Here is a 72,089-nt window from a genome sequence, read left to right as displayed (position 1 = left end):
TGAGCCTTGGTCTTGCTTTCCTCAAAGACCTCTTATTTAGCTTGACTTGGAGATCCTTAACCATACCAGTCAACTCTTGAACTGACCTCTTAAACTTTTCCACAAAATCTTCTTGAAGAGAGAGATTGTCCTTTGGAGCTGCCACTTCACTTAAACCTTCATGACCACCCTTGTCCTTGATAGTAAAAGGTTGATCATCAATGGTAGGAAGGTTGGCTAGGTTATAGATGTTAAACTTCATAGCTATACCCTCAGAAATGTTCAAGGTCACAAGACCTTCCTTAACATCAATAACAGCTCCAACTGTGGCTAAGAATGGCCTCCCAAGGATGATAGGATCTTCAGGTTCCTTGTCCATCTCCAATACCACAAAATATGTATGAACCCTTGCTCTTCCTATCTTGACTGGAATATTCTCCAACTTGCCAACCACATCTCTGTTTGAACCATCAGCTATGCATATGTGAAGGTTGGTGGACTTGAAGTCAGTGTGCCCAAGCTTTTGTGCTATAGAATAGTGAAGATAGCTAAGTGAAGATAGCTAAGTGTGCAAGGCAGATAGAATGGACCTGGATCCTTAAGCTTAATTGGGATGATTACTCCTCCAAGGTCTTCAAGATCCTTCTCATCTTGAGCTTGAGCCTTCTTCTTTGATAAATCAAGCAAAAAATCCTTATAGAAAGGATATGGATCATACTGTTCCAAGGCAGGTCCTCTTTCTTCTTCTTGGTAAGCAATGATGATCTCTTGTATGGCCATCACTTCTTCTTGTTTCTCAATCACAACCTCTTCTTTCAAAGCTTTCTCTTCCTCTTGTTGCAAAGCCAACATTTCTTTTTTTCTCAATGATTTCCCTTAGTTCCTTAAGCTTTTGTGCCTTGAAACGCCCTGGGAATGGTAGTGGAGGCTTGTAAGCAGGAGGGATGTACTTAGCAGGCTTGACAACTTCTGACTCTTCAGCTCGATCGACCACTCGAACACTCACTCGATCGAGTGCTTGCTCGGGCACCTGGTCGAGTGCAATACCGGATTCAGACTGCTTTGCACAGACTTCACTCTGAGCTTCAAGAAATGACCAATCCTCCCCAACTTGAACTTCACTGTCCCCAGTGACTTCTTCTTCAAAGATATGAATGACTTTAGCAGTAAACTCCCTTGGGTTTTGAACTGCTTTTCCAGGGAGTTGGGTGGGTTTTGGAGCTGAAGTAGATGCTATATTGCTCTCCATATACTTCACTCTTGAGTTCAAACCTTCAAACTTCATATTGAGATCATTATACTGTGATGTTAACCTTTGATTCAACTCAGCAAACTGTTTGGCTTCCTCAATCTTTCCATTGGTTTTCCCAATCAACAGATGTTGTATCATTGCTCTTAGGTCTTGTTCCTGGCCTTGGTTAGTCTGAAACCCTGGTGGGGGACACAATTGGGGCTGGAACACTTGTTGTTGCTGCTTGGGTGCATAGTTGTTCTGTTGTTGAGGCTGAGGAGGTGGATAGACTTGGTCTTGAGGGTTGGCTACATTAGTGCTCCTATAAGAGAGGTTGTTCTGCTTGAATCCTCCCCCTTGGTTGTAGCCTTTGTATCCTCCTCCTTGGTTCTGCATATAACACAACTCAGCAAACTCCCTATCTCCTTCTTGGACTGGAGCTTCTTCTTCACCAATGAAGTGAATGGTTTTTGACTGGCTTAGGAGAATCTTGTCAAGCTTCTCATTGATCATCTTTAAATCCTGCTTGTATTTGTCCTCTTGATCAGTGGAGGGGATCCTTATGGTTCTATCATAATCTTCATTATAATTACCATCTGACTGAGCAAGGTTCTCAACCAATTACCATCCTTCTTCCACATTCTTGTTGAGGAAGTTGCCATTTGAGGCTGTATCAAGAAGCATTCTTATTTTGGGAAGCACTCCTCTATACAAAGTGCTTAGAAGGGACTCATTGTTGAAGCCATGGTGAGGACACTGAGTCTGGAATCCTTTAAACCTCTCCCAAACTTCACAAAAGCTCTCATTATTCCTTTGAGCAAACCCAGAAATTTCATTCCTCAACCTAGCAGTCCTTGCATTGGAGAAGAACTTGGCCAGAAAAGCTTTCTTGCATGCATCCCATGTGGTTATTGCTCCAGTAGGAAGAGTCTTCTCCCATATATGAGCTTTGTCTCCAAGGGAAAATGGGAATAGCCTTAACTTGAAGCCATCTTCACTTACTCCATTGATTTTTGTGAGTCCACATATCCTGTCAAACTCATCAAGGTGATCTAGAGGATCCTCCATTGGCAACCCATGAAATTTGTTGGCTTGTATCATGGAGATCAATCCACTCTTGATTTCATAATTATGATTGGCCACAGTAGGAGGCACAATACCAGCTCTTTGGTTGTGTGTGTTAGGTGCATCTCCAGCACCAATGTGTCTAGGTCTATGATCATGGTTATCTTGCTGCTCCATGACTACTTGTTCTTCTTGTTCTTGAACTACTCTTCTTTGCTTATGTCTCAAACCCTTTTGTAGCATGTGGATGTTGTCAATAGGCCTTTGAAGATTGTCTTTGCCTTTTGACCTTGTGTGCATCAACAAACTCGAGTACAGACTCGAACAGGTGCACGGTCGAGCGCAGGTTCGAGTGGGTGGTCGAGTCGACTGGGAAGTGATGTCTATTTGTATCCGGCTTCAGACTCGATCAAGTGCTCGATCACTACTCGGTCGAGTGGTGGTCGAGTGGGTGGTTGAGTGGGTACCTGAAACTCAAGACAGCCAAGCAAAAGAAGATTTGAGTTCAGTAATGTCACAAGTGTATGAACGAACTTAATCTTAGACTAATAATGATCCTAAATGTCACAAATAAACACTCAAATGGGAAACGACGCCAAATTGAAACAAATATTTTTTGTGGTGGTGATGAATGATGTATGGAATGATGACTTATGAATGAATGGATGGCAGGGTGTTTCAATTCCCTTTATGCAGTTGTAGTATAAGAGGTGTCAATCCAATCTGATTGTTTGTGAACAATCAAGATGTGCATATGAGTCTAAGTCAAGCCAGATGTAAAGGTTGTTTGTCACTAACCATCCTATGATGAAATGGAAAGTGCAGAAAGTAAAACTACAAGAACTAGGAGCTAAATGCAAATGGAACAGAATGATTATGACAATTATGAAGCTAAAACAGATAGAAACTATGGAAATGCAAGTATTGAACTAATGCAAGGTAAGTAATGCATAGGATACTAAATGAATGCAACAGAAATGCAACTAGAATGAAACAGGACAAACACAAGTTCTGGGTTGGAACTCGAGCAAGCACTCGATCGAGTGTAGATCAAGTGCAGGGTCGAGCTGGACAAATACGCAAAACAGAGCAACACAAGAAAAACTGAGCAATACCAAAACGAATCAAACAACGATCAAACAACAGGATTTAAGCTAAGAAATCAATAAACAAGAAAGGTCTTGAGGAGGGATTCATGGGCTGGACTATGATTGAGGTCATCTAACTTGGTCAATAAATCTCAAACAACTTGAGCTAATCTCTAGACATATATTTCTAAGACATGTTTAATCCACTATCATGACAAGAAACAATCAAACTCATGCATCTCTAGACTTGTTCTCACAAAGTAAAGAATCTACACAAGCAGGCATTAAGCAATATGGCAAAAATCAAACAAGACTTTTAATCTCTTAGCAAGCCTAATGATAGTCTCTAGATCTAGCCTTATCTATGCTCCTTAGACATTGGTGTGATGCTAAGAGGCTTGAAATCAGATCCTACCCTCTCAGATATAGGATCAGCATTAAGAACATCTAGCCTAGAAGAGATCTACAACAATCAAACTTGACCAAATCAAACAAACCTCAAACACAACCCAGCCTAACCCATCCTCAAGATCCTAAGCAACTACTCACAAGCATACATGATGAACATCAAAATCATAAACCCAGAAAATGATGAAACTTGCATGATTAGATAGATAAATCAAAGATCTACAATATTGAAGAAAGAATCAAACTCAAATTCTCAATATTCTGAAAGTTATGAAACCAACAATATTGAAGAATTTAGTCTTTTTTCTCCTTTTAAAAGAAGTGCAAGATCTTAAGAAAATAAAAGTGCAAAAGGAATAATTCCCAAAAAGGTAAAAACTAGGTTTTTGACTCTCTAAAAAGCTGGCTTCTTTGGTGGCTGCAGGTACAAGCCCTTATATAGAAAAAGTAGTGGAAGCCCTAAAAACGCTAAAAGACAAAATAGCCAGGCGGCTCGACCAACTCGACCTGGTGCTCGGTCGAGTGACTGGTCGAGTTGGCTCCTCTTGTGCTCCTCCCACTCGGTCGAGTCCCTCTCAGCACACGGTCGAGTGTCTGGTCGAGTGGGCAGTCGAGTTGGACTCCGGACCTTGGTTCTTCAGCCTTAGCTCTCTTGCTTTCTCCTCATGATTGCTTCACCTCTCCTCAGCATTGCTTCCATGCTCCTTAAGCTCCAAAATCACCTGTTTATGCATGAAAAGATGCAAATGCAATGCAACTAAACTCTAATGCAAGAACAGTCCTAAAGCTATGCAATAATGGTCAAAATGGATAGGAAAAGATGCAAAAGATGTGAATATATTTAGGGAAAACAGGGTAAAATATATGAACATCACTTAGTGGCTTTAAATATGGCTTAGTGACTTTAAATATGACTTAGAAGGAAGTCCAAAGGTATCCTTGTAAATATGGCTTAAGTTTTTTGTTGTTTTGATTTCTTTTCTTTAGTGTTTTTGAGTTACAAGAATAAAAAAGATTAAGTGTGAAGGGGATATTTGAATGAGCTAGATCCTATCTTATGCCTAACCTGATTGTGTACTTGATGCCCTACTCGATGCATGACTCGGATTATGGTCCGAGCAACAGGTCCGCACACATCACCGAGCTCACCGATGAGCAAACTACAGCAACCACTGAAGCTGTGAACGAGCCTGGGTATACATTGAGAAGCATTGAATCTGCTACAACCTCTTTCTTCACCAACCCATGAGGTACCACCTTCATCCAATTTTGTAAATATAATTGCATTTTTTGTGTCATTTTATGATTCTTAGATTCTTTTCCAACTTTTACTTACATAGAGACTGTATAATTTACGCTTGGGGAGGATCCTAGAATGTATTTAACATTGTGTTTTATTTTCTTTTTTTCTTATTTCAAATTTTTGCATACTAGTTTAATTCATTTGAGTTTGCATCTATTTGCATATATTAAAAAAGTTATAAACAAAAAAAAAGAGTTTTCATTTAGTTACATTTACATAATAGGATCGCGTCTAGATTGTTTCATATAGGGTTGTTGCATATGCATTTTAGGGGGCAATGATTAAAACTACCTTGTTTAAGTTCAACCTAAGAATTGAAGTTATGGCCATTAATCACAGTTCATTGTTGCTTGATCAATCTCTGGAAAAAAATAAAGAATCTTTGTTTAAAACCTTGTGTCTTTTGAAAGCCTCTTCCACTTGTGTGAAACTTGCTTTAACATTGTAGAATACCTATATTATTGGACTAAACCTGAATTTCAATTATCTTGCTTATGGAACTTGAATGCTCGCTCATGGTAACTCTAAAATTCAGGTTAACACCCCATTTTTGCCAATCTTTTAGTTTAACCCGAATTGATTTCCCTACCCTTGAACCCAAACATTTTCTTTTAAGCCTTGTTGTGATTTGTTTGGGTGAGGCCTTTTCAGCTTTTATAATGCTATAGGTTGTGAAACCTTGAGAGTATTGAGAACAACAGAGAACTGACTCTTGTTTTAGCTAAGTTTAGAACCATTTGAGCATCACTTATGACGTGCGTGGTTTTTATCACTTCAAATCTTTACCTTAAAAGACCACACAACTGCTGCAAGTGCATAGCTAATCGGTAGTAGTATTTAAGGATCGATCCCACAGAGAGAGAGTTGTTGTTTAACAGAATTCGTCAGAAGTAAGTAAGGCTAGAACTCAATAAAAATGGGGGTTTAGGTTGTCACTGTATTAAGTAAGCAATAAACGTAAATAAAAGCAAATAAAATAAATAAAACAAGCGTTGGACATCAAGGGGAATCGCAGGGGTTTGATTATCTATCTATCTAAGAAAGTTTAGGATTAGTTTGTTTATCTAAAACTCGGACTACGAAACACGAATGAACCGTTAACTTATAGTTCACAAGCTAACCATCTAAGATCACTATACTCCGAGACTCAACTGTCGCAGGCAACGACGCATAGATCAAAGCATTTTAAGCAGGTTCGATTCTAATCCATGAGATTCCATAGGTAAGGGGTATGTGCTTCCTATGACTCCTCACACATCTAATCTAGGTCAAGCACATATGCAAGCTTGTGGCAAAGCACACACACTTTAGATCGTAGTTAGTTCATAAGGCTAACTTAAAGCATTAAGCAAAGAATTAGAATTAAAGCATAGAATAAACTAGAATATAAATCTAACAAACCCTAAAAATTGTCACATAAACTAAGATCATCTCCCCCCTTTGATTATCCCTTTAAACCCAACTAGAAAATTACTCTAGCATGTTTAAGGGAATCATCAAAGCAAGGTTTAATAAACTCATAAACATAAAAGAATAAATAGAGAGAAAGGATTTAGATATTACTTCAATGATTGTCAAACAAAATAGTAGTATCTTCTTCCTTCTGAAACAAAGAACAAAGCAAATATAATAGAAAGGGTTGGTGGATCTTCAAAGGCTTGGAAGAGGGACGAGAGAGAGGTTCAGGTCGTCGGCTGCTCCTCTGGTCGTGATCTCTTTGGAGGCAGGTGAAGGCACTTTGAAGGCACACTCTAAACCCTAGATTTAGATGAGTATTTATAAGGTTTTGTCTAGGTTTAGGGTTTTGTAAGGGTAGAAACGTCTTTTCATGTTGATTGCAGGACAAGGGGCGGCTGAAGAAGGTTCTGGACCGTCGTGACTCCTCCGGGCCAGGCCGCCGTGATGGTTGCTAATCGGGCCGTCAGTAAAGTCCACTTGGCTTCAAACTTATCTTCTCGTCGATTTATAACACATCTCGGTAAATTGGGCATAAATTCATGGTGAGTGAACGGATTGACTTGCTTCCACTTCGAGGAGAATGATAACTCTCTCAGCTTTCCATAGACATCAAGTACCTCAAAATGTGAGTTCTGGAAGTTCTTCAAAAGTGTCGCGTACTGTAAAGCTCTGAATCTGTCATGAAACGTATTTTCCTTGTCTTTTGGTCCTTTTTGCTATAAAACCTGTAAAACCTTCTTGAAACCTAAAATACTTGATAATAGACATTAAGGCATTGAAATCATACTAAACTCTTCCTAAATGCATACTAAAACTATAGCTAAAATGGGTAAAATAATAATGTTATCAACTTTGCATCTTTGTCTCGCGATAATGAGATGAAATTAATGATGAGACATATTTTTGAGGAGACATTATCCTCACACTTTAAGACACTTGAGAATCAAGTAGCACAACAAGCTTCTGCCTCTACTAGGCAACAATGAGCTCTTCCAGGCAAACAACTACAAAACCCGAAAGAATACAACAATAACCAAGAATTTATGAATATTGTCACCCTGAGAAGTGGGAAGGAGCTGAGATCAGTTCCCTATGGTGTTAATTACGTTGTTTTTGTTGGAACTTAATTAAAGTGATTTTTACTGCCTATAATTAATACTTTATTTATAATAATTGGAGTTGTTTAATATATTTTTACTGTGCTTGTTATTTTATTGTTAATTTATTAGTTGGTTGTGATTAAATATTATATAATTAATTATGTAAAATAAAATTTTAAACGGGTTGTTTCAAAATCTGTTGGAAATGTCATTGTCTGACATATTTTTTGTACCAATACATCCGCATGAAACAGGCTGTTTTTCTTTTCTTTTTTGTTGTGGTATAGACTTTATCTACATCTATATACATGCATGGTTCCATTTGAGTGAATTATCAATTTATCATTATGATTTATGCATATTAGATCGTGCTACATTATGATTTAGGCAATTTTTCAGAACATTATTATTTGTTTTTCCTTTAATGGCAGATTATATAAATTATATTATATAGGTTTCTCATCTGAAGCAAAGATATCCTAATTTTTACATGATGAAGATATACCGTGTCCTACTCCAAAAAAAAAAAAAAAAAAAATGGTTATTTTGTTCGAGTTTCTGTTTCTGTCTTCTAACATATTATAGAGATATTCATAGACAAAGTAAGTGTAAAACAAGGTATCTATTGTAGAATATTTTATGTGTCTTATTCATTCATCAGCTCCCAAATATATATACATACAAAAAATCTAGTTACCAAACTAAGAAGATAGCATTTTATCAATACTAATCTTTCTTTCCACGCTAAATCTTACCTAAACATATATACAGAAAATCTACGTTAATTACTCTCTTACATATTCTCTAACACCTCCCTCCTCCCCGTTCAAGTTGGAGCATACGGATTTGTAAATGTCCAACTTGAACACTGATACTAGGGGTTTTGTATATCTATCCTACCAGATTCAATTAACATTATGTAGTTGTAATATTTAAGGTGTCAATCCAGTTGGGAATTTTGTTATTACTCAAAATGCAATCAAAGTATCACAAGTCAAGCCAATTCAAAGAGTTGGTTTCTATCTAACAATCCCAGAATGGTTGAAACACAAAACGGAAATGAATTAAAGATTAGAAACGAACATGCATGACAAGAAGCGAACATGAATGAGTAAAAGGAGAAACGATTCCAAGTATGAACTAAATAGCAAGAACATAAAACAGTCTCAGGAATGCAAATACAATCAGAAATATAGAGGTCCTAAGGATGTGAGTAACTGATGTAGGTGGAGTCTCCTAGTCTACAGAATGTTTAACATGCCACAAGCAAACTATCCCTAGAAAATAAACATCACGACTTAGATAATCCAATCTCTTGGCAGAAGCTATTCAAACTCAAACACTTCCAAACCTACCTCTCGCTAAAGAAACATGGTCAAGAAAACTCATCAAACACCTTTTGGGTGTGGAAATGTCTATGATACGCCCAAATTCGAGGATCACTCAACCGAATTAGAAAGGATAGAAACTCACCAAGGTGCCAGGTGCAACGAGGGAATTTAATGGGTTGAGGGGTCGCACAGCAGTTGCAAAAGGCTGCTGATATTACCAAATTCAATCGCTACTAGATATGACGCACTAGTCCAGCAAGAGGAGGCTTTTGCTTTGATATTATACACCAAGAAACAAAGAAATGTTCTAGACAAAAAACTAAGATATAGACTCATAAAATCAAAAGGAAAATGGATTGATTATTCTTAAATGAGATTACATGTTTTTATACAGGGTTAAGAAACTTGGTAACAAAACTAAGAATTTCTTGAAACTAAAAAGACAGTAAAGATAGTAAGTTGAATGAAGAACCAACTCTTGGTGCATGTTCACTTCCCAATATGTCTTTCCCAAAATGAGTTGAACTCCATTTTCTTCACCCCTCTTTGACCACAAATAAAGTGATTATTTTGGGTTTTATTGGACTTGAATTAGGCTCAAAGTATGTTGGACTTGATAGGTATCATCCCCAATAGATTTTCTCATGTTCTCTTTGGCCATAAGCTCTTGAATAGGCTCATTAAGTGCATCCTTGAATTTTTTTCCCTTTGACTCCTTGGTCCAATTTGCTGATGAGAAACAACATGGTCTGTACCATTTATTTACCTTGGGCTTACTAGAAACAATTCATGGTTGCCAAACATAATTCTGGAAGCACCTAAACCAATTGGACCTAAAGCTCTTCAGGTGAAGAACCAGATTCACCTATTTTGGCAAATTAAGTGTATCTTTGTATTCTGTGAGACAAATCTTCTGTTTCTGAGCTTGTTGGAAACATAAGAGATATATTAACATCCTCCAAGTAGTTTTATGTCGAAATTGTTTCTGAGTTGATCTGTGTAATACGATCTTTGTCTCATAAGTGAAACTGAAAATAGGATAAATCCACTGAATTGAAATATCCATATCTTTTACATATGAATTGATATTAATGTGATTCCAAATCTCTGTGGTTCCAGAATGGATCAAGATTCCAGAACAGTTTGATTCATAGCTTGAATCCTTATGACTTGGTCGGAATCCTCTGTTGAATGCTCATAGGTCCAAATCGCGTACCCATGAGTTCACATGATTTGTAAAATGAATAACCCCTTCATTTGAACTATGATTGGACTGATTACACTACGTCATATGCTCTTGATGAGGTAATAATGTATCCCAAATATTCGTTTGGATGGAATAATTGATCATCGACTTCGTTCGAGTTGGACAAGACTCAAGAATCTTCTTGGATGGTCTCATGATCATATCAGTCTAAGAACTAGTTTCAAATTATCAGATAGAAACTAGCATATCAAACTGTAGTCCAGAAGGGAAACATACAGATCTAAGCTTAAACACCCTATATACTAAATGCGTTATGCATATCCATTTGATTCAATTCCCAATTCTTTGCCGCAGCTATCTCAAAAAAAAATTTGAATTGTCGACATCTTAACAACAGGTGTGTAGGTCTTTGTATAATCAACCCCTTCCCGTTGTCTATTTCCAAGTGCCACTAAACAAGCTTTGAACCTCTCAATTGTCCCATCAGAGTTATACTTCATTTTAAAAACCCACTTACAACTGATAGCCTTCTTGCCTGGAGGAAGCTCCGTCACATCAAACGTCTTGTTTATTTCCATTGCCTTAACTTTGTTAGCCATGGCAACTCTCCAACGTTTATCTGCCACAGCTTCTTGAAATGTTTCTAGTTCCGTATTCTCACTCACTGTGGCAAGAACAGCAAGAAACAGACCAGAAAATTTTGTTGCATCGAGAAAATCAGATAATGGATAAAAACTGTTGTCATTGGATTTAATTTGATGATAGTGTTCATCACATAATCCTTAAACTTACTTGGCGGTTTCATGACTCTCAAACCAGGCCCGAATCTTTCCATAGGCGCTGGATTTTTTAATTCTTTATCTTCATTTTCTTCGTCATCTTGAAGAACAACAATCTCCTTTGTTTGTTCTTCTCGATGGTCCTCTGATTCAACATGTTCAATTTCACTCTCTTGTTCAACATGATTATTACGCAACACCAAAGATTCTTCCAGGACTCGTTCTTGTTCTTTTTCTTCTCCCCAAACAAAATCAGAAGTGTCATCTTCTGCCCTCATGTTCACCATTACCTCCCTGCTCATCGACAAAGTATTCTCAACGAAAATCACATCTCCTGATACAAACATCTCTTCCGTCTCCAAGTCAAACATATTCCATCCCTTTTTTCCAAAAGGATAGCCCAATAAAATGCATTTTCGACTACGAGCTTCAAATTTATCTCCTCAACTACGCTGCTTGTGCGTAAATGCCAAACAACCGAACACTGTTAAATTTTTGTATGCTGGAGCTTTGTTATAGATTAGCACATACGGAGTTTTCCCTTTTAGCAACCGTCACTGAGTTCGATTTATGAGATAAGCAGCGGTTAACATACTCTCTCCCCAAAACTTTGCAGAAAGTGATGATTGAAACAACAACGCACGAGCCACATTTTGAATATGTCGATGTTTTCTTTCTACTTTGAAAGGATGCCCAAGCCTTTTATGCCAAAGATCTTTGGCTCCATCTTTTTTCAAATTCAAGACTCGAAACTCCCTCAAGCGACGAAAAAAATACAGTTCATCCTTTAAGTTCTCCTGATCCATTCACACTCCTCGTTATACTGTCCTGAATCACACATCCCTTATTAGCAATCTGCATTACCACATCTAAATCAACAAGAAGTTGTAACACAAATATCAAATTGCATTTCAGTCCTGGCACAAACAGCACATTTTTCAGTTCAAACTCATCATCAAATCTCTCTGTTTCTTTTTCCAAACTATTCTCTCCATTTGGTAACCCTATTGTACACGACAATATATACTTTCGTTTCAACAACAAATCACTAAAACCTGTCATATGATTTGTAGCTCCAGTGTCTATTACCAATCAAGTGAGAGAGACTTACCACTGAGATGAGCTGTGTTTCCCTTAATGTTTTCAAGGAGTTTCACGAGAGTTCCCCATTACTCGTTTGTTAGGCCTGTATAGCAACTCATCTCTGCTTCCACGCTTGTCTCGGCTCCATCTTGTGCAACCATGACGTTTTCACGAGGCATTCCTCCACGTCCTCTCCTGGTTCCTTGGCGTCCTCCTCCTCGTGCAAATCCTCCATTGCCTCGAGGTCGCTCACTCCACCACTCTGGATACGATTACTTGAAAACAAGTATCAGATGTGTGTCCAGTTTTCTTACATACCGAACACACCATCTTTCCTTTTTCTTCCTTACCAACCATGGGATTTCCTCCTCCGATTGCGAACGCCACTTGTGCATTATCTTGTTCCCTTCCTCTTATCGTGACAATGTTGACTCGCTCCACTGACTTCACCTATACACTTGATTCATATTCGGAAGAGGGTCAGTGCGAATGATCGATGTTCTCACTCCTCCATATAAGGCAGTGTCAAGTCCAAGGAGGAATTAATGAATTCGATCATACTCTTGATCTCTCAAAGCACCATCCTCATCACGAACCAGAATGATTGTGTTAACCATCTTCAAGGATTTGGCTGCTTTTCTGTTCTCACGCTCAAGTTTTCCCAACTCTTGGTTTGAAAGATTCACAGTAGGATCAGTCTTGTTGCTCCTTGTGTGAGGTCTAGGAGGCATGCACCTGAAACACCAAAGAGAGGAAAAACAAAAACGTGTAAGTAGAAAATAAAAAGAAAAATTTAGACGAAATTAAAAACTCAAATCTAATGGTAGATCAAAGAGTCCCCGGCAACGGCGCCAAAATTTGATATGCTCAAATTAAACCCTAGAGCTACTCTCTCAAATTAAGAAGTCATTGCAGTACTTAGGGGTCGAATTCCACAAGGACTCAAGTCTACATAATAAATTATAGAGTTTTATGATTACGCTAAACAGAATAATTTGAATTAAAATAAACAATGCAAAATATTAAATAAAAGCTATGTAAATTCAGATGATCAAAAAGCTAGGTCCAGGGAATTTCTCAGAAAATTACAAAAATATTAAATCAATATATTAATTAGGATTCAAACAATTAAAAATCAGATCTAGAACTCTAAACTCTTTTGTAAAATAAATCAGTTCTCACTGCAAATATTATCTAAATTTAAAACCAGAAAATCCAAATCTCTTTGTAAAATTCTAGGTTAAAAATCAGATTTAAAAACAAGTTTAGATTGTTCACAAAATTACTGAACCAAATCTCTTTGCAAGAAGTAATTTTGCTCATCAAAAGGTTTTATCAGGAAAATCAATTATATTCTCATATCAATTTATTTTTCTAGGTTATTAATTCTAGATGGCTAATCAAGGATTAATATGAAGAACAACCTCTGATGAAGATCTAGAAAGATAATGAATCCTAAATAAACAGATCTAATAAATCATAAAATCCATGTGAAAAACCCTGAACCTAACAAGCAAACTACTCAGACATATTCAATGAAGAACAAAACATAATTATGAGTAATAAGCAATTGAGATTAGAAGAGTAAAGAGGGAGTTCAAGAATTCTTCTCTCAAAACAGTTTAGATCTCTCTCCCAAAAGCTCTCAAAATCTCACAGGGTTGCAGAAAATAAAACTTGCTAGAATAAAACTTAAGGGTTTTCTAAAACCCAAAAACACTATATCTATGTCCTAAAACACGTCAGAGACTTGTGTTGCTAATATGGAAAACTTCGGGCAACTTTGTAAAACTTCCAAATTTGTGATTCTTCATCGGCTGAAGAGGGTGTCGACCGATGCTTCTAAGTGGTGTTGATCGATGCCCTTGTTTTGATCCGAGTCCAAATTGATTCTTCGACATTTATGCTCCAAAATGATCCAAATTGCTCCACTTTACTCCTTTTGTGCCAAAGTCCTAGAAAACCTGCAAAGACTCAAAAACATCCTAGAAAACAAATCAAAAGACTCAAAAAAACTCCTTATATCATGGTTAAAAACCACAAAAACCATGATATATCAGGATCTATTGTGTTGAGAATCCAAAGTGCCACCATCGACTTTGCCGATAGCCAATCTTCATAGTCAGCTTCATCTTCACCCGGTTTTGACACAGTTCCATCGACAAAACTGTACTTCCTCTTTACTCGTAGTGCAGTCCGCACCATTCATCTTCATTAAACTGAACTTGTGCTATGATCGTGCTGGGGTTCTCGGTTGGTGCAACGATAAAACAGCCGCCTTTGAACCTTCTGTTTTCATGATCACCTTTGTTTCTAGTGACATCTTTCAAATCTTCACGTCTTCTTGCCAAATGACTCTACTACCATGTAAAAAAAGGTATCAATTGTAGAATGTTTTTTGTGTCTTATTCATTCATCAGCTCCTAAATATATATACATACAAAAGATCTAGTTACCAAACTAAGAAGATTGCATCTTATCAATGCTAACATTTCTCTCCATGCTAAATCTTACGAAAACATATATATATATATAATATACGCTAATTACTCTCTCAAATATTCTCTAAACAAAAAATTATACTTACTTTGTTTCAAAATATATGATATTTTAACTAAAACTATGCAGATTTAAAATTGACTACTTTAAAATAGATTAATTAATCATAAACAAGAGTACATAATATAAAATTATAAAATCAATCTAACAGTTAGATAGAAGTTGAAAACATATTACATTATGAAATCAAAATATTTTTAAAAAGATCCTACATTATAAAACTGAAAGAGTATCATTTCAAAAAAAAATTATTATTATCCGAGAAGAAATCGAGGAAGTTAATTAACATCTACATTTTGAAACGTACAAAGGCATGCATTGAAGTCTCGCATCCTTCTTCATCTTCTTCTCCAATTCAACTTCACTTTCAAGTGTCAAGTGTCAACTGTATTTTGATATGACTCTTTGACAATAAATGGGAACCTTCACCGCCTCCAATTAAGGGACACCCGAAAATTGGTACAGTATAATTGCAATCTCTCATTTAATGGTATTACTATGAAAACGTTTTATTGTTGCACCTGTCTATCTACTTCTGAAAAATCTATCGTTGTAGTTTCAGATTTGTTTTCAAGTTCTCTCTTGTATGATTCTAGCTGTTGCTTTCACTAGATCTTCTCGTCGGCTCTTGTATATTATATCAACGTATATATCATAACATTAATTATGTACTAGAATTTTTTCATTATAAATAATATTATATATTGTACCGGAACCTACCATTGATTATCGCTGATGATTTTGCTTAAAATTTATTGCTGATGTCCATATATACTATATACTAGATTAGATCCGTGCTAGAATAAGGGTTGAAATTTCTTTTATTTATATTGTAGTTTTTATATAAAATATAATTTATGTGATTGTTTTTAGAAGTTGTTGTGAATAAAAGTTAAGAACCGAGTTGAAATTTAGGACCCGGGTTAAAAGTGATTGTTTTTAAAAGTTGTTGTGAATAATATTAATTTTTGAGATTTTGTTGGCTATAGATGGTTACTTAAATATTCATTGGAGATTTTTTTTTTTTTGGAATATCCTTTTTAAAAAGATATTAAATCGAGATTTAACTAATGGTTACAACTTATATAACATATCAAATAATCAAATAATTAATCTTATAATCCATATTATATAGTTTACACAAATAGGTTGTGTACTTATTATATTGAGGATGCCATAAGATTAGTTAATTAGGGCTGATCAGTTAGTTGAATGAACAAATAAGTTGTGTGGTCCGGTGGTTAAGTCTTGTAATTCAGGGGGGATGGCGTAAGCTCGCATCCCACCAATATATGTATCCAACTTGAAACAAAAATACAAGTGTGTGGCGGGCCGGCACTAAGTCAAAAGTCTAGTTGAATTTTGAAAACCCGGTGAACTGAAATGTTTTGGTCACCTTGTTCACTTTAGAACATCTCCATTTGTAGAGTTCTAACATGAGTTTATTGATGTTGGAAACTTTTGATGAGTTTCTTAACTATGAAACAAAAAAAATCATCTAAAACATCTTATATTTTAAAACGAAAGGAATATAACTCTAGTCTTTAGTTCAAGTTATAATGCAAAATATGGTTTTGATCCCAAATTTTTAATCATTATACTAGCTAAGGCGTTAGCTCGTTAATCATTATACTAGCTAAGGGTAACTTGCTATTTACTCTTGCAGGTTCGTAGATTGGTTCTCCAATCCCGGTAGAAGCATTCAATTCCAAATATATATATATATATATATATATATAAAAGTTGGAAAAACACTCCATTATGATTTTAAAAAATCAATTATTATATAAATGTGGCAATAACCCATTTTCTTCAAAAACCATCTAATTGGTACGTAAGCATTACTATGCAAATCTTAAAAAGAGATTTACTCTCAACCTACGTAGCACTTATCAATATAGACAGAAGTCAGTAGATATCAGATTTATTTTTCCTGGGTGCGGCCAAATTAATTACAAACTGTCCAAGACAACAGAAGATTATTAAATAAGGGGAGGTATTGGTTTAAGATTTAGAAAGAATTTTAATGACTTTATGTTTTTGCTGATTGTTAGAATCATAGAAAATTGAAAGTAAAAAATGAAGGATTCTAAGAGATTGTTTAGGAAGTTTTTTAAAATCTTGATGATTTGTTTTTTCTAATCTTGTAAAATCTTTCTATTTGATGAAAGAGTTTTCATTACTTTTGTTATGAAGGAAATGATATGAAATCCTAAACCAATAACATAAGATTTGAATTCATTAACAATCCAAGATTCTTTTGTTTTACTTGAATAACATAAAACTTTTAATGACTTTATAAAACTCTTAGGGGGAGGTATTGGTTTAGGATTTAGAAAGAATTTTAATGACTTTATGTTCTTGCTGATTGTTAGAATCATAGAAAATTGAAAGTAAAAAATGAAGGATTCTAAGAGATTGTTTAGGAAGTTTTTTAAAATCTTGATGATTTGTTTTTTCTAATCTTGTAAAATCTTTCTATTTGATGAAAGAGTTTTCATGACTTTTGTTATGAAGGAAATGATATGAAATCCTAAACCAATAACATAAGATTTGAATTCATTAACAATCCAAGATTCTTTTGTTTTACTTGAATAACATAAAACTTTTAATGACTTTATAAAACTCTTAATCCAATAACACTAGATTTATCAAGATTTTAGATAATTTTTTACAAATCCACAACCAATAACACCAAATTTTTAAAGAGCTTTTAAAAATCTTGATTGAATAACAACATATTTTACCTAACTTTTAAAGTAATTAAAATTCTTTCTAAATCCTAAATCAATACCTCCCCCTTAATCCAATAACACTAGATTTATCAAGATTTTAGATAATTTTTTACAAATCCACAACCAATAACACCAAATTTTTAAAGAGTTTTTAAAAGTCTTGATTGAATAACAACATATTTTACCTAACTTTTAAAGTAATTAAAATTCTTTCTAAATCCTAAATTAATACCTCCCCTAAAGGTAATACATTGTGTGACCCATTTTCAGATATACATCCAATAGCTAATTGAAATTGAATTTATTTATATTTTATTATATTTTCGGGAAGGAAGTAGGAGTAGAGAGCGTTGGCTATATTTATATGCATCTGAAGGTTTTAAATTAGCTCTCTGGTTGCAGTAATTGAAGAGGCGAAACTTTGAATGCACGTCATGCATGGGCAGTGTAGTAGGCCCATAAATTTTTCTCTCTTTTTTTCTAAATTAAACCAATATTTTTGCTTTATTTATCTGCCTATATGTATATATATATATATATATATAAGGTCCTCTCAATGGCCTACACAAAATTAAGCACATCGTACACATAGTTATATCTCTACGTAATGTTAGAAGTTCCAGACAAAGGAAACATAAACTGGTTGCTGAAGAAACGAGAGGTCGCTTCGTCTTACTACATGGAATCTGAGGAAGCTTCTAGAAAAAGAAAGGGTCAAGACTTTTTGGCAAATGATGAGCTTGCCAACAGATCCGAAGCAAAAAAGTTTATCGATACTTCGACGGATCAGAAGGTAAAACATCTTACATATATAAGTTTCTGTTATAAGGGTCAAAGGGTCTATATCTGCAATGTTTTTTTTTTTCACTGTCAAGCATTTATTTCATGTTTTAAGAAGCTTTTGGAACAACCGGGAGGTGTATATGTATATAAGAATTGTTTCGGATCTTATGTTGTAGAGGAGAAGATTTAGTGCTAATAATATCGAAGAAGGATATTATCACCACCACATGAGCCTTGATCTTGAACTCAACTTGTCACCATCTCTCGATCTAAATCATCATCATCGTCATGATATGTGTACTTACAATAAAAACTATGAGGAAGAGGAGAAGAAGAAGATGATGGAGAGTGGTTTGGTGTTGGGGCTACGTACACAGAAAAGCATGTCAAGGGTTGCTTTTGATCTCGATGACGATTGTTGCGACCGTGGTGGTGTTGGCAGAGGAAGTGAGGAGGAAATGGTTGCGAGGGTGTGCCTAAAGTGTCATATTTTAGTGATGTTGTGTAAAGCGTCACCTGCATGCCCTAATTGCAAGTTTATGCATTCACCCCGAAGACACATCTCTCTCACTTCTCTTTACTCCTAAGCCTACTTTGTTAGCTTAGTTATTATTTTAGTTTCTAATCCTATCTATATCTAATCACTAATTAATGCTGAGTATTTAATGGTTTCATCGAACAAATACTTTATTTGTTGGGATGTTGTTGGATCTTTAATTTGATTTATAGTATATCATCATTAATGCGATCCTCCTTGCCTTTTTTTGCTGTTTTTTGTTTTGTTTTGAATTATCACATTTTAACGTTGAGAAGATAAGATTTGTTGGTGATCATGATATATCATATATTTCCTGTATTTTACTTTCATCTGGTCTCACCGGGCCACATCAATTTTACCCCATTTGGAGAAGTTATAATTGAACATCTTTGCACAAGCGACGGCCAAAGTCCATGTGGTAAACGTCCTCGGTAGTTTTCCACGTTTCCAAGATAAATTTTTACCAAGGGTTTTTTTTTGGGGTGTAAATGTTTGTTTACTAAGGGTAATATTAAACATATCAAGTACTAATAGATATTTTGGTAGATAGAAAAGTCCATAAATTTAATTGACTCAATAAAATTTTGCTAAGTTACTAAGTATAAGCTTATTTTCTTATACTTTTTTTTATTTATTTTTTTCATTTCTTCGTCATTCTTTTAATTCTTTCTAGATTGAGATTATTAGTAAATGTTTATTTTGGGGAACTCTTTCCCTTCATTATTTTTGCGATTGTTAAGCAAATTTATCTTCTCCTGGTCTCACAAATTTCATCTATAACGTTGAGCAACAAATCAAGAAATTTCATTTGAATGTTAATGTGCACAATGATTATTTCTTATAAGAATAATCCAAGATTTTATAAAGAATAATAATACAAAACTTTGTTTGAATGTTGAAATAAATTGAAGTAGAAAAAGCCATAAATTTCTAAATATCACAATACTGTACTTGATAAAACTATTTCAGTCCACAAATATATACACATGGGCTTTCTAAAACTGCTGAATATAATAAGTATATAACCATAAGAACAAGAGAGGCAAAACAAAAGAGCCCAAAATGAGTAAGTGGATAATACGTGCGTAACTAATGCTCATTGCCTTTAAATATTTCGATTGATGTCTTTTTTTCTCGTCTTATATTCGTGTCAATATTCCATTTTTAGGCATGGTTCGCATGGACATAAAATCAGATATCTGCAAACAGATCCGAAATTGATCCAAAAAATCCGGTTTCGAGATCAAACTGAATAGTCATATATAACCCGAACGAGAAAGAATTTCACTATCCAAAAAAATCTAAATCAAACTGGATCCAAACCGATTACCAAAAAGTATATCTAAAAATTCGAAATAAATCTTAAAATCTTTAAATTTAGTTATAATTTTATATCCAAACATCCCAAAATTAACAAAAATATCAAAAATAACCGAGTTTTTTTAGTTATATTTTAAAAGATTCTGGCCCAAAAAAAAAAAAAAAAATTGTTTCTCTTCCGAGCGACTAAAGAGACAAACTAACACATTTTCGTAATCTCTGCTGTTTCCGGCCATCGTCATCATTTTCTTTATTTAGTTGCTATTGCTTCTCTCAATTTCTGCATAGTTTTAGATTTTAACTAGTTTATTCTGGCAAATCCATACTATCAAATCCACAAGATTTGCTTCGTGATGGTTGTGATTCCTCCAATTCCAGATCGGACTCCGGTCACGCCTTTGGAGCCATCCCTGATTTGGATTATCTATCAATTCATACGGATCTCACTGATAGATACAGATTCATTCCATATCCATTGTCGCTCCTTCCTTGTAATGTCGATTCAATGGTATGGAGTGCATGGTTCTAAAACTGCGGTGATGATTATTTCTAATGATGATGATGGTGGTGACAACTTTCCTTGGCCGGCAGCCTTTCTTTTGCCAAAACAAGTTCAACGTTTTATTCAATTTATTTTTCTTTGGAAACAAGTCACGAGCGTGATGAGAAGGAAAATGGCAGCCAGTGATTGTGACGGTGATATCCTCCATTTCCCTTGGTCGAAATTTTTTTGCTTCTATGGAAAGGAAAATAATGGTCATCAACGAGAAAGGATGGGTTAAAGGTTTCCAGCATATCATATTGAGTTTCAAAAGAACAGATTCAGAATCATTTCAACCAACAATTCTTTTTTTTACTTTTAACAAAAGTAACGCAAAAAGAATTTTGGAGTTTCGTCTATAAAATGATAGCCAATTAAGAATATGTGATAGAGGGACATAGCAGATTTTATCTGTTAGCCTGTAACACTTCCGACCAGATAGCATGGTTACTTCCACTCTTTCATCGAAATTGTGTTTAATTTTCTTTATTTGTGTCAATGGTTGCATATGTATGGTTCATGTATCATGCAAAACTCTTTATGGTTTAATATATTTGATTTGCCGAAAATATATATATATATATATATATATACATTTTTTGCAAAATTAAATCACTTTTATCAAAATTGAACAAATCCTTTTTCTATGAAAACCGATCTCGAACCGACACATATCCTAACCGAATATTAATCAAACAATCATAAAAGATGAACGAATAATGAATTATTTACTCAAATTATCTGAATCCAAAAAAATCTGAACCGATCCCAATCCAAAATCCAATCGTAACGTTAATTTGGATTATGATATTTGATTGTATGTAACATACAATTATATTAACAGTTTTCATGTGAATAGTTTTTTCATAACACAACTCTCTTTCAATCTATAATACACGAATTTACAATAAACGGTTGGAGTTTGAACCAGTGACCTCTTGATCTGCGGTCAAATGCTCTACCACTGAGCTATGGACCTGTTGTTGTTCATAATTAAATAGTGTCATTTGATTGTTTTCTGATTTGTTAGAAGGCTTTTGAAAAAACGTTTTGTTTTACAAATGAAAATGACACTAATTCCCTTTTATTAAGAACACTCAAAAATCATTAGTTAAACATAAACGATAACAGTCTTACCTTATCTAACAGTCATCTTCCTGAAACTGGATATTACAATTCACCTTCATTTATAGATCTCAACATCCTCGTTGTACACCAAAACCGTCACCTTAGTGGTATGAGCCTTCATGACTCCACACTCGTCTAGGTTTGGTTTCGATACCAAATATAACGTCCCGACTGTTACGTTCTTAATGGTTCCAACGTTGTTTCCTTGCCTATGGGTCCTCTCTTATATGACGGCCGACTCGCTATGTCTGAAAGTGAAACAACCCATCCCGTTTTTTTCTATTAGTTATCTAGTGATCCTATAGTCACTAACAACAATCAAAAATTGTGGATAGCATAAACAATACCAATAATCCAATAAATAACCAAATACCAAAGTCTAACAATTCATAATCCAACAAAGTCAAGAAGCAAATAACCAGCATCCTAACACTGTTCTAACGATTCAACTCGAGCAACCTAACAAAAATCAGACCACAAAAAATCGAGCCTCTAGAACATCCTACACTTCATCGCTTTAATTTCATGATCACACTTTGCCTGCACCACAAAAGAGAGGCGTAAGTATTGCCAGAAATACTTAGTGAGATGATCATCCCTTCTGTTGGGCTATATACACAAGCGAATAGACAACCACAAACAATACACAAAGACAAGCAAACAAAACAACTTTAACCACACACGTCGACTCTGCGCACTTGCGTTGATCGACGCACTCCTTGTGTCGACCGATGAAATGTCGTTGCATCGACCTATGCATCGACCGATGAAATCCTTCCATCGACCGATGCAATCTTGTGTCTCCATCAAAATCCCTAGCTGTGTCGACCGCTGCACTCCTTGCATCGATCGATGCAGTCGCGCGAAGCATCGCTGAACGCGATCTCCTCTGTCTCCTCTCAGCTCCATGAAGCCGAATCCAACCTGAACAGGCCACAAATACGACGACAACCAAGAACAAACAAGCGCACAATCAATCAATCACCCAAAAGCATACAAATTATACATCTAAACTTTTAGATAAGTCATGGTCACACACTCACCTCTTTTTTTTCTTTTTTTTTTGTCACCCAAACTTATATTAGAATTAGAAAGATACAGGGAGATGAAGCATATTCGGACATTCTCGAACAGCTAACTTGAAAGATAAAAAAACTAAAGCATAAATCAAAGATAGAGACACAAACTTGAGAAAGCTTGATAGGGGACAAGGAGAAGTATTGAAACTAACTATCACAAGAACACCCATGAAAGAAATAGCCAAAAATACATAAACATCAACTGGTATAGATTTAGTCAACATACATTGTGACTTTGAAATAACTGCCTTATACATGGACAGGTTGACGCCGGAGGAGTATCCAATAAGCAAAGCTTGTTGGAACATAGCAGAAGCTGAGCCAACAGAGATGGTGTTTGTCTTGACACAAAAAGGCAAGGTTACATCAGAGGAGTATCCGATGAACCAATTCCACCGAAGATGGGCGGACAAGGAACCAACAACAGTGGTTCTAACCTAGAGACCAACAGAACTAGTCTCAACTGCAATCAAGAGGAGGCCGGAGTAGTATCCGGTAAAGTCGGAGAAGTATCAGAAATTTCCAACCTTGCGACAAAGTGGTTCAAGAGGAATACCAACCTTAAGCAAAGAGAAGAGGACAAAGTGCTGGAGAAACGCAGTTGGAGAGATTGAGAAGAGGACTGATTCATCAACTGAGAGAAATGGCCAGACCCAAACAAGAGACCCATTGAGATGAATGAGCACCTTCATGGGAGCAACGGGAGGGAAGAAGAAGGAGAACCGCTCTCCTTTGAACTCCTTGGGAAAACAGTAGCCAAAGAATGGCAACGATCGAGGTGAAGTAAACTCGTCGTCTGGTGGATCTGGAGGATCTGGCGGGTCCGGAGGAGACAAGCAGCTCACCCGCAGCGCTAGATCTGGTGGTCGTGGACAAAAAGAGCCCATTGAAAGCAAGAAAAGGTGAACCAGAGTCATGGAGATGGAGACAAGCTTCGCCGGTGTCATAGATCTACCGACGGAAGAAAAAACTGACCGATTAGGCAGGTAGGAGGGCGATGGGAGGACACCGGAGGATGGGAAATACCATATCTTCGACGAGCGGCTGCCACGGGCTTCGTGCCTAGGAGAGAAAACTAGGGCGAACTTAAAAAGAATTAATTGGGAAGAAATTTAGATGAGAATCGGTCACACACTCACCTCTAAAACAAGAAGATCTGACGAAGAACATCGAGATCCAAGTCTTCCAACGACCTCCACTCGACACCCACACTTGATTGGTTGGTCATAGACATTTTTTTTATGCAAACATAATTGTTACCATTCATTCAATCCCAAAATGAGATAAAAAGAAGAACCTTATCAACCTAATGGTTGGATAAAATAGGCTAATCAAACACAAGCTTACAACAAACATAGATAGATAGATTGGAAAACCATAAACCGTTTTTGATAAATCCATAGGAGCTAGGAGACGGAGGCTACATCATGATGTGTCAAAACCACTTCCACGAATACATTGGGAAATTTAACATTAGATACTATCAAAAGGGTTTGTGACGTTGGAAAATGACATTTAGTTTTATTGGTTGTTGAAGCATGGTACTATGAGATAGCTAAAAGACGTGAACATGTTTTCTCCACAGATGAGGATGGCAGATTCAAGGTTCTCTCCATGGTGGAGTGATACGCCCAAATTCGAGGATCACTCAGCCAGATTAGATAGGATAGAAACTCGCCAAGGTGCAAGGTGCAACGAGGGGGATTTAATGGATTGATATTCCCAATTCCAATCGCTGCTAAATATGATACACTAGTCCAGCAAGAGGAGGCTGTTGCGTGGATATTACACACTAAGAAACAAGGAAATGTTATAGACAAAGAACAAAGAGTAGACTCATAAAATGATTGATGATTCTCAAATGAGATTACATGTGTTTATATAGGGATAATAAACTTGGTAACAATCCCAAGTATTTCTTGAAACTAAAAAGACAATAAAGATAGTAAGTTGAATGAAGATCCAACTCTTGGTGCATGTTTTTTTCCCAGTGTGTCCTTCCCAAAATGCGTTGAACTCTATTTTCTTTACTCCTCTTTGACCATAAAATAAAGTGATTATTTTGGGCTTTCTTGGACTTGTATTAGGCTCAAAGTGGATTGAACTTGATAGACAACATCCCCAATAGAATTCTCATGTTCTCTTTGGCCATAAGCTCCCATTAAGAGTTTCCTTGATCTTCTTTGAATTTGAATCTTTGATCCAACTTGCTGATGAGAAAAAACATGTGCTGTATGATTTCTTCACCATGGTCTTAGTAGAAACAACTCTTGGTTGCCATACATAATTCTGCAAGCACTTAAAACAATTGGACCTTAAACTCTTCAGGTGAAGAACTAGATTGACCTCCTTTGGCAAATGGAGTGTATCTTTGTGTTCCGTGAACCAAATATTATCTTCTTGGGCTTGTTGGAAGCATAAGAGCATGATTATTGGTTATATAGCCACTCAGGTGTCAAACAAAATTATTTAATAATATTTTAATTGAATTTGATTATTTAATTAACTTTTTAATTTATACAACCAATAAAATGAAAACAGGTGTAGATTCAGTGTTTTAACAGTTTTGGGCAGAGACACTTTTTTTTCATCTCTCCACCTTTTTCTCATTTTTTAATTTTTTTTATTGTTTTGACTCTCTGTTGGGTATTTCCGATGATCATGCTCTAAGAGACCCATTAACATCTTACAAGTGGTTTCGGGTCAAAATTGTTGCTCAGTTGGTCTGTGTAACAATATTTTTGGCTCATACGCAAAACTGGAATTGGAATAGATCCACTGACTTGAAATATCCATATCTTTCACATATGAACTGATATAAATGAGATTCCAATTCTGAATGATTCTAGGATGGATCAAGATTTCAGAATAGTTTGGTTCATAGCTTAAATACTTATGACTTGGTCGGAATCCTTCGTTGAATGCTCTTAGATCCAAATTGCGTAGCCATGAGTTCACCTGATTTGTAAAATGAATAACTCCTTCATACGAACTCTAATTGGACTGATTCCACTTCAAGATATGCTCTAAATGAGGTAAGAATGTATTCCAAATAGTCGTTTGGCTGAAAGAATTAATATTCGACTTCGTTCGTATTGTACAAGACTCAAGAATCTTCTTGGATGGTCTCATGATTATATCATGGAGTAAGTTGGACGCATGCAAGGTTATCTCTCCATGGGAGGAAGGCGGAGCCAAGGTTCTCTTCATGGTGGAGGACGTTGGACGCAAGGTTCTCTCCATAAGGGAGGAGGGCGGAGCCGAGGTTATCTCCATGGTTGGTCATACACTATTGTGATGATACATCATCCATTAGTATACTATGTAGTATATATTTTTATTTTCTTGAAACAACAATTTTAGAGATAAAATAAACTATGCAAAAGTGAAAATAATTAGACATATAATAGTTGATGTACTGTGTTTATATAGATATTTTCCTAGGTAGTGGTAAAAAATATATTTGTAACATACAGTATACTTAGGTGTAAAAAATATACTTTTAATGGTAATATACATAAAAAATATGTAAATAGATATATAAATCAGTGTATTATAGCAAAAAAAAATTATAAATAGCGTACAACAAATTTTTAATATATTTTTTAAAAAACAATTAATGTAATTTACAAAATTTTAAAACCCGCACGTCAGGCCGGACCTTGTCTAATGATTTTATAAAAGAGAGTTTTAAAATTTTTGTATGAATTTTAGTGACTTTACGTACGTTTTTTTCTTGCATTAGTACAGTAAAACCTCTATAAATTAATAAAGTTGGGACCATGAAATTATATTAATTTATAAAGGTTTTAATTAATAGATAAATTAATAATTAATAATTTAATGATAAATTAATATTTTTTCATTTTCATAATTTAGAAAAATTTCTATTTAAAAATATGACACTTTTGTTATGATTCACTTTTTTGTAGAATTTTATTAATTTATAATTTGGCTATCATAATATGATTGATGTTAACATTTTACTTAATTATCCAAGTGAAAATGATAAATGTTAGAAGTTTAGAGTTTTAAAGAAATTTCTATTACTATCTTTCATGGTAATGATGAAGTCGAATAAGATATTTCGATGCTTTTAGAACTAGTTACATGTAAAAAAAACAATTATTGCATCTAATACTCTCCACCATTTTTGTATGCGATTTGAGAAGACAATACCAAGATTTTTTAATACAATAAAAAAAATTAGAAATGAGTTCTCACTAGAATGCAAATTCTAGAATACATGAACAAAAACAGAGTCATATTTCATTAAAATTTAATTTGATATATATATATATTTAGTTTATATTATTATTAATTTATGATATTGTTGGAACCATATTTTTACATAAAATTTTCAGAAAAATTATTATTTTATTATTTTATCGAATTATATCATTTTTTACACATATACAAGTGTACAACTCAGACCAAATATTTTTTCTTAATTTATAATAAATATTAATTTAAAGAGTATTAAATTCTCATGGAGACAAAGAACTCAATAGGTTTTTTGGAGAAGGTTCAAGGTTGGCTGGGCTATAGTAACTTGAAAACAGTTGAACCTGTAGGATATGGTGGGGGTTTAGCTCTGTTATGGAAAGACAATATAGATATAGATTTTCTTTTGGTTGACAAAAACTTTATAGATATGAAAATCTCAAGTGGATCAAAATTTTGGTTTATTTCTTGTGTTTATGGGAATCCGATTACTGGTCTTAGATCCCTTGTGTGGAATAAAATTCTAGATTTTGGGCTGTTAAGAACTGAAGCTTGGTGTATGCTTGGAGATTTTAATGCAATATTGTCCAATGGAGATAAGTTGGGTGGTCCTTTGCGAGACCAAAGCTCTTTTCTGCCTTTTCAAAAGTTTTTAGATAATTGTGATATGTCTGAACTTGGGAGCTCTGGAAATGGCTTCACGTGGGGTGGTGTTAGAAATAAACAATGGATCCAGTGTAGACTAGATCGCTGTTTTGGAAATCCTGCTTGGTTATCTATGTTTCCAAACAGCCATCAATGGTTTCTGGAGAAACTAGGCTCGGATCACAAACCTGTGCTGGTTAAATTTACGAATGATAAGGATTTATTTCGGAGTAACTTTTGGTTTGACAAACGTTGGGCTGAGGACCCTTCTTTATGGGAGGTAATTCAGAAGGCTTGGAATGAGATGAGCTCTCTAGAAGTTGAAAATTCTGTTCTTTTAAGAAGTGATAACTGCAGAAAGGCAATTAATGCTTGGAAGAATAGAGTTTGGTCCAGCTCAGAAACTCGTATAAAAAGTCTACGGAAAGAGTTGAAGAAGCAAGATGAATCGTTGAAACCCTGCTTCAGAAGGATTAATGAGATTAAAAAAGAACTTGCTGTAGCCTTTCGAGAAGAAGAAATTTACTGGAGACAAAAGAGTAGAGAGAAATGGCTTCTTGATGGTGATAAGAATACAAAATTCTTTCAAGCATCGGTAAAAGCTGCAAGAATGAAGAATTCTTTACAGTTTCTCATTGATGATGATGGTATAGAACATTTCTCAGAGCAACAAAAAGGAGAAGTGGCAGTTAAGTATTTCAATCACCTCTTTAAATCATCTTCGCCTTCACAACTTAGTGATATCCTTCATAACTTTCGACCACGAGTGTTAGATAACATGAATCAGGATCTCGTAAAAGATATTTCGAAGTCGGAGATCAGACAAGCTGCGTTCTCGATTAGTAGTGAAAGTGCTCCTGGCCCGGATGGTCTCACAGGGTTTTTTTTCAAAAAATTTTGGCCACTGATCCATAACCAGATTAATGGTGAGGTTCTTAAGTTCTTTGCTACTGGTAATCTCCCTGAGGATTGGAATCACACTCTTCTTTGTCTCATTCCGAAAATCCCAGATCCAAAACGTATGTCAGATCTTAGACCTATTAGTTTATGCTCAGTGATCTACAAGATTGTTTCAAAAATCCTTGTGCTTAGGCTGAAAAGACATCTACCATCCATTGTCTCTCCTACTCAAGCAGCCTTTGTTTCAGAAAGATGGATTTCAGACAATATCTTGATAGCTCATGAAATTGTTCATAGTCTTCACACACATCCAAGGATATCTCAAGAGTTTATGTTGATTAAAACTGACATGTCAAAAGCATATGATAGAGTAGAATGGATTTTTTTGAAGGATATGCTTATCGCTCTTGGATTTAATGAACGTTGGATCTCTTGGGTTATGGCTTGTGTTTCTTCAGTTAGCTATGCAGTGGTAATCAATGGAGAATCCTATGGTTTGATCAAACCGGCTAGGGGCATTAGACAGGGTGATCCTTTATCGCCTTTTCTTTTTGTGTTGTGTACTGAGGCGCTGATTCACTTGTTCAATCAAGCGGCAAGTGAGGATAAAATTTCTGGGATTCAGTTTCATCATTCTGGTCCAGCCATCAATCACTTGCTTTTTGCAGACGATAGCCTCTTCATTTGTAAAGCCAATAGGATTCAATGTGCTGAAATGTTGAATTGCCTTCAGAACTATGAAAAGATATCGGGTCAAATGATAAATAGGCAAAAATCAGCAATTACATTTGGATCAAAGTCAGAGATTCAAGATTGGAATTGGATAAAGAACAAAACAGGGATTAGCTTAGAAGGTGGGGAGGGTAGATATCTTGGTCTTCCTGAATGTTTGAGTGGCTCCAAAAAACAGCTTCTAGGTTTTATCAAGGAGAGACTCCAGTCTAAATTAACTGGTTGGTATGCCAAGAATCTTTCTCAAGGAGGTAAAGAAACTCTTCTAAAGTCTATTGCTTTGGCTTTACCAGTTTATGCAATGTCCTGCTACAAATTGCCTAAGTATACTATCAAGAATCTGATTTCTGTCATGATGGATTACTGGTGGAATAATAATCAAGAAAAAAAAAAAATCCATTGGCTAAGCTATGAGAAGATGACTATACCAAAGGTAGATGGTGGTTTTGGTTTTAAAGATTTGGAAATTTTTAATCAAGCGATGCTAGCAAAACAAGCTTGGAGGCTTTTACATGATACAAATTGTCTCTTCTCCAAATTCTTAAAAAGCAGATATTTTCCTTATACTGACTTTCTTGATGCCTCATTTGGAAGAAGCCCTTCTTTTGGGTGGAGGAGTATTCTTTTTGGTAAAGAACTTCTTTCAAATAATCTTCGCCGGGTTATTGGAAATGGTAAAGACACTCTTGTTTGGGTTGATAAGTGGTTATATGATGGTAGCCCTACAAGACCTGTTGGTATTCATTCTCTGATGAATATTGAACTTAAAGTGTCTGATCTTTTCAATCAGCAATCCGGAAAATGGGATGATCATCTCTTAAGTGCTCTTTTTCATCATTCTGAGATAAAAAGCATTAAAGCTATAAAACCTAGGTTAGGTTATAGAGACTCTTTCTGCTGGGGGGAAACAAGGAATGGAATTTACTCAGTGAGCTCTGGTTACAATTTGATGTTTAAAGTGAGAAAAAAGGAAAGTCTGCAGATTGCATGTGCCTGCCCTTCTAGAAATCCAGTCTTAAGAGCTTGTTGGGAGGTGGCTACATCTCCAAAAATTAGAATATTTCTCTGGAAAGCTTTACTTGGAGCTCTTGCTGTTATAGAAAGACTTAGGACTAGAGCAATGAGAATTTTTGATGGTTGTATGATATGTGGTGCAGAGATAGAATCTATCAACCACATTTTGTTCCTCTGTCCTTTCGCAAGACAAGTTTGGGCTCTTTCCAATACTCCATCTCCGTTCTTGGGTTTTGGCAACTCAATTTTTGAAAATATGCATCACGTATTGAGTTTAAAGAGTCAAGGGAACTTTGTTGCAGAACCTAGTTCATCTTTTTCTTGGATTCTGTGGCAATTGTGGAAAAACAGGAATTCCTTACTCTTTCAAGGAGTCTGTTTTTCACCACTTGATGTTGTCCAAAAAGCATGGGAGGCTTCTTCGGAATGGAGTGCAGCGCAGACTCTAAACCGCTGCCACGAGATTGACCCTTCAAACCAGGACGAAAGATGGCTTCCCCCTTTACATGATGAAGTGAAATGTAACATTGGCTTTTCATGGTCCAAAAAGTTTTCATTATCTGGAGCTTCTTGGGTAGTAAGAGATCCTACAGGTAATGTACTCATGCATAGTAGAAGATCCTTTGCCTCTGTCAATTCTGTCTTTGAAGCTAAAATCAAGAGTTGGGAGTGGGCTTTAGAGAGTATGACAAGCTTGCATTTCGCGAATGTGACTTTTGCCGTGTCTACTTTCGAAATTATTCAAGCTATACATGACCCAAGTCATTGGCCATCAATTGTAAGCTTCATCTCTCCCCTCATCTTATATAGTAAAGGGAAACCATTTTGGTTTCTTAGCTTTGAACCTTTAAAAAGCAATTCGGGAGCTATGATGATTGCAAAAAGTGTCACTCTGGACTTGAGATTATCTTCTTACGTAGCTTCTGGTAAGCCTATGTGGTTGAAAGGTTTTTTTGATCATGAGCAAAGCATGATTTTTAATTCTTTGCATTAGTATTTTCATTTTGCTCTTCTTCCAGAAATTTCTTATATTATTTCTCTTATCTAGTGTTAATAGTAAAACTTTTTTTGTTTTTCATCGTTAGAATGGTTTATATTCTGACTTTCAGAAAAAAACAAATCTAGAAGACTTTTTGATTCTAAAGCGGTGATTATCTTGGTTTCTTAATCTTTTCTCTTCCTTCCTTAGAAGTTTTGACTCAGTTCCCACAAAAAAGTCTTATCTTCTTTGACCTTCTTCTCTCCTTATCTCATATTTTCTAGTCCTATTTTAACTTATTCCCTCTTAGTCACCCATATATATTACCACCCTCTCTCGCTTCTCTTTCCTTAGTAGTTACCCTTTCTCTCGTTTTTTATTTATCTATCATGGCTGATGAACTTTGGAATGATCTTCAATATATGGTTCTTGGTCGTGATGATCCGGAACTGTTTATTCCTAGTTCAGCTTATGATAGTGCTCTGGCAAGGAATAGACGCAGCCTTATTGGGCGTCTGCTTAACCCTACTCTCCAAGACCGTGGGCGTGTCTTAACTGCCCTACCTGCTCAATGGGAGCTTTACGACAGGGTGCACGGTCGAATTCTGGATGATAGTTATGTTCAATTCAGGTTTAGTTCAGAGAGTGACTTAGCCTCTGTTCTCAGAAGGGGACCCTGGGTGTTTGAAAAATGGTTTGTTGCTCTTCAAAGGTGGGAAGACTTTCCTGGAGAGGATTTCCTTACATCTATTGACCTGTGGGTTCAAATCAGAGAAAGGTCAGATTTGAAACTGGAGAAAGAGCCATGATAGGTTTTGATTATGAAAAACTCAAAAAAGTATGCACCAACTGTTGTTGCTTCAATCACGACTTGGCTCACTGTCCGTATCTTGCTCCTCCGGCTTTTGATGATGATTACCTCGATGTTCCTCTGGCTCCTGGTCAGGAAGAAGAAGTGTTATCCGTTCACAACAGCTGTAATGGAGACATTAAATCAGATCAGAGCTCCGCAATCTCTTCCTATTCCCCTATCTCTCAGCCGCCGAGACCTGCTTCTCCAGCGCCGAATCTTGAGGAGTTTTTAGCTGCTAACCCTCTCCAATGTTTCCCGTCTTCAAGTTCAGCCTCCATCAAAATCTCATCAGATTCTCTGTTTTCTAAAACTGGAAATCCAAAAGAAAATTATGAAATTGGTGAGAGCTCGAAGAGGAAAAAAGGGAAACAGGTGCACATGGAGACTGATAGGAACACACGTCAATGCAGAAAGGATCCAGGACTGAGGTTCTATCCGGTTTTACCATAAACCTCTAAGGAAAATGATTAACAAGTCAGGAATCTCAGGAACTAATAGCCTTTATTTCTGAGATTCTTTTTTTTGGTTTAATCCTTTTGTAAGATGTGTCTTGCTTTAGTTTTTTTTTATGTTGACAATGGTGTTTGGTTCACCTCTTGGTGCCTTGGCTATGGTTATTTTGATGAAGGTAAAGGTCGTGGAAGAAATTCATGAAGACCTTTGATGACTGTTTTTTGAAGATGATGTGGTGAGATGTAAGGTTCTGTCATTCCTCTTTACTTATGAAGTATGCTTTAAGACCGGCTGCAATGAATTACATTGTTTTGATGGTCTTAATGAGAGAGTGATGAAGACAGACTTACTTCACTAGCATCTACCTTATTTTAGCAGTTATGTTGTAGTTTAAATCTGCTGTGTTTCCAAGCTTGTTGTAATAACTTGACTCTCCAACTTGGTTTCTTCTCTGATGAATGTAACAGTATAAGCTCATATATAAGATGAATTTTTTGGAAAAAAAAAAAAATTCTAGACATTTTAATTTGGTAACCTAAATTGACTTGTCAATGGAGGTTTAACTCCGAACTCTATCACTGTAACATTCTCCCCACCAATTTAAAAGATAAATAAAGAAATAGAAAAATAAAAGTCCTAAAAAATGTTAAAAGGCAAGGAGGGGCAACCATATCTATCTCTCGCCCACTTTTGCTAATATGTCTCTCTCTCTCATATCCTAACCTTCCAATAAAATTTCAGAATCATCCTCAGTACATCATTTGTATGATTTCGCTATTATGCTTAATAATCATTTGAAAATAAAAGAATAGAGAATCGAAATTAAGATGTTACTCAAACCGGATTTTACCGATCCCAAACAAACCAAACAACCATATTGTAATGTAGTTTAACTTCACTTTTTTTATACTGTATATCTCAGAAACCAAATGGAAATCTAAATTGAACCAAAAAAATATATAAATTAATTTAAAACTATAGTTATCTTACAAATTGAGGATATCTTTGACCAAAAATAAAATTCAAACCAGAAAAAAAATATATATAATTTTTCAAATCCAAAAACTCCAAAATTAAGAGAAAAAAAAAACAGAAATCCAAATTGAATACCTTTTATATTAATATACAATAATGCTTCCAAAAGAATCCAAGTGCATAAGGAATCAGTTTAATATCTATATATAAGATACATAGAATATGTTCTAGAGAACTAAAGTATAAGGTTCTTCTCTTTTTATTATTTTCTAAACAAAGAAAAAAAAAAGGAGAAAATTTAGGGAAAGGAGTAAAAAAACTTGTGAGTCAGAGTTGATTTTGGTTCAATTGGATAGGGATAATATTTCCCAAGTGGGAAAGAACATATTAAAAAAAAAAAAAAGTAGTGGTGCAAAATTTTCCAATAAATCTCGTCGTGTGTGAATTGAATCATTATTTTTAGTGTCAATCTTCTTTTCTTCTTCACCTCTCTCGATCAACCTCCAATTTTTTCTATTTTGCCTCTTGGATAATTTATTATTAGTTTTTGGATTCAAGTGAAAAATTAGTTTAAAATGATATAAATATATTTGAAACTGTAACGTAAAGAATAAATAAGAACAAAAAAACTAGAGAAATAAATGTAAATAACGCATATTGCTTTTATTTTCGGGTCATTACTTGAGATGTCTAAAATTAGGAAAAAATCTTTTTAGGTGAATAATATTCCCAAGAGTAGTATAGTTGCATTTTGCCAGAGAGGCACTCAATAGAGAAGAGATATTCGTAAAGATAAGCTTTTTTTTTTTTTTTTTGGCTCATCAAAAAAACATAGTTTTTGTTGTTGTGTTTGTTGTTGTCTTTTCTTCTATCTCGAGAGAGATAAGCCACAAAAGGGTTTTCAATTTCTGCAAAACTTTGAATAAAAAAAGTAATTTTTATCCCTAAAAAGATTTGGGTTTTTTTTTTTTTATGCTTATTGGCAAAGAAAAGGTTTTAGGGTAGTTTTTTTTTGAGTTGAGAGATGTCTGGTTCTGTTTCTGGTTGTGGTGGTTCTAATGGTAGTGGTGGTGGTGGTTGTAGTATTGTATGGTTTAGAAGAGATCTTAGGGTTGAAGATAATCCAGCTTTAGCTGCAGCTGTAAGAGCTGGTCCTGTGATTGCTGTGTTTGTTTGGGCACCAGAGGAAGAAGGACACTATCATCCAGGTAGGGTTTCTAGGTGGTGGCTCAAGAACAGTTTGGCTCAGCTTGATTCTTCTCTTAGAAGTCTTGGTACTTGTCTCATCACCAAGAGATCTACTGATAGTGTTGCTTCTCTTCTTGAGGTTGTTAAATCCACTGGTGCTTCTCAGATCTTCTTCAACCATTTATATGGTCTGTTCATCTTCTCTCCCCTCCTCTCTCCTCTTCTTTGTTTTTTTTTTTTTTGGTATCTGATTAAAAAGATAGGATTTTTGTGGTTGGAATCATCTCTATTCTTATGGGTTATGTTTTGTTAGGTGTGATGAAACTGAAAAATGAAAACTTTGATTCAGTTTTAAAGTTTTGATTTTTTTTTGTTTCAGATCCATTATCCTTGGTGCGTGATCACCGTGCTAAAGATGTTTTGACGGCACAAGGCATAGCGGTTCGATCATTCAACGCAGATTTGCTTTACGAGCCATGGGAGGTGACTGATGAATTAGGCCGTCCTTTCTCTATGTTTGATGCGTTTTGGGAAAGATGCCTTAGCATGCCTTATGACCCTGAGTCTCCTCTTCTCCCACCTAAGAAGATCATTTCAGGTTTGTTTCTTAGCCACACACACACACTCTTGTGGCTTCAGCTTCTCCAAATCTGGTTTTTTTATTCACTCTGATTTGTATTATTGTTGCAGGGGATGTATCTAAATGTGTTCCGGATCCATTGGTATTTGAAGATGACTCAGAGAAAGGAAGCAATGCACTTCTGGCTCGAGCTTGGTCTCCTGGATGGAGTAATGCTGATAAAGCTCTCACAACGTTCATAAACGGACCATTGATTGAATACTCTAAGAACCGCAGAAAAGCTGATAGTGCCACAACCTCGTTTCTTTCTCCACACTTACATTTTGGGGAAGTGAGTGTGAGAAAAGTTTTCCATCTGGTTCGGATCAAACAGGTCGCTTGGGCAAACGAAGGAAACGAGGCTGGGGAAGAAAGCGTGAATCTTTTCCTGAAATCTATTGGTCTCAGGGAGTATTCTAGATACATCAGTTTTAACCATCCTTACTCACATGAAAGACCTCTTCTTGGCCACCTAAAGTACTTCCCTTGGGCAGTGGATGAGAACTATTTCAAGGCATGGAGACAAGGCCGGACTGGATACCCTTTGGTCGATGCTGGGATGAGAGAGTTATGGGCTACTGGTTGGTTGCATGATCGCATAAGAGTAGTTGTCTCAAGCTTCTTTGTTAAAGTTCTTCAGTTGCCATGGCGATGGGGGATGAAGTATTTCTGGGACACCCTTCTTGATGCGGATTTAGAAAGTGATGCTCTTGGTTGGCAATACATTACTGGTACTCTCCCGGATAGCCGGGAGTTTGATCGCATAGATAACCCTCAGTTCGAAGGGTACAAGTTTGACCCGAATGGTGAATACGTAAGGAGATGGCTTCCAGAACTCTCTAGACTCCCTACAGACTGGATACATCATCCGTGGAACGCACCTGAGTCTGTGCTTCAAGCTGCTGGTATTGAACTTGGATCAAACTATCCTCTACCAATTGTAGGATTAGATGAAGCAAAAGCACGGCTTCATGAAGCGCTTTCACAGATGTGGCAACTAGAAGCTGCTTCAAGAGCTGCTATAGAGAATGGATCAGAAGAAGGACTTGGAGATTCTACTGAAGTGGAAGAAGCTCCTATTGATTTTCCCAGGGACATCACAATGGAAGAGACTGAACCAACTAGAGTCAACCCAATCAGGAGATATGAGGATCAGATGGTTCCAAGTATTACTTCTTCTTTGATCAGACCTGAAGAGGAGGAAGAGTCGTCTTTGAATTTGAGAAATTCAGTAGGAGATAGCAGAGCAGAGGTTCCAAGGAACATGGTTAACACCAACCAAGCTCAGCAGCCAAGAGCAGAACCGGCATCAAACCAAGTCACTGCTATGATTCCAGAATTTAATATCAGACTTGTTGCAGAGAGCACTGAAGACTCAACAGCGGAATCTTCCAGCAGCGGAAGAAGAGAGAGAGACGGAGGCATAGTGCCCGAGTGGTCTCCGGCCTACTCAGAACAGTTCCCTAGTGAAGAAAATGGGATTGGTGGAGGAAGTACCACATCTAGCTACTTGCAGAATCACCATGAAATACTCAACTGGAGACGGCTTTCACAAACCGGGTGTGTAACTTTGCAAGTCTTTACAATGCAATTGGAATTTGGCACATTGTTCTAACCAAGTAGTATCAATTTTGCTGTTGTATGTCTGATTTTACAGGTAAAAGGGGCAAATCGAAGTGCAGAAGGAGAGGAACTTGACAAGGGATGTAACTCTGGTTAAACCTGGTTGGACTGTAAACAGAGTATACATTTGGTATGCTTTAATGTAATGGAGCTGGAGAAAAACTTTGTAGGAGCTTTGTCTGATGTACATTTTTTATTTCTCTGGTTCCCATATTGTTATAATACACTGTATAGTAAGTATGTTACTTGTGGTATTAGACCAGGTCTCATACTTGTTGGCTTTCAAAGTTTTGGTTATAGTCAAACACATACCAATTCTTAATCTTAAACTCATATATAGTTCGCATTTATGCTAAATGACTTGTTAGTCTATGTGGAACACGTCTACGTGAATATACTAACATGAATCTTATTATATAAAGCTATGAATCTTTTTATAAAAAGCTTTACGTTAAAGTGACTCACTAACAAGTGTTAATTATATTATATTATTCAAATGTTGACACATGTCAAATTTATTAAAAATTTTAAAAATAAAAATTTAAAAATTTAAAACCTATCATAAAAAAATACATCAAACTTTATATAATAAGATATATAAGATAGTAGTATGTAAGATTAACATATGTGTTTTTATTACTAAAAAAATGTTAAAGTGAAAAGACATATAAAATGTTATTTAATATGTTCATAAAGACAATTTGTTGGTAGTAGTAAAGACTAAAGAGTATATTTTAACAATAAAATATATTTGTGTGTACAAATACACTTTTTGTGGTAATGTAGATAGTAGATTTGTTAATGGATATATATTAGTGTATTATAGCAAAAAAAACCAACTATTTTCTATAAATAAAAGTTTATCTTTTTACTTTTATACATTTTTTTTCTTACGAAAAGAATTAAATATATATTCTTTGTTAAATTTAATTTATTTTAATAATTTTGAATTCATCTACAACTATTTTCTTTAACTAAAAGTGTATCTATTTACTTTTTTTTTTAACTAAACAATAAATTAAAAGAAAATTTCTCGGTTAGTTTCCCAAGCTGGAGGGAAGGGGTTTACAAAAGAAACTTCAGAGATAAGGGAACGTGAAGCACGGACAAGACAATCCGCCTTCATATTTGACGCACGCAGGATCCAAGAGATGGAGAATAGTGGGAAGGACTCCAAGGAGTTAAACTCATCGAGCATGTTGGAGAAGGACGACCAATCTTCAGAGGACTGCACCCTAGTGAGTAACTCAGCACAATCAGTCTTGAAATGTTGACAAGCAATCCATGCAGCACGTATCCGCTCCATGGCCCACAACAACACTTCTAACTTCGAATGCAGGGGGGAGGGGCTCTGTCTTAGACACTTGGCCCCCAACAACAAGGTTCGCTCCTCACCAACGCAACACCACCAGCTCAATTCTGAATGCACATTGGTTTCTTTCCAAGAACTTCAAACTAACAACAAGGTGAAGAAACCTGGACATCCGAAGATGGAGATGGAGCTGACATGACCGCCGTAAAAGAGAGAGCCTCTTCCCAGGCTAACTTATTGCCGAGAGCCTGAACAATTATATCATTCGCCTCGATCTCTAAACCTTGAAAAAAAAAATTATTCATGGCTATTCATGGCTTTCGAGATTGCCCATAAAATCCATGGTAATTGAAGAAGTTGATCAGGATCACCCTGTTGAGAGGCATCCCTCTAGAAAACAAAATCCAAATTCGAGTACACCGACTCATATGGAAATTCCTCTGACGAGACTAGAGTCGAGATAAATCCCAAACTTCACACGAGCGAGGGTATTCAAAAACAACATGATTAATGGTCTCAACCATATAGTCACACCTTTTACACCAAATATCACATTGGACACCTAGGTGTATCTATTTACTTTTATAGATAGTTTTTACTTACTCAAAATATTTATTTTATATTCTTCGTTAAATTTAATTTTGTTTTAAAAACTCTAAACCCACACAGGTCCTAATCCAATTATATTATATCTTAATCCTTATTTATTAAAGGCATCATCAACTACAAAACCAAAATGGTCTTGAAATTACATTTAAACAATTTAGCAGTAAATGTTTTCTCGTCTCCACCAAGTGGTTTCAGTTAAATGCATTCACATAATTAATTATTATTCCCTCTGTCTCATAAAAATTGATGTTTAGAAGATTTTACACATTTTAAGAAAACAATGATTACTGAGTTTAAAATATATATTTTTCTTTGACTAAAGAGATATTATTTAATTTTAAACCAATAACAATTCAAAATTTTAAATATTTTCAATGATTACTTCTTGAATTTTACAAAACATCAATCTTTGTGGGACAAAAAAATATCCCAAAACATCAATCTTTATGAGACAGATGGAGTATTAAAGTGAGAAAGCAAGTTTTAATTTTGTAAATGTGGGACTTTCTCATTCCAACTTCCTTTGTTACTCAGTTGTGTCAAACACATATGAGACGTAAAGCAAAAAACTTATCATTTTAAATGTTTATGGTTGATTATACAATATTCGAGTAACAAACATAATTCTTCAGGCTCTGGGCAATAAGTTAGCTTGAACAATTTTCTGAAGAATGAGAAAATTTATGTAATGAAAGTGAGGGGAGGTACACTCTCAAAATAAATGTTGGAAATATGTAACTGAAATTTCAACTGTATTTATTTTGGTTATTTAAACTTCCATTCATTTTTGTAATTAAAAAATCATCTATCACCTTTGGAAAGAAAATGGACCCATATATGCGTAGGGTGATTGGTGAGTTTACAGGAATTGAACTAGAAGGGGGTGCCGGGAAGTACTTGGGGCTTCCAAAGTGTTTCAGTGGACCAAAAAGAGAGCTATTGAGTTACATAACTGATCGCTTGAAATCGAGGTTAAGCGGTTGGTATGAGAAAACTCTCTCTTTAGGTGGCAAAGAGGTTTTGCTTAAATCGGTGGCAATGGAATTACCGATATACGCAATGTCATGTTTTCGTTTATCAAATCATCAATGTAAGCAGATCACAAGTGCCATGGCTGATTTTTGGTGGAATGAATGTGAGGATAAAAATAAGATGCATTGGGTGTCTTGGGAAAAGATGTGCAAAGCCAAATCACATGAAGGTCTTGGTTTTAAAGACATTGGTAACTTCAACCAAGCTTTGCTGGCTAAGCAAGCTTGGTTCCTACTGAATACGCCAAATTCTCTTCTGTCCCGAGTCTACAATGCCCGGTATTATGTGAATACAAACCTCATGGAGGCTTGCCTAGGCTCCAGACCATCATATGCCTGGCAGAGTATTCTCTTTGGGAGAGAATTACTTGAAAGAGGTCTTCTGACGTCCATTGGGGATGGGGGCCAGACTAGTGTATGGCTGGATAAATGGGTGTTTGATGAAGTTCCACAAAGACCTTAAAACAAAGAAAGAACAATAGACCTCAACTGTAATGTTTCCTCTTTTATAACGTCACAGGGGGAGTGGAATATGCAGCTTCTAAATGATTTGTTTCCACCGTGTGATGTGTTAAGAATCAGGTCCTTTCCTCTGGAACCTAGGTTGCAAGATAGACGAATATGGGCGTTCACGTAAGATGGTAGCTACTCTGTGAAGAGTGGGAATTGGTTGTTGGCTCAGTCTGCAGAGACATTGGTTACTGAAACAGCAGCTACAAAAAGATTGAATAAGCTTAAGGAACAAATATGGGAGTTGAAGACAATGCCTAAGATCAAAATGTTTTTTTGGAGGGTTTTTTCTGGTGCCTTAGCAGTGGCTGATTGTCTGAGGAAGCATGGACTTAATGTCAATGAGAGATGCCAACTATGTAACAGAGACGAGGAAACAATGTCTCCTGTGTTGTTTCAGTGTGCTTCGGCGATGCAGGTGTGGTCTCTGTTTCACATCCCTCTTCAAGCACAAGAATTTTCGAATTCTATTTCTGAAAACATGGAGTATGTGTTTAGCTTAATGCAAAACGGAGGTTTGGCCTTGACTACTCGAAATGCAATTCAGTGGTTACTCTGGGGATTTTGGAAGGCACGTAATTCTGCTCTTTATGCAGCCAAGGGCTCTGATCCACATATTCTGATTGCTACAGCTCTAGAGGAGTCAGAGGTCTGGATTAATCAACAGTAGTTGGTTGAACAAGACATTGGGGTAGAGAACAGACGGATTCAGGTTGGACTAAAGAGATGGACCAAACCGGCTTTCGGTTTTGTTAAATGCAATATTCATGCTTATTAGGTTAATGATTCTGCTTTTAGTGGTGGAGCTTGGATATTGTGTAACCATGCTGGTGATCCGCTTTTTCACTCGAGGGATGCATTATGACCGACGATTAACCGTATTGTTGTAGAGTTGCAATGTGTTTTATGGTGCTTGCAAGGATTACATGACTTGCATGTTGATTCGTGTGAGTTGTTGATGGATTGTGGTGCAGCAGTTTTGGCAATGGAGAGTTCTGCTGAGTGGCCAAAGTATCACTCGATCCTAGTCAAGATTCACAGAGTATTGATGAGTATGGAGAGAGTTACGTTCCATCTTTCCACTCTCAAAGCTAATAGTGTGGCCAGAGATATCGCGTGTAATGTTACTCAGGACGGTAGGTTCACATCGTATTTAGCTCTGGGTGGACCGGCATGGTTTCATGACCAATTAGAGCTGGATCGTCGAGACTGAGTGCTTTCTTTCGTCTATATCCTTGCTTTTAGTTTAAAGTGTATGGTCTTTTGCCTAGTTTTCTTTTGTTAAACATTATATTTGCCTATTTGAAGACGATCAAAACAAAAAATGAGGAGAGTTACATTCTAAAAATAAATCATCTAATATTAACTGTAATAACCAGATCCATTTTTTTTGTTCATTAATTAACAGTCTCATATTTGTTAACTAACCTACGGAATTCATGTCATCAAACCAAGCAAGACAACAATATAACATCTGTGATGTCATATATGATAAACCAATAATAAATAAGCAAAAACCCACCATCATAAACCAAATAACGCAATGTTATCGAAAACTAGAGATGAAAAATGCATGGGTGTATTGGTGTTGTTAGAGATGTCATATATGAACCGAACAAAAGTTTAGCAACGAAAAAGCAATTGATGACATCTGTACATATGTTGATTACTATCAAAATCGGATTTTCTGCAGTAAAGTTGTTTAGTATAATATTCGCTTATAAATAAGTGAAAGGTGGCTAAATACAGCTATAAAAGTTGTTCGTGTTATCACTGTTATGTTAGTTTGGTGGAGAAATATCTGACGATAGGACCTTAAAATTGAAGTCGATGGACCTCAAAGAAATAATATGTGTTCCTATGAGAAAGCTGATTTAAGAATTAAAAATTTAAGATCAATCCGGCCGTATTCAATATTTTCTTATTTGATTTTCGAAAGCATTCTTACACAAATAAATGAGAAACCACATCTTGAATTGAAAACTGATGTATATCATACACTTTTTTTGTTTAAAACAATACAGAGAAATAAAATGGAAAGTAGGACTCTTGAGTACACTAAAACGTGAGATTAATGATAGTTCACTTTGATTAATGGCGACCCCCACCACCACCGCTTCCGCTGCCGGAACCATGACCGGAGCCTCCACCAACCCCAACACCTATTCCTATCCCAATCCCAATGCCGACTCCTCCTCCATGACCTCCGCCAAGACCATGTCCTCCTCCACCTCCGGCACCACCGCCAAGTCCTCCTCCGGCACCACCTCCAACTCCTCCTCCAGCTCCAAAACCACTACCGTGACCGGATCCACCGCCCACACCACCTCCTCCACCGCCACCTCCTCCACCGCCTCTGCCGGCACCTCCTCCTACTCCACCCCCTATTCCTCCTCCAGCTCCAAATCCACTACCGTGACCGGATCCACCACCCACACCACCTCCCCCACCACCACCTCCTCCACCGCCTCCCCCGGCACCTCCGCCAGCCCCTCCTCCAACCCCTCCTCCGGCTCCAAAACCTCCACCGTGTCCAGATCCTCCCCCAACACCACCACCTCCTCCTCCACCGGCTCCACCACCGCCACCAACTCCTCCTCCTACACCGCCCCCACCGCCTACACCTCCTCCAGCTCCAAACCCACCACCATGACCAGAACCGCCGCCGATACCTCCGCCTCCACCACCCCCAGCTCCGCCACCACCACCAATTCCTCCACCGGCACCACCCCCAACTCCTCCTCCGGCTCCAAAACCTCCACCATGTCCGGATCCTCCCCCAACAACACCACCTCCTCCTCCACCGGCTCCTCCACCACCACCAACTCCTCCGCCTACACCAGACCCACCGCCTATACCTCCTCCAGCTCCAAACCCACCGCCGTGACCAGAACCGCCGCCAATACCTCCGCCTCCACCTCCCCCAGCTCCGCCTCCACCACCAATTCCTCCACCGGCACCACCGCCAATTCCTCCTCCGGCTCCAAACCCTCCACCGTGTCCAGCACCACCGCCTAAACCTCCCCCACCACCAAACCCTCTGCCACCACCGCGTCCAAACCGGCCACGTCCACCACACCTCCGGCCCCACCTACAATCATCATCTCTATACCTCGCAGGCCCGACCACAGATCCATCTCCAAGAACACATTCGACACCCAAATTAAGCAAAACCAAAGAAAGAATCAAACAAGTAACACTCTTAAGCCCCATCCCTAGCTAGAGCTTAGAGAATAACCGTGATGTATCGTCTCTTTGTATGTCTTGTGGTTATCTCAGTCACTTGAAGTCTTGAACTGAACATTCCCTTATATAGTAGATAAATGAAATCTTCAAAGTTATAAGAATTAAGCAAGTGGGATGAAGAAGCCATTAATATGGATCCCCCATGCATGTTACGTTCTACGCGTTTGGGGCCGTTGAGCCATTGGCGGGAAACATTTAATGAAAATTTTCCTTATACTGAGTCAAAATAGATCTATACTTAGTTCAGACTTTTCTGTAGGTTTCGCTCTTTCGTTTTACTCATTAATTACTTTCTTTTATTATCCAACACTCGTTGATATTTTCATACAAAATCATCACATCCGTATATATCACCATCATTCATAACGAGTTTTGCCGATAATTATTTGTTCGAGTCTCTACTTTGACGTTGACTTTTTATATTTTGAAAATTGCTAATGCATGATTCACTATTACCAGTTTATTGGAAATTTTCCAATGTCGTTACTAATAATAACTTTCGCTTGTACTCTATATATACGATGTGTTTTTACTTTTTTTTTTTTTTTTTTTTTTTTTTTTTTTTTTTTTTTTATGTTTTTCACCCACATTTGTAAAGGAAGTACTACACCTATGAAGGCTATATATGGACACAGGAACAATAACTTAAGAACAAGTAGTGGGAGTCAACGGTACTGACAATAGTCAACGGTTAAAATGTAGAGAGAAAATAAATGTGGCTCACATGCAATTGTAAGTACATTGTCTAACTATATAAACGTATTTAATGTCGAATTATACCTCCCCAACTAAAACCACCAATTAATATCCACTTCCAATAGTTAATTATATATCTAATTGTATAAATTCATGCATGCTTTGAATAAATCCTTGTGATATTTCACATCTTGAATAATAAAGACAAATATTGGAGATGATGGACTTTAGTTGCTCAACTTATTAATATCCGGAAGTGACAATCATCAAATACATGTCCGAGTTTTGAGTTCTACTGGTTTGGCTTGGCGCATGTTAGGTTTTCTAGAGATTATAAGGTTTAATTTGGTTCAAATTTCATAGTTTCAAAAAATGGATGATAGATTTTCTGAATATCTGACCTATAATAGTCGGGGACAAATCTTTATACCAATCAATATAATATAGTATCATTAGCCCGTGCTCGTGTAAGTTCCAGATGGGCTTTTCGTATATCGTCTATCTGAGTCACCTTGAATAACAAAGACAAATATGGGACATGATCAGTAGAATACATTTTATATATTTGTATAACTTTATTGAATTATTTTATAGTCTTCTAAATCTTAGAGATTTCTACAGATACATACATATGAACATCTACACTATAATGTAATGATGTTATAATGGACATATGTACACAATTCGGACTGAACACATCCAAACTACATACACAAACAGAAAGATTGAAGTTGGCATACGTATTTAGTTTGAATATTTTCCTTTCTATAATATGTGGCATACACATGAAGTTTTAAATCGAGTAGCAATGAATCTAGAGAGATTGAAGTTGTGAAAGGCGGAACTGGTGATCTTTTACTTGCCTCGAAAAATGAGCGTCTTCCATCTTTTTCTTCGAAGCAATCAAAAAAAAGAAATATCGATTGGATCAAACTCGAACCAATCTTGATATCGTTGATTCTCATCAATCATCTCGGAACATAAATCAGTTGATATATGTTCACTTCTCCTTCGATCTTTGATCCTGAAGAAGTGTAGTCAACAAAAATGGATTAATCCCAAGCACAAGAAAGATGAATATAAATGGTTGTTGAATGCATTTTGGTGTGGTTGTAAATTATTGAGATGCTACTGAATTTTGAAAATGAAAGTAGAATACTATCTAACTCGCATTATATTATATACTATAGTTTGAAATTTCTGGTATCTTCGTACATCTATTTAAATTTATAATAATATTAAACGTAGTTTGTTACATATTTTTAAAAATAGAAAAATTAATAATAATTCTGGAATACAAATTAGAGTTACAAATGGGTATCTTAGTGCAAAAACACATCAAGCCTAAAATGGGTAACTTAGTGCAACTACCAAAATTTTGCCCCAGTAAAGGTAACAAAACTAGTCAAATAGAAAGAAAAAGAAAGTCAACAAAAAAATAGACGATTAAATATGTTGCCCCAAAGAGAAGATTGTTTTTTTTTTTCTTTGGGTAAAAAATCAAAAGAGAAGATTTGTGTCCCCTTTGTGTATTTTTGGTCTCTTTATAAGGCTCATGTAACTATGTGAAGAGAATCATCTCTCTTGTCTTCCTTTGTAGAAATTGTTCAAATTGTCTTGTCTCTGTGTGTTTAGTGTGAGGTAAAGACAAAACTTTTCCTGTATATGAGTTATGTCTTATAATAAAAAATCGAATAAATGTTCAATGAGTTTTTGAGCTTTCCATTATAATTTTGTTCGAGTTAGCATTTCATTCTTCTATCAAGATATAATGTGAAATAAATTATCTGATTGCTATATATGTTGCTTGTTTGTATTTGGGATTATTTTATATTAGATTTATATATATCTTTTTCAGATTTTATTTATTATTATTATATGACTTGCGATAGATCTCCACCATTAAATTGTAGTTCATGTAGAGAGATCGATGTTGATCTATTGTTTCTTTGTCTAGGAACCACCAGTCAATTTCGAGAATGCCAACTCCAAGTGCTGCAAATAAGTATCTCAAGACTGTGAAGAAAGAATTTCAAGATAACCCTGGAAAATATAATACATTTCTTAAGGTTTTGAAAGACTTCAAAGCTGGAAGGTATTTTTGTTTTTCTTAATAGTAACTTAGTTAAAATTTATGGAAAATTGAATTGATTAGAATTTCATGGCAGAATCGGTACTAATGCTTTCATTACAAGAGTTAAAGAACTCTTTAATGGGAAACAAGAGCTACTCTTGGGTATTAATGCGTGTTTACCCGAAAGATCTGCAATAACAATTGAGAATGATCAAAATCCACCAAAGACGTTTAGCGACGCCATGCGTTTTATCCGCAAGGTCAAGGTATGTGCACAGTCTCATAATAGAACACAAAGATGGGAAATAAAGTTCACCGCTTCTTTTATTTTTCTATGATACCTTAAAGAAAACTGAAGCCATATATGTAAGATCATTTCTTAGTCTAGCTAAGCTTACTAGAAATTGTGGTTATGTTGTCTCTTTGCTTTTTCTCTTAAAGAGGGTTTTATTTGTAGACAAGATTTCAGGACGACGATCATTCATGCAACTCAATCATAGATAGTCTGAATTCGTTTAAAAAGGACCACAAGAGTGTTATTAAGGTCGTCCATGAGGTATATATGAGCGTAATTAACTACATTGTGTATAATATTAAACATTTTGTTTTATTATCTCGTATTTGGTTTGATGATAAGTCTATTTTGTAGGTGACTGTTATTTTACAAGACCATGATGATTTGCTTGAGGACTTTTCTCTTTTTCTCCCTTCATGGTTTGCGAAAGAGACCTAGGAAAGGGTGGACATGCGGTTTAAATAAGTTTTAATAATAAGCCAGGATAATGATTTATGTGTATGCAATGAACCCTTGTTGTATCAGTAGATTGTTTTGAACTGGTAAACTATTTCTATATTATTTTGGGATATTTTTCATCATCTAAACACTACTTCTCAAATTTCTTACACAACTGTGCACAACACACAATCTGCTCCATTATCCATAAATGGATTCTTCTGAAACCTCCCTAATAAAAATTATCATCATACAATTTTTTTTTTCTCATAGTTGTAATTTAAAAGATAATTGTTTTGTTTCGGTCGTTTTGTATTATTTTTCTAAAGATTTATTTCGGCGTTACCTACCCTCATGATTGGGTAATACAATATTATAACTTGTTTGTGATAATTGTTTACCACTGTTTAAAAAACTTATCCCTTGTGAAGACTTCTTATGGTTGGATTGTCTCTAATGATAGCTTAGTGAAACCAAGTTCTTACTTTGTGGTTTTATTACAATTACTTAGGCGTTACAACTCTCAACAAAAAGACACATGCACATTAGGAACCAGTGGCAAAACAGATTCATTCAAAAGGTACCAACCATCATATCTTCTCGTATATTTTTTTATGAAACGGTTCTTTGTTTTTAACGTACAGTCCTAGCTTAGTAAGACAGTTAGAAGATCTTGATGATTCTCAAATTTCACAGGACTTAAAAAACGATATGGAGGTGCTTGATTTGATTATATATTAATTTTATGTATGGTTTTAAGATTTGTCTTAACATCTTGTGTTACAATCTTGACAGGTTTAGATAAAGACTAGTACCATGACAGAGACTAAGATTGACCAGACCGATCATAAAGTGGCGTGATATGGAGTTTAGCCAAGTATGGTACGTTTATCTTTACCTCTTAGAGCTGTGCATAATATGTTAAGCCATGAATGATGCATTTTGTTAAGATTGTGCATTTTGTTCATTTTGATCGGATCCTCAATCTAAAAGATTTTGTTATGGTAATTGAATCTAAGTCTCTATTTACTTTTTTTTTCAGAAGACAATAATTTTATCTGGCCTTTTGATAGAAGGTGAAGGCCAAGAAAATATAGAAGAGGAAGAGCCAAGAATATAGAAGTAGAAATAAAAAAAAGATAGAAGCTTTTTTAATACAATGTTATTTACTTTTACATTTCTTATCAATATTAACATATACATAAGAACACAAGAATATTCGAGACATAGATTAATTGAATTTATCTTGTGTTCTGATTACTTTCTCTATTGTTGTTTTCTTTTCTTGTTATATTATTGAAATTTAATGCTTAAAAGAAATAATTCGTTATGTTTCAATATTTGTTTCATACGTCGGTTTTAAAAGTGACTTGAAGACTGTTTTGTTTTAATTAGTTTAAAGTCATTTTTTAACTGACACTAAAGAGAAAAAAAACTCACATTGGTATATTGACGTTTGACTTAAGTCACTTTATGATACGTCGGTTTAGGCTTGGGAAAAGGCGATTTAGGTTTAGAGAATACGGAAAGTTCTAAGGACATCATCACATTAACAACCATCGCGATACTTCACCAAAAGCAATCCAACTTCAAATTGGCTAAACCTAAGGACGTGTATAGCTTGAAGATTCCCTTCAATTCTACCCCTAAGGAGATTTTAGATTAAGAGAAACTACCTGAAACTCTAGTATAATCAAGAGATAGCCTTAACAAACCAATCAAACTGTACAACGAGCATTGGATCTTCCGCAACTTTGAATTTGTTGGAGCATTTGTTTCATGCTCCAATACTCCTCAAGAAACTCCGTTCGAGAAACTTTTAATGGAAACATGGTTCCTAATTCGGATCAAATCAAGAAATGGTCTAAAATCACTTGACCATACCCCCCCCCCCCCCCCACACCACACATGTTCTTGCATCAGCCTAGATCAGCTCTTGCATGTTCCATGACCCACAACCCTTTATCTGGCTTTACTTGGGTTCATATAAGGAAATTAAGCCTTGTATCTAATTCTTTTTCCAACTAAAGCTGCTACCGGAATAGGAAACCTTCTTGGATCATCAAAGGTTTCCCTTTAAGACAAGAAACACATACAAATAATCCGAACACATCGAAGAAGCATCAAAACAGCAAGTAGAACTTGCTTTATTTAATGCATTCACACCCAACGTAACAGTTTTTTTTCTTCGATACCTACGATTCTACTGACAAAAAAAAACTATACAAGGCTTGCCAAGATGCATCCCATGATCCATCCAGCCACAAAGCTTTCATTATACATTGTGAAGAGATGCAACCATCCAAAACTAGGTTCATGAGTAAGGTCTTGTGGCTTACTTTGGTATTTTTTTTTTACAACCATTACGTTCGTTGGTATCTTATTGATCACATATTTATTAAAACTTAAAATAATTTCTTAATTTATTAATACAAAAGTTAATTAAATATCACTTCAGGAAAAATTTTCATTAACAATATTTACCAAAAAAAAAAGGTTCATGAGCAAGTTCAGATGCGTAACATGTTTTATTTGGTCATGTTTTATTAACGGATTGATGCATAGACGACATCTAATTAAGTTTTGCTAGTTGTCGTAAGCTAATTGTCACAATTATCTTAGATATTATTGGCTTTTGGACTTCGGTTTCTTTATCCCAAATCAGGTTATTCGAAAGATCAATTCTCTTTGCAATTCTCATTCATGTGACACGGTTCTCTTAATAACCCTACTGGAGCGCATGTTTCTTGGACAAAAATGTCTTATACAAAAACAGAAGGAGTTCTCGGATTACGTTCTATTGCAAGCTAGAACAAAACATGTGGGTTGAAACTGATATGGATGATATATTTTAGAGCTGGTTCAGTTTGGGTAGCTTGGATTAGAAGAATATAGTGGTGTAGTTCCATCTTTTGAACTACTCATACTCTTGGATGTTTCGAAAGATTCTGCCACTTCTCCATAACGCGGTGTCCTTTCTCAAGATTATTACTGACAATGGGGAAGAAACATTCTTTTGGTGGGACTCATGTATTCCCTTTGGCCCATTGATTCACTTCTTATGACCGCAAGATCCAATAGATCTTCGCATTGCACTCTACTCGCTTGTTAAGGATACCCTCTCATTTGTGGGTTGCTTCACAAACCCCTTATGAGTCTTTGTGACATGATATCCTCTGGTTTGGTTTGGTTTCATGTTAATAAATTTGGAAGCATTGTTAAAAATGTCATTTTTAATAATTTTTTTGCAAAATGCCCACTCCCTAAAACAAAAAATGTTCCTAAAATGTAAGTTCTACGTGAATATGTGTGTAACCTAAGCCCATCTACAATGGTGAATGCTTACACAGAAATTTTATTAAAAATTAATAAAAGGCTAAAACCGAGAGAAAACATTGATTTGAAGCAGTAAACAGCTGTGTTACTCTTTCTAGGGTCAACATATGTAACAATCCAATGCATTTGAGTAATTACAAGAATTCGGGTTGAATTTCGAGTGTTTAGCCACCACTTCTACCCATTTTGTCCCGAAACAGGCTAAAACCGAGAAAACATTGATTCAAAGCAGTATACAACTCTGTTACTCTTTCTAGGGTCAGAATGTGTGACAGTCCAATGCATTTGACTAATTGTAAGAGTTCGGGATGAATTTGGAGTGTTTAGACAACAGTTAAACCCATTTATCCCAAAACATGCTTAAACCGAGAAAACAGGCTAAAACCGAGAGAAAACATTGATTTGAAGCAGTAAACAGCTGTGTTACTCTTTCTAGGGTCAAAATATGTAACAATCCAATGCATTTGAGTAATTACAAGAATTCGGGTTGAATTTGGAGTGTTTAGCCACCACTTCTACCCATTTTGTCCTCAAACAGGCTAAAACCGAGAAAACATTGATTCAAAGCAGTATACAGCGTTGTTACTATTTCTAGGGTCAGAATGTGTGACATTCCAATGCATTTGACTAATTGTAAGAGTTCGGGATGAATTTGGAGTGTTTAGACAACACTTAAACCCGTTTTATCTTAAAACAGGCTTAAACCGTGAAAACAGGCTAAAACCGAGAGAAATCATTGATTTGAAGCAGTGAACAGCTGTGTTACTCTTTCTAGGGTCAAAATATGTAACAATCCAATGCATTTGAGTAATTACAAGAATTCGGGTTGAATTTGGAGTATTTAGCCACCACTTATACCCATTTTGTCCCGAAACAGGCTAAAACCGAGAAAACGTTGATTCTAAGCAGTAAACAGATCTGTTACTATTTCTATGGTCATAATGGGTGACATTCCAATGCATTTGACTAATTGTAAGATTTCGGATGAATTTGGAGTGTTTAGACAACACTTAAACCCGTTTTATCCCAAAACAGGCTTAAACCGAGAAAACATGCTAAAACCGAGAGAAAACATTGATTTGAAGCAGTAATCAGCTATGTTACTCTTTCTAGGTTCAAATATGTATTAATCCAATGCATTTGACTAATTACAAGAGTTCGGGTTGAATTTCGAGTGTTTAGCCACCACTTATACCCATTTTGTCCCGAAACAGGCTAAAACCGAGAAAACATTGATTCAAAGCAGTATACAGCTCTGTTACTATTTCTAGGGTCAGAATGTGTGACATTCCAATGCATTTGACTAATTGTAAGAGTTCGGGATGAATTTGGAGTGTTTAGACAACACTTAAACCCGTTTTATCCCAAAACAGGCTTAAACCGAGAAAACATGCTAAAACCGAGAGAAAACATTGATTTGAAGCAGTAATCAGCTATGTTACTCTTTCTAGGTTCAAATATGTAATAATCCAATGCATTTGACTAATTACAAGAGTGCGGGTTGAATTTCGAGTGTTTAGCCACGACTTATACCCATTTTGTCCCGAAACAGGCTAAAACCTAGAAAACGTTGATTCTAAGCAGTAAACAGCGTTGTTACTGTTTCTAGGGTCAGAATGTGTGACATTCCAATGCATTTGACTAATTGTAAGAGTTCGGATGAATTTGGAGTGTTTAGACAACACTTAAATCCGTTTTATCTTAAAACAGGCTTAAACCGAGAAAACAGGCTAAAACCGAGAGAAATCATTTATTTAAAGCAGTGAACAGCTGTGTTACTCTTTCTAGGGTCAAAATATGTAACAATCCAATGCATTTGAGTAATTACAAGAATTCGGGTTGAATTTGGAGTGTTTAGCTACCACTTATACCCATTTTGTCCCGAAACAGGCTAAAACCGAGAAAACATTGATTCAAAGCAGTAAACAGATCTGTTACTATTTCTATGGTCATAATGGGTGACATTCCAATGCATTTGACTAATTGTAAGAGTTCGGGATGAATTTGGAGCGTTTAGACAACACTTAAACCTGTTTTATCCCAAAACAGGCTTAAACAGAGAAAACAGGCTAAAACCGAGAGAAAACATTGATTTGAAGCAGTAAACAGCTGTGTTACTCTTTCTAGGGTCAACATATGTAACAATCCAATGCATTTGAAAAATTACAAGAATTCGGGTTGAATTTCGAGTGTTTAGCCACCACTTCTACCCATTTTGTCCCGAAACAGGCTAAAACCGAGAAAACATTGATTCTTAGCAGTAAACAGCTCTGTTACTATTTCTAGGGTCAGAATGTGTGACATTCCAATGCATTTGACTAATTGTAAGAGTTCGGGATTAATTTGGAGTGTTTAGACAACACTTAAACCCGTTTTATCCCAAAACAGGCTTAAACAGAGAAAACATGCTAAAACCGAGAGAAAACATTGATTTGAAGCAGTAATCAGCTATGCTACTCTTTCTAGGTTCAAATATGTAATAATCCAATGCATTTGACTAATTACAAGAGTTCGGGTTGAATTTCGAGTGTTTAGCCACGACTTATACCCATTTTGTCCCGAAACAGGCTAAAACCGAGAAAACGTTGATTCTAAGCAGTAAACAGCGTTGTTACTGTTTCTAGGGTCAGAATGTGTGACATTCCAATGCATTTGACTAATTGTAAGAGTTCGGATGAATTTGGAGTGTTTAGACAACACTTAAATCCGTTTTATCTTAAAACAGGCTTAAACCGAGAAAACAGGCTAAAACCGAGAGAAATCATTTATTTGAAGCAGTGAACAGCTGTGTTACTCTTTCTAGGGTCAAAATATGTAACAATCCAATGCATTTGAGTAATTACAAGAATTCGGGTTGAATTTGGAGTGTTTAGCCAACACTTATACCCATTTTGTCCCGAAACAGGCTAAAACCGAGAAAACGTTGATTCTAAGCAGTAAACAGATCTGTTACTATTTCTATGGTCATAATGGGTGACATTCCAATGCATTTGACTAATTGTAAGAGTTCGGATGAATTTGGAGTGTTTAGACAACACTTAAATCCGTTTTATCCTAAAACAGGCTTAAACCGAGAAAACATGCTAAAACCGAGAGAAAACATTGATTTGAAGCAGTAATCAGTTATGTTACTCTTTCTTGGGTCAAATATGTAACAATCCAATGCATTTGACTAATTACAAGAGTTCGGGTTGAATTTCGAGTGTTTAGCCACCACTTATACCCATTTTGTCCCGAAACAGGCTAAAACCGAGAAAACATTGATTCAAAGCAGTATACAGCTCTGTTACTATTTCTAGGGTCAGAATGTGTGACATTCCAATGCATTTGACTAATTGTAAGAGTTTGGGATGAATTTGGAGTGTTTAGACAACACTTAAACCCGTTTTATCCCAAAACAGGCTTAAACCGAGAAAACATGCTAAAACCGAGAGAAAACATTGATTTGAAGCAGTAATCAGCTATGTTACTCTTTCTAGGTTCAAATATGTAATAATCCAATGCATTTGACTAATTACAAGAGTTCGGGTTGAATTTCGAGTGTTTAGCCACGACTTATACCCATTTTGTCCCGAAACAGGCTAAAACCGAGAAAACGTTGATTCTAAGCAGTAAACAGCGTTGTTACTGTTTCTAGGGTCAGAATGTGTGACATTCCAATGCATTTAACTAATTGTAAGAGTTCGGATGAATTTGGAGTGTTTAGACAACACTTAAATCCGTTTTATCCTAAAACAGGCTTAAACCGAGAAAACATGCTAAAACCGAGAGAAAACATTGATTTGAAGCAGTGAACAGCTGTGTTACTCTTTCTAGGGTCAAAATATGTAACAATCCAATGCATTTGAGTAATTACAAGAATTCGGGTTGAATTTGGAGTGTTTAGCCAACACTTATACCCATTTTGTCCCGAAACAGGCTAAAACCGAGAAAACGTTGATTCTAAGCAGTAAACAGATCTGTTACTATTTCTATGGTCATAATGGGTGACATTCCAATGCATTTGACTAATTGTAAGAGTTCGGATGAATTTGGAGTGTTTAGACAACACTTAAATCCGTTTTATCCTAAAACAGGCTTAAACCGAGAAAACATGCTAAAACCGAGAGAAAACATTGATTTGAAGCAGTAATCAGTTATGTTACTCTTTCTTGGGTCAAATATGTAACAATCCAATGCATTTGACTAATTACAAGAGTTCGGGTTGAATTTCGAGTGTTTAGCCACCACTTATACCCATTTTGTCCCGAAACAGGCTAAAACCGAGAAAACATTGATTCAAAGCAGTATACAGCTCTGTTACTATTTCTAGGGTCAGAATGTGTGACATTCCAATGCATTTGACTAATTGTAAGAGTTTGGGATGAATTTGGAGTGTTTAGACAACACTTAAACCCGTTTTATCCCAAAACAGGCTTAAACCGAGAAAACATGCTAAAACCGAGAGAAAACATTGATTTGAAGCAGTAATCAGCTATGTTACTCTTTCTAGGTTCAAATATGTAATAATCCAATGCATTTGACTAATTACAAGAGTTCGGGTTGAATTTCGAGTGTTTAGCCACGACTTATACCCATTTTGTCCCGAAACAGGCTAAAACCGAGAAAACGTTGATTCTAAGCAGTAAACAGCGTTGTTACTGTTTCTAGGGTCAGAATGTGTGACATTCCAATGCATTTGACTAATTGTAAGAGTTCGGATGAATTTGGAGTGTTTAGACAACACTTAAATCCGTTTTATCTTAAAACAGGCTTAAACCGAGAAAACAGGCTAAAACCGAGAGAAATCATTTATTTGAAGCAGTGAACAGCTGTGTTACTCTTTCTAGGGTCAAAATATGTAACAATCCAATGCATTTGAGTAATTACAAGAATTCGGGTTGAATTTGGAGTGTTTAGCCAACACTTATACCCATTTTGTCCCGAAACAGGCTAAAACCGAGAAAACGTTGATTCTAAGCAGTAAACAGATCTGTTACTATTTCTATGGTCATAATGGGTGACATTCCAATGCATTTGACTAATTGTAAGAGTTCGGATGAATTTGGAGTGTTTAGACAACACTTAAATCCGTTTTATCCTAAAACAGGCTTAAACCGAGAAAACATGCTAAAACCGAGAGAAAACATTGATTTGAAGCAGTAATCAGTTATGTTACTCTTTCTTGGGTCAAATATGTAACAATCCAATGCATTTGACTAATTACAAGAGTTCGGGTTGAATTTCGAGTGTTTAGCCACCACTTATACCCATTTTGTCCCGAAACAGGCTAAAACCGAGAAAACATTGATTCAAAGCAGTATACAGCTCTGTTACTATTTCTAGGGTCAGAATGTGTGACATTCCAATGCATTTGACTAATTGTAAGAGTTTGGGATGAATTTGGAGTGTTTAGACAACACTTAAACCCGTTTTATCCCAAAACAGGCTTAAACCGAGAAAACATGCTAAAACCGAGAGAAAACATTGATTTGAAGCAGTAATCAGCTATGTTACTCTTTCTAGGTTCAAATATGTAATAATCCAATGCATTTGACTAATTACAAGAGTTCGGGTTGAATTTCGAGTGTTTAGCCACGACTTATACCCATTTTGTCCCGAAACAGGCTAAAACCGAGAAAACGTTGATTCTAAGCAGTAAACAGCGTTGTTACTGTTTCTAGGGTCAGAATGTGTGACATTCCAATGCATTTGACTAATTGTAAGAGTTCGGATGAATTTGGAGTGTTTAGACAACACTTAAATCCGTTTTATCCTAAAACAGGCTTAAACCGAGAAAACATGCTAAAACCGAGAGAAAACATTGATTTGAAGCAGTGAACAGCTGTGTTACTCTTTCTAGGGTCAAAATATGTAACAATCCAATGCATTTGAGTAATTACAAGAATTCGGGTTGAATTTGGAGTGTTTAGCTACCACTTATACCCATTTTGTCCCGAAACAGGCTAAAACCGAGAAAACATTGATTCAAAGCAGTAAACAGATCTGTTACTATTTCTATGGTCATAATGGGTGACATTCCAATGCATTTGACTAATTGTAAGAGTTCGGGATGAATTTGGAGCGTTTAGACAACACTTAAACCTGTTTTATCCCAAAACAGGCTTAAACAGAGAAAACAGGCTAAAACCGAGAGAAAACATTGATTTGAAGCAGTAAACAGCTGTGTTACTCTTTCTAGGGTCAACATATGTAACAATCCAATGCATTTGAGTAATTACAAGAATTCGGGTTGAATTTCGAGTGTCCACTTCTACCCATTTTGTCCCGAAACAGGCTAAAACCGAGAAAACATTGATTCTAAGCAGTAAACAGCTCTGTTACTATTTCTAGGGTCAGAATGTGTGACATTCCAATGCATTTGACTAATTTTAAGAGTTCGGGATGAATTTGGAGCGTTTAGACAACACTTAAACCCGTTTTATCCCAAAACAAGCTTAAACCGAGAAAACAGGCTAAAACCGAGAGAAAACATTGATTTGAAGCAGTAAACAGTTGTGTTACTCTTTCTAGGGTCAAAATATGTAACAATCCAATGCATTTGACTAATTTCAAGAGTTGGGGTTGAATTTGGAATGTTTAGCCACCACTTATACCCATTTTGTCCCGAAACAGGCTAAAACCAAGAAAACGTTGATTCTAAGCAGTAAACAGCTCTGTTACAATTTCTAAGGTCAGAATGTGTGACATTCCAATGCATTTGACTAATTGTAAGAGTTCGGGATGAATTTGGAGTGTTTAGACAACACTTAAACCCGTTTTATCCCAAAACAGGCTTAAACCGAGAAAACATGCTAAAACCGAGAGAAAACATTGACTTGAAGCAGTAATCAGCTATGTTACTCTTTCTAGGTTCAAATATGTAATAATCTAATGCATTTGACTAATTACAAGAGTTCGGGTTGAATTTCGAGTGTTAGCCACGACTTATACCCATTTTGTCCCGAAATAGGCTAAAACCGAGAAAACGTTGATTCTAAGCATTAAACAGCGTTGTTACTGTTTCTAGGGTCAGAATGTGTGACATTCCAATGCATTTGACTAATTGTAAGAGTTCGGATGAATTTGGAGTGTTTAGACAACACTTAAATCCGTTTTATCTTAAAACAGGCTTAAACAGAGAAAACAGGCTAAAACCGAGAGAAAACATTGATTTGAAGCAGTGAACAGCTGTGTTACTCTTTCTAGGGTCAAAATATGTAACAATCCAATGCATTTGAGTAATTACAAGAATTCGGGTTGAATTTGGAGTGTTTAGCCACCACTTATACCCATTTTGTCCCGAAACAGGTTAAAACCAAGAAAACGTTGATTCTAAGCAGTAAACAGATCTGTTACTATTTCTATGGTCATAATGGGTGACATTCCAATGCATTTGACTAATTGTAAGAGTTCGGATGAATTTGGAGTGTTTAGACAACACTTAAATCCGTTTTATCCTAAAACAGGCTTAAACCGAGAAAACATGCTAAAACCGAGAGAAAACATTGATTTGAAGCAGTGAACAGCTGTGTTACTCTTTCTAGGGTCAAAATATGTAACAATCCAATGCATTTGAGTAATTACAAGAATTCGGGTTGAATTTGGAGTGTTTAGCTACCACTTATACCCATTTTGTCCCGAAACAGGCTAAAACCGAGAAAACATTGATTCAAAGCAGTAAACAGATCTGTTACTATTTCTATGGTCATAATGGGTGACATTCCAATGCATTTGACTAATTGTAAGAGTTCGGGATGAATTTGGAGCGTTTAGACAACACTTAAACCTGTTTTATCCCAAAACAGGCTTAAACAGAGAAAACAGGCTAAAACCGAGAGAAAACATTGATTTGAAGCAGTAAACAGCTGTGTTACTCTTTCTAGGGTCAACATATGTAACAATCCAATGCATTTGAGTAATTACAAGAATTCGGGTTGAATTTCGAGTGTTTAGCCACCACTTCTACCCATTTTGTCCCGAAACAGGCTAAAACCGAGAAAACATTGATTCAAAGCAGTATACAGCTCTGTTACTCTTTCTAGGGTCAGAATGTGTGACAGTCCAATGCATTTGACTAATTGTAAGAGTTCGGGATGAATTTGGAGTGTTTAGACAACAGTTAAACCCATTTATCCCAAAACATGCTTAAACCGAGAAAACAGGCTAAAACCGAGAGAAAACATTGATTTGAAGCAGTAAACAGTTGTGTTACTCTTTCTAGGGTCAAAATATGTAACAATCCAATGCATTTGACTAATTTCAAGAGTTCGGGTTGAATTTGGAATGTTTAGCCACCACTTATACCCATTTTGTCCTGAAACAGGCTAAAACCGAGAAAACGTTGATTCTAAGCAGTAAACAGCTCTGTTACTATTTCTAGGGTCAGAATGTGTGACATTCCAATGCATTTGACTAATTGTAAGAGTTCGGGATGAATTTGGAGTGTTTAGACAACACTTAAACCCGTTTTATCCCAAAACAGGCTTAAACCGAGAAAACATGCTAAAACCGAGAGAAAACATTGATTTGAAGCAGTAATCAGTTATGTTACTCTTTCTTGGGTCAAATATGTAACAATCCAATGCATTTGACTAATTACAAGAGTTCGGGTTGAATTTCGAGTGTTTAGCCACCACTTATACCCATTTTGTCCCGAAACAGGCTAAAACCGAGAAAACATTGATTCAAAGCAGTATACAGCTCTGTTACTATTTCTAGGGTCAGAATGTGTGACATTCCAATGCATTTGACTAATTGTAAGAGTTCGGGATGAATTTGGAGTGTTTAGACAACACTTAAACCCGTTTTATCCCAAAACAGGCTTAAACCGAGAAAACATGCTAAAACCGAGAGAAAACATTGATTTGAAGCAGTAATCAGCTATGTTACTCTTTCTAGGTTAAAATATGTAATAATCCAATGCATTTGACTAATTACAAGAGTTCGGGTTGAATTTCGAGTGTTTAGCCACGACTTATACCCATTTTGTCCCGAAACAGGCTAAAACCGAGAAAACGTTGATTCTAAGCAGTAAACAGCATTCTTACTGTTTCTAGGGTCAGAATGTGTGACATTCCAATGCATTTGACTAATTGTAAGAGTTCGGATGAATTTGGAGTGTTTAGACAACACTTAAATCCGTTTTATCTTAAAACAGGCTTAAACCGAGAAAACAGGCTAAAACCGAGAGAAATCATTTATTTGAAGCAGTGAACAGCTGTGTTACTCTTTCTAGGGTCAAAATATGTAACAATCCAATGCATTTGAGTAATTACAAGAATTCGGGTTGAATTTGGAGTGTTTAGCCACCACTTATACCCATTTTGTCCCGAAACAGGCTATAACCGAGAAAACGTTGATTCTAAGCAGTAAACAGATCTGTTACTATTTCTATGGTCATAATGGGTGACATTCCAATGCATTTGACTAATTGTAAGAGTTCGGATGAATTTGGAGTGTTTAGACAACACTTAAATCCGTTTTATCCTAAAACATGCTTAAACCGAGAAAACATGCTAAAACCGAGAGAAAACATTGATTTGAAGCAGTAATCAGTTATGTTACTCTTTCTTGGGTCAAATATGTAACAATCCAATGCATTTGACTAATTACAAGAGTTCGGGTTGAATTTCGAGTGTTTAGCCACCACTTATACCCATTTTGTCCCGAAACAGGCTAAAACCGAGAAAACATTGATTCAAAGCAGTATACAGCTCTGTTACTCTTTCTAGGGTCAGAATGTGTGACAGTCCAATGCATTTGACTGATTGTAAGAGTTCGGGATGAATTTGGAGTGTTTAGACAACAGTTAAACCCATTTATCCCAAAACATGCTTAAACCGAGAAAACAGGCTAAAACCGAGAGAAAACATTGATTTGAAGCAGTAAACAGTTGTGTTACTCTTTCTAGGGTCAAAATATGTAACAATCCAATGCATTTGACTAATTTCAAGAGTTCGGGTTGAATTTGGAATGTTTAGCCACCACTTATACCCATTTTGTCCTGAAACAGGCTAAAACCGAGAAAACGTTGATTCTAAGCAGTAAACAGCTCTGTTACTATTTCTAGGGTCAGAATGTGTGACATTCCAATGCATTTTACTAATTGTAAGAGTTCGGGATGAATTTGGAGTGTTTAGACAACACTTAAACCCGTTTTATCCCAAAACAGGCTTAAACCGAGAAAACATGCTAAAACCGAGAGAAAACATTGATTTGAAGCAGTAATCAGCTATGTTACTCTTTCTAGGTTCAAATATGTAATAATCCAATGCATTTGACTAATTACAAGAGTTCGGGTTGAATTTCGAGTGTTTAGCCACGACTTATACCTATTTTGTCCCGAAACAGGCTAAAACCGAGAAAACGTTGATTCTAAGCAGTAAACAGCGTTGTTACTGTTTCTAGGGTCAGAATGTGTGACATTCCAATGCATTTGACTAATTGTAAGAGTTCTGATGAATTTGGAGTGTTTAGACAACACTTAAATCCGTTTTATCTTAAAACAGGCTTAAACCGTGAAAACAGGCTAAAACCGAGAGAAATCATTGATTTGAAGCAGTGAACAGCTGTGTTACTATTTCTAGGGTCAAAATATGTAACAATCCAATGCATTTGAGTAATTACAAGAATTCGGGTTGAATTTGGAGTGTTTAGCCACCACTTATACCCATTTTGTCCCGAAACAGGCTAAAACCGAGAAAACGTTGATTCTAAGCAGTAAACAGATCTGTTACTATTTCTATGGTCATAATGGGTGACATTCCAATGCATTTGACTAATTGTAAGAGTTCGGGATGAATTTGGAGCGTTTAGACAACACTTAAACCCGTTTTATCCCAAAACAGGCTTAAACCGAGAAAACATGCTAAAACCGAGAGAAAACATTGATTTGAAGCAGTAATCAGCTATGTTACTCTTTCTTGGGTCAAATATGTAATAATCTAATGCATTTGACTAATTACAAGAGTTCGGGTTGAATTTCGAGTGTTTAGCCACCACTTATACCCATTTTGTCCCGAAACAGGCTAAAACCGAGAAAACATTGATTCAAAGCAGTATACAGCTCTGTTACTATTTCTAGGGTCAGAGTGTGTGACATTCCAATGCATTTGACTAATTGTAAGAGTTCGGATGAATTTGGAGTGTTTAGACAACACTTAAATCCGTTTTATCTTAAAACAGGCTTAAACCGAGAAAACAGGCTAAAACCGAGAGAAATCATTTATTTGAAGCAGTGAACAGCTGTGTTACTCTTTCTAGGGTGAAAATATGTAACAATCCAATGCATTTGAGTAATTACAAGAATTCGGGTTGAATTTGGAGTGTTTAGCCACCACTTATACCCATTTTGTCCCGAAACAGGCTAAAACCGAGAAAACGTTGATTCTAAGCAGTAAACAGATCTGTTACTATTTCTATGGTCATAATGGGTGACATTCCAATGCATTTGACTAATTGTAAGAGTTCGGATGAATTTGGAGTGTTTAGACAACACTTAAATCCGTTTTATCCTAAAACAGGCTTAAACCGAGAAAACATGCTAAAACCGAGAGAAAACATTGATTTGAAGCAGTGAACAGCTGTGTTACTCTTTCTAGGGTCAAAATATGTAACAATCCAATGCATTTGAGTAATTACAAGAATTCGGGTTGAATTTGGAGTGTTTAGCTACCACTTATACCCATTTTGTCCCGAAACAGGCTAAAACCGAGAAAACATTGATTCAAAGCAGTAAACAGATCTGTTACTATTTCTATGGTCATAATGGGTGACATTCCAATGCATTTGACTAATTGTAAGAGTTCGGGATGAATTTGGAGCGTTTACACAACACTTAAACCTGTTTTATCCCAAAACCGGCTTAAACCGAGAAAACAGGCTAAAACCGAGAGAAAACATTGATTTGAAGCAGTAAACAGTTGTGTTACTCTTTCTAGGGTCAAAATATGTAACAATCCAATGCATTTGACTAATTTCAAGAGTTCGGGTTGAATTTGGAATGTTTAGCCACCACTTATACCCATTTTGTCCTAAAACAGGCTAAAACCGAGAAAACGTTGATTCTAAGCAGTAAACAGCTCTGTTACTATTTCTAGGGTCAGAATGTGTGACATTCCAATGCATTTGACTAATTGTAAGAGTTCGGGATGAATTTGGAGTGTTTAGACAACACTTAAACCCGTTTTATCCCAAAACAGGCTTAAACCGAGAAAACATGCTAAAACCGAGAGAAAACATTGATTTGAAGCAGTAATCAGTTATGTTACTCTTTCTTGGGTCAAATATGTAACAATCCAATGCATTTGACTAATTACAAGAGTTCGGGTTGAATTTCGAGTGTTTAGCCACCACTTATACCCATTTTGTCCCGAAACAGGCTAAAACCGAGAAAACATTGATTCAAAGCAGTATACAGCTCTGTTACTCTTTCTAGGGTCAGAATGTGTGACAGTCCAATGCATTTGACTGATTGTAAGAGTTCGGGATGAATTTGGAGTGTTTAGACAACAGTTAAACCCATTTATCCCAAAACATGCTTAAACCGAGAAAACAGGCTAAAACCGAGAGAAAACATTGATTTGAAGCAGTAATCAGCTATGTTACTCTTTCTAGGGTCAAAATATGTAACAATCCAATGCATTTGACTAATTTCAAGAGTTCGGGTTGAATTTGGAATGTTTAGCCACCACTTATACCCATTTTGTCCTGAAACAGGCTAAAACCGAGAAAACGTTGATTCTAAGCAGTAAACAGCTCTGTTACTATTTCTAGGGTCAGAATGTGTGACATTCCAATGCATTTTACTAATTGTAAGAGTTCGGGATGAATTTGGAGTGTTTAGACAACACTTAAACCCGTTTTATCCCAAAACAGGCTTAAACCGAGAAAACATGCTAAAACCGAGAGAAAACATTGATTTGAAGCAGTAATCAGCTATGTTACTCTTTCTAGGTTCAAATATGTAATAATCCAATGCATTTGACTAATTACAAGAGTTCGGGTTGAATTTCGAGTGTTTAGCCACGACTTATACCTATTTTGTCCCGAAACAGGCTAAAACCGAGAAAACGTTGATTCTAAGCAGTAAACAGCGTTGTTACTGTTTCTAGGGTCAGAATGTGTGACATTCCAATGCATTTGACTAATTGTAAGAGTTCTGATGAATTTGGAGTGTTTAGACAACACTTAAATCCGTTTTATCTTAAAACAGGCTTAAACCGTGAAAACAGGCTAAAACCGAGAGAAATCATTGATTTGAAGCAGTGAACAGCTGTGTTACTATTTCTAGGGTCAAAATATGTAACAATCCAATGCATTTGAGTAATTACAAGAATTCGGGTTGAATTTGGAGTGTTTAGCCACCACTTATACCCATTTTGTCCCGAAACAGGCTAAAACCGAGAAAACGTTGATTCTAAGCAGTAAACAGATCTGTTACTATTTCTATGGTCATAATGGGTGACATTCCAATGCATTTGACTAATTGTAAGAGTTCGGGATGAATTTGGAGCGTTTAGACAACACTTAAACCCGTTTTATCCCAAAACAGGCTTAAACCGAGAAAACATGCTAAAACCGAGAGAAAACATTGATTTGAAGCAGTAATCAGCTATGTTACTCTTTCTTGGGTCAAATATGTAATAATCTAATGCATTTGACTAATTACAAGAGTTCGGGTTGAATTTCGAGTGTTTAGCCACCACTTATACCCATTTTGTCCCGAAACAGGCTAAAACCGAGAAAACATTGATTCAAAGCAGTATACAGCTCTGTTACTATTTCTAGGGTCAGAGTGTGTGACATTCCAATGCATTTGACTAATTGTAAGAGTTCGGATGAATTTGGAGTGTTTAGACAACACTTAAATCCGTTTTATCTTAAAACAAGCTTAAACCGAGAAAACAGGCTAAAACCGAGAGAAATCATTTATTTGAAGCAGTGAACAGCTGTGTTACTCTTTCTAGGGTGAAAATATGTAACAATCCAATGCATTTGAGTAATTACAAGAATTCGGGTTGAATTTGGAGTGTTTAGCCACCACTTATACCCATTTTGTCCCGAAACAGGCTAAAACCGAGAAAACGTTGATTCTAAGCAGTAAACAGATCTGTTACTATTTCTATGGTCATAATGGGTGACATTCCAATGCATTTGACTAATTGTAAGAGTTCGGATGAATTTGGAGTGTTTAGACAACACTTAAATCCGTTTTATCCTAAAACAGGCTTAAACCGAGAAAACATGCTAAAACCGAGAGAAAACATTGATTTGAAGCAGTGAACAGCTGTGTTACTCTTTCTAGGGTCAAAATATGTAACAATCCAATGCATTTGAGTAATTACAAGAATTCGGGTTGAATTTGGAGTGTTTAGCTACCACTTATACCCATTTTGTCCCGAAACAGGCTAAAACCGAGAAAACATTGATTCAAAGCAGTAAACAGATCTGTTACTATTTCTATGGTCATAATGGGTGACATTCCAATGCATTTGACTAATTGTAAGAGTTCGGGATGAATTTGGAGCGTTTACACAACACTTAAACCTGTTTTATCCCAAAACCGGCTTAAACCGAGAAAACAGGCTAAAACCGAGAGAAAACATTGATTTGAAGCAGTAAACAGTTGTGTTACTCTTTCTAGGGTCAAAATATGTAACAATCCAATGCATTTGACTAATTTCAAGAGTTCGGGTTGAATTTGGAATGTTTAGCCACCACTTATACCCATTTTGTCCTAAAACAGGCTAAAACCGAGAAAACGTTGATTCTAAGCAGTAAACAGCTCTGTTACTATTTCTAGGGTCAGAATGTGTGACATTCCAATGCATTTGACTAATTGTAAGAGTTCGGGATGAATTTGGAGTGTTTAGACAACACTTAAACCCGTTTTATCCCAAAACAGGCTTAAACCGAGAAAACATGCTAAAACCGAGAGAAAACATTGATTTGAAGCAGTAATCAGTTATGTTACTCTTTCTTGGGTCAAATATGTAACAATCCAATGCATTTGACTAATTACAAGAGTTCGGGTTGAATTTCGAGTGTTTAGCCACCACTTATACCCATTTTGTCCCGAAACAGGCTAAAACCGAGAAAACATTGATTCAAAGCAGTATACAGCTCTGTTACTATTTCTAGGGTCAGAATGTGTGACATTCCAATGCATTTGACTAATTGTAAGAGTTCGGGATGAATTTGGAGTGTTTAGACAACACTTAAACCCGTTTTATCCCAAAACAGGCTTAAACCGAGAAAACATGCTAAAACCGAGAGAAAACATTGATTTGAAGCAGTAATCAGCTATGTTACTCTTTCTAGGTTCAAATATGTAATAATCCAATGCATTTGACTAATTACAAGAGTTCGGGTTGAATTTCGAGTGTTTAGCCACCACTTATACCCATTTTGTCCCGAAACAGGCTAAAACCGAGAAAACGTTGATTCTAAGCAGTAAACAGCATTGTTACTGTTTCTAGGGTCAGAATGTGTGACATTCCAATGCATTTGACTAATTGTAAGAGTTCGGATGAATTTGGAGTGTTTAGACAACACTTAAATCCGTTTTATCTTAAAACAGGCTTAAACCGAGAAAACAGGCTAAAACCGAGAGAAATCATTTATTTGAAGCAGTGAACAGCTGTGTTACTCTTTCTAGGGTCAAAATATGTAACAATCCAATGCATTTGAGTAATTACAAGAATTCGGGTTGAATTTGGAGTGTTTAGCCACCACTTATACCCATTTTGTCCCGAAACAGGCTATAACCGAGAAAACGTTGATTCTAAGCAGTAAACAGATCTGTTACTATTTCTATGGTCATAATGGGTGACATTCCAATGCATTTGACTAATTGTAAGAGTTCGGATGAATTTGGAGTGTTTAGACAACACTTAAATCCGTTTTATCCTAAAACAGGCTTAAACCGAGAAAACATGCTAAAACCGAGAGAAAACATTGATTTGAAGCAGTGAACAGCTGTGTTACTCTTTCTAGGGTCAAAATATGTAACAATCCAATGCATTTGAGTAATTACAAGAATTCGGGTTGAATTTGGAGTGTTTAGCTACCACTTATACCCATTTTGTCCCGAAACAGGCTAAAACCGAGAAAACATTGATTCAAAGCAGTAAACAGATCTGTTACTATTTCTATGGTCATAATGGGTGACATTCCAATGCATTTGACTAATTGTAAGAGTTCGGGATGAATTTGGAGCGTTTACACAACACTTAAACCTGTTTTATCCCAAAACCGGCTTAAACCGAGAAAACAGGCTAAAACCGAGAGAAAACATTGATTTGAAGCAGTAAACAGTTGTGTTACTCTTTCTAGGGTCAAAATATGTAACAATCCAATGCATTTGACTAATTTCAAGAGTTCGGGTTGAATTTGGAATGTTTAGCCACCACTTATACCCATTTTGTCCTAAAACAGGCTAAAACCGAGAAAACGTTGATTCTAAGCAGTAAACAGCTCTGTTACTATTTCTAGGGTCAGAATGTGTGACATTCCAATGCATTTGACTAATTGTAAGAGTTCGGGATGAATTTGGAGTGTTTAGACAACACTTAAACCCGTTTTATCCCAAAACAGGCTTAAACCGAGAAAACATGCTAAAACCGAGAGAAAACATTGATTTGAAGCAGTAATCAGTTATGTTACTCTTTCTTGGGTCAAATATGTAACAATCCAATGCATTTGACTAATTACAAGAGTTCGGGTTGAATTTCGAGTGTTTAGCCACCACTTATACCCATTTTGTCCCGAAACAGGCTAAAACCGAGAAAACATTGATTCAAAGCAGTATACAGCTCTGTTACTATTTCTAGGGTCAGAATGTGTGACATTCCAATGCATTTGACTAATTGTAAGAGTTCGGGATGAATTTGGAGTGTTTAGACAACACTTAAACCCGTTTTATCCCAAAACAGGCTTAAACCGAGAAAACATGCTAAAACCGAGAGAAAACATTGATTTGAAGCAGTAATCAGCTATGTTACTCTTTCTAGGTTCAAATATGTAATAATCCAATGCATTTGACTAATTACAAGAGTTCGGGTTGAATTTCGAGTGTTTAGCCACCACTTATACCCATTTTGTCCCGAAACAGGCTAAAACCGAGAAAACGTTGATTCTAAGCAGTAAACAGCATTGTTACTGTTTCTAGGGTCAGAATGTGTGACATTCCAATGCATTTGACTAATTGTAAGAGTTCGGATGAATTTGGAGTGTTTAGACAACACTTAAATCCGTTTTATCTTAAAACAGGCTTAAACCGAGAAAACAGGCTAAAACCGAGAGAAATCATTTATTTGAAGCAGTGAACAGCTGTGTTACTCTTTCTAGGGTCAAAATATGTAACAATCCAATGCATTTGAGTAATTACAAGAATTCGGGTTGAATTTGGAGTGTTTAGCCACCACTTATACCCATTTTGTCCCGAAACAGGCTATAACCGAGAAAACGTTGATTCTAAGCAGTAAACAGATCTGTTACTATTTCTATGGTCATAATGGGTGACATTCCAATGCATTTGACTAATTGTAAGAGTTCGGGATGAATTTGGAGCGTTTAGACAACACTTAAACCCGTTTTATCCCAAAACAGGCTTAAACCGAGAAAACATGCTAAAACCGAGAGAAAACATTGATTTGAAGCAGTAATCAGCTATGTTACTCTTTCTTGGGTCAAATATGTAATAATCTAATGCATTTGACTAATTACAAGAGTTCGGGTTGAATTTCGAGTGTTTAGCCACCACTTATACCCATTTTGTCCCGAAACAGGCTAAAACCGAGAAAACATTGATTCAAAGCAGTATACAGCTCTGTTACTATTTCTAGGGTCAGAGTGTGTGACATTCCAATGCATTTGACTAATTGTAAGAGTTCGGATGAATTTGGAGTGTTTAGACAACACTTAAATCCGTTTTATCTTAAAACAGGCTTAAACCGAGAAAACAGGCTAAAACCGAGAGAAATCATTTATTTGAAGCAGTGAACAGCTGTGTTACTCTTTCTAGGGTGAAAATATGTAACAATCCAATGCATTTGAGTAATTACAAGAATTCGGGTTGAATTTGGAGTGTTTAGCCACCACTTATACCCATTTTGTCCCGAAACAGGCTAAAACCGAGAAAACGTTGATTCTAAGCAGTAAACAGATCTGTTACTATTTCTATGGTCATAATGGGTGACATTCCAATGCATTTGACTAATTGTAAGAGTTCGGATGAATTTGGAGTGTTTAGACAACACTTAAATCCGTTTTATCCTAAAACAGGCTTAAACCGAGAAAACATGCTAAAACCGAGAGAAAACATTGATTTGAAGCAGTGAACAGCTGTGTTACTCTTTCTAGGGTCAAAATATGTAACAATCCAATGCATTTGAGTAATTACAAGAATTCGGGTTGAATTTGGAGTGTTTAGCTACCACTTATACCCATTTTGTCCCGAAACAGGCTAAAACCGAGAAAACATTGATTCAAAGCAGTAAACAGATCTGTTACTATTTCTATGGTCATAATGGGTGACATTCCAATGCATTTGACTAATTGTAAGAGTTCGGGATGAATTTGGAGCGTTTACACAACACTTAAACCTGTTTTATCCCAAAACCGGCTTAAACCGAGAAAACAGGCTAAAACCGAGAGAAAACATTGATTTGAAGCAGTAAACAGTTGTGTTACTCTTTCTAGGGTCAAAATATGTAACAATCCAATGCATTTGACTAATTTCAAGAGTTCGGGTTGAATTTGGAATGTTTAGCCACCACTTATACCCATTTTGTCCTAAAACAGGCTAAAACCGAGAAAACGTTGATTCTAAGCAGTAAACAGCTCTGTTACTATTTCTAGGGTCAGAATGTGTGACATTCCAATGCATTTGACTAATTGTAAGAGTTCGGGATGAATTTGGAGTGTTTAGACAACACTTAAACCCGTTTTATCCCAAAACAGGCTTAAACCGAGAAAACATGCTAAAACCGAGAGAAAACATTGATTTGAAGCAGTAATCAGTTATGTTACTCTTTCTTGGGTCAAATATGTAACAATCCAATGCATTTGACTAATTACAAGAGTTCGGGTTGAATTTCGAGTGTTTAGCCACCACTTATACCCATTTTGTCCCGAAACAGGCTAAAACCGAGAAAACATTGATTCAAAGCAGTATACAGCTCTGTTACTATTTCTAGGGTCAGAATGTGTGACATTCCAATGCATTTGACTAATTGTAAGAGTTCGGGATGAATTTGGAGTGTTTAGACAACACTTAAACCCGTTTTATCCCAAAACAGGCTTAAACCGAGAAAACATGCTAAAACCGAGAGAAAACATTGATTTGAAGCAGTAATCAGCTATGTTACTCTTTCTAGGTTCAAATATGTAATAATCCAATGCATTTGACTAATTACAAGAGTTCGGGTTGAATTTCGAGTGTTTAGCCACCACTTATACCCATTTTGTCCCGAAACAGGCTAAAACCGAGAAAACGTTGATTCTAAGCAGTAAACAGCATTGTTACTGTTTCTAGGGTCAGAATGTGTGACATTCCAATGCATTTGACTAATTGTAAGAGTTCGGATGAATTTGGAGTGTTTAGACAACACTTAAATCCGTTTTATCTTAAAACAGGCTTAAACCGAGAAAACAGGCTAAAACCGAGAGAAATCATTTATTTGAAGCAGTGAACAGCTGTGTTACTCTTTCTAGGGTGAAAATATGTAACAATCCAATGCATTTGAGTAATTACAAGAATTCGGGTTGAATTTGGAGTGTTTAGCCACCACTTATACCCATTTTGTCCCGAAACAGGCTAAAACCGAGAAAACGTTGATTCTAAGCAGTAAACAGATCTGTTACTATTTCTATGGTCATAATGGGTGACATTCCAATGCATTTGACTAATTGTAAGAGTTCGGATGAATTTGGAGTGTTTAGACAACACTTAAATCCGTTTTATCCTAAAACAGGCTTAAACCGAGAAAACATGCTAAAACCGAGAGAAAACATTGATTTGAAGCAGTGAACAGCTGTGTTACTCTTTCTAGGGTCAAAATATGTAACAATCCAATGCATTTGAGTAATTACAAGAATTCGGGTTGAATTTGGAGTGTTTAGCTACCACTTATACCCATTTTGTCCCGAAACAGGCTAAAACCGAGAAAACATTGATTCAAAGCAGTAAACAGATCTGTTACTATTTCTATGGTCATAATGGGTGACATTCCAATGCATTTGACTAATTGTAAGAGTTCGGGATGAATTTGGAGCGTTTACACAACACTTAAACCTGTTTTATCCCAAAACCGGCTTAAACCGAGAAAACAGGCTAAAACCGAGAGAAAACATTGATTTGAAGCAGTAAACAGTTGTGTTACTCTTTCTAGGGTCAAAATATGTAACAATCCAATGCATTTGACTAATTTCAAGAGTTCGGGTTGAATTTGGAATGTTTAGCCACCACTTATACCCATTTTGTCCTAAAACAGGCTAAAACCGAGAAAACGTTGATTCTAAGCAGTAAACAGCTCTGTTACTATTTCTAGGGTCAGAATGTGTGACATTCCAATGCATTTGACTAATTGTAAGAGTTCGGGATGAATTTGGAGTGTTTAGACAACACTTAAACCCGTTTTATCCCAAAACAGGCTTAAACCGAGAAAACATGCTAAAACCGAGAGAAAACATTGATTTGAAGCAGTAATCAGTTATGTTACTCTTTCTTGGGTCAAATATGTAACAATCCAATGCATTTGACTAATTACAAGAGTTCGGGTTGAATTTCGAGTGTTTAGCCACCACTTATACCCATTTTGTCCCGAAACAGGCTAAAACCGAGAAAACATTGATTCAAAGCAGTATACAGCTCTGTTACTATTTCTAGGGTCAGAATGTGTGACATTCCAATGCATTTGACTAATTGTAAGAGTTCGGGATGAATTTGGAGTGTTTAGACAACACTTAAACCCGTTTTATCCCAAAACAGGCTTAAACCGAGAAAACATGCTAAAACCGAGAGAAAACATTGATTTGAAGCAGTAATCAGCTATGTTACTCTTTCTAGGTTCAAATATGTAATAATCCAATGCATTTGACTAATTACAAGAGTTCGGGTTGAATTTCGAGTGTTTAGCCACCACTTATACCCATTTTGTCCCGAAACAGGCTAAAACCGAGAAAACGTTGATTCTAAGCAGTAAACAGCATTGTTACTGTTTCTAGGGTCAGAATGTGTGACATTCCAATGCATTTGACTAATTGTAAGAGTTCGGATGAATTTGGAGTGTTTAGACAACACTTAAATCCGTTTTATCTTAAAACAGGCTTAAACCGAGAAAACAGGCTAAAACCGAGAGAAATCATTTATTTGAAGCAGTGAACAGCTGTGTTACTCTTTCTAGGGTCAAAATATGTAACAATCCAATGCATTTGAGTAATTACAAGAATTCGGGTTGAATTTGGAGTGTTTAGCCACCACTTATACCCATTTTGTCCCGAAACAGGCTATAACCGAGAAAACGTTGATTCTAAGCAGTAAACAGATCTGTTACTATTTCTATGGTCATAATGGGTGACATTCCAATGCATTTGACTAATTGTAAGAGTTCGGATGAATTTGGAGTGTTTAGACAAC

General features: G+C 36.1%; 3 protein-coding genes, 1 non-coding gene and 2 pseudogenes across 5 annotated transcripts; 5 read left to right on the top strand and 1 right to left on the bottom strand.

The window, feature by feature from the left end:
• Window positions 1-1,949: 1,949 nt before the first annotated feature.
• On the top strand, window positions 1,950-2,056 carry LOC147929596 (small nucleolar RNA R71). The gene has a single exon (XR_015579038.1). It is a non-coding gene; the product is annotated as a small nucleolar RNA R71 (small nucleolar RNA).
• A 15,763-nt stretch (window positions 2,057-17,819) lies between these two features.
• LOC104736912 (uncharacterized) lies at window positions 17,820-18,857 on the top strand (annotated as a pseudogene). Its single transcript, XR_015578838.1, has 2 exons — window positions 17,820-18,119; window positions 18,286-18,857. The product of XR_015578838.1 is annotated as an uncharacterized LOC104736912 (transcript).
• A 1,269-nt stretch (window positions 18,858-20,126) lies between these two features.
• LOC147929595 (uncharacterized) lies at window positions 20,127-21,077 on the top strand (annotated as a pseudogene).
• A 13,096-nt stretch (window positions 21,078-34,173) lies between these two features.
• LOC104736913 (cryptochrome-1) lies at window positions 34,174-36,642 on the top strand. Its single transcript, XM_019235113.2, is given in 4 exon segments — window positions 34,174-34,866; window positions 35,058-35,276; window positions 35,369-36,450; window positions 36,453-36,642. Coding segments are annotated over 4 exon segments (1,692 nt in total). The 5' UTR covers window positions 34,174-34,514; the 3' UTR covers window positions 36,492-36,642.
• Window positions 36,643-42,289: 5,647 nt separating this feature from the next.
• On the bottom strand, window positions 42,290-43,836 carry LOC104738296 (uncharacterized). The gene has a single exon (XM_087482884.1). It carries the CDS (start codon window positions 43,593-43,595, stop codon window positions 42,474-42,476), a length of 1,122 nt encoding a protein of 373 aa, XP_087339010.1. The 5' UTR covers window positions 43,596-43,836; the 3' UTR covers window positions 42,290-42,473.
• Window positions 43,837-45,839: 2,003 nt separating this feature from the next.
• LOC109128364 (paired amphipathic helix protein Sin3-like 4) lies at window positions 45,840-47,254 on the top strand. Its single transcript, XM_087480387.1, has 5 exons — window positions 45,840-45,965; window positions 46,282-46,419; window positions 46,493-46,664; window positions 46,856-46,954; window positions 47,048-47,254. Exons 2-5 carry the CDS (start codon window positions 46,304-46,306, stop codon window positions 47,129-47,131), a joined length of 471 nt encoding a protein of 156 aa, XP_087336513.1. The 5' UTR covers window positions 45,840-45,965; window positions 46,282-46,303; the 3' UTR covers window positions 47,132-47,254.
• Window positions 47,255-72,089: the final 24,835 nt, after the last annotated feature.

This window comes from Camelina sativa, chromosome 13, assembly GCF_030686135.1.
Source record: "Camelina sativa cultivar CO46 ecotype springtype chromosome 13, ASM3068613v1".
Classification (NCBI taxonomy): Eukaryota; Viridiplantae; Streptophyta; class Magnoliopsida; order Brassicales; family Brassicaceae; genus Camelina; species Camelina sativa.
This window is presented reverse-complemented; position numbering and strand designations above follow the sequence as displayed.

Excerpts from the sequence above, each read along its gene's own strand:
- LOC104738296 (XM_087482884.1), bottom strand. The coding sequence starts at position 43,595 with ATGGGGCTTAAGAGTGTTACTTGTTTGATTCTTTCTTTGGTTTTGCTT.
- LOC109128364 (XM_087480387.1), top strand. The coding sequence starts at position 46,304 with ATGCCAACTCCAAGTGCTGCAAATAAGTATCTCAAGACTGTGAAGAAA. Across the intron at positions 46,420-46,492 it reads AAAGACTTCAAAGCTGGAAG|AATCGGTACTAATGCTTTCA; the intron begins GTATTTTTGTTT and ends ATTTCATGGCAG. Across the intron at positions 46,955-47,047 it reads TTATTAAGGTCGTCCATGAG|GTGACTGTTATTTTACAAGA; the intron begins GTATATATGAGC and ends TCTATTTTGTAG.